Source organism: Schistocerca piceifrons, chromosome 9, assembly GCF_021461385.2.
Source record: "Schistocerca piceifrons isolate TAMUIC-IGC-003096 chromosome 9, iqSchPice1.1, whole genome shotgun sequence".
Taxonomy (NCBI): domain Eukaryota; kingdom Metazoa; phylum Arthropoda; class Insecta; order Orthoptera; family Acrididae; genus Schistocerca; species Schistocerca piceifrons.
The window spans coordinates 206,873,178-206,941,592 of record NC_060146.1 but is presented as its reverse complement, the minus strand read 5'-3'; the positions used below and the strand labels follow the sequence as shown (position 1 = coordinate 206,941,592).

Genomic DNA, 68,415 nt, shown 5'->3' with positions numbered 1-68,415 from the left:
ACTTACCCTCAGTACCGTAAGTTTCTGCATAAAAAGACAGTTCTCATCAAAAACCTTCTCTCTCAACAACCAGCTCCGCTACGTCATCGATTCAGAAAGTCTGAGGATTCACTTCATGGAACTTTTGGTATTACATACTGTTGTGAACATGCATCATGCGATAGCTTCATTGACAGTAATTTGCCAAAGCAAGACACATTTCAGATTCATTACGGTTTGCCAGGCAACTTTCTTTATCACTGCTTTCTGCTCAAGATATTTTTCTACCACCCAAAAATGGTTGTTCAAATGGCTCTGAACACTATGGGACTTAACTTCTGAGGTCATCAGTCCCCTAGAACTTAGAACTACTTAAACCTAACTAACCTAAGGACATCACACACATCCATGCCCAAGGCAGGATTCGAACCTGCGACGGTCGCGCGATTCCAGACTGTAGCGCCTAGAACCGTTCGGCCACTCCGGCCGGCTTTCTTACGCAGATTTAATACTCACACGACTCTGCGGGTGAATGATAAAATGTGAACGAAGTGCTAACCTGAACACTATCGATAGTTGTCATTTATTCCACAATAAACAGCGTAATCTGAAACGAAATACAAAGGACGGTATTCACTTACAGTTATTACACCTCTTTGGATAAAAAAGCTGCAATATCGTCGTTCGTTTAAACGCTATAACAAAAAACAACGAAATACCCTACTTTGCTTTTGCGACAACACTCGCCCGACAAGTGACTTTGTTTGTACGTAAGTCCGGCTAAAATGACACGCCATTTTGTTTTTAGGTCATTATTGCTTCGTAAACCATGCTATTAAATAAAATTTGTATCAGGACCGTGTCTCATTTACTTGTGGGTTTCGCCATCTTGGTGCCATATTTTTAAATTAATATAAACCATACGGTTTAACATTCTTGTAAAAAGTGCATAACATGTCATTGTAAACGGACGTCAGGGTACAATGACATAGGAGTAAGTTAAAAATTAGGTATGTCGATATATTTAATAGATCGGTACTTAATAAAAGGCTGTTCCTGAAACAATTCAACAGTACCAATTACAGTTTCTCAGCTCAGTCGCACAAAGGGCGAAGACTGGAGATAGAGTTACGTACGTAAACCCATGAAGCAACAAAATTAATTCCCCTCGGGAAAAAAATATTTCTCGTCAATACTATCACAAATAGGCCTTCTTAGTTCTGTGACACTTCAGTGCGTGCAATCAAAGTACACTTCTGACACCTTAAACAGTGTTCTCCGTATTTTGACTGCGAGTGTAGTTCCAAGCAGTACAATAGTGTCACTCTTCGGAAGCATCACTGTCGCCAAAAAGGTCTTTTTCGTACGATATTTCTTTCCCAAAAATAACTTTATTTTTCTCGGCTATTAGGAATGCAAGTTGTCTCATCTCCTTCACGGTCACACCAAACATGCGCGACTCCAATAGTTTCAGGTGCTGTACCAGTTCACACTCCAATACTGTGTTGTAAGTTGGCTGGAATCTATCTTCTCAAACCTTTCTGAACACCACTGAAGATTTTGTTCGTATCCCTAGTTCGTCTTCCAAGTGGAGTCTGGGGAGCTCCGAATGCTTTCGACGCCTGCGATCACTCAACGCCACCTAGGTGGCGTTGGATCACTCCATCTCGCCACTGGTAGCACCAACTATGGCCTTCTGCATCCAAAGACTGTCTTGACGATCTTCTTAGTTTATTGCCCACCAACGGAAAGGGGAAATTAATTTCCTTATATCTGGCCTACGTAAATGCATTGCATTTGTGTATGGTCGCACTCAGTTCATGTTTAATGTTTCGTTTAATTTATGTTATTATAGAATGACCTACTGCTATTGTTGTTAAATTTAAAAAGATACTTAAAACAAATAGCTTAACAATATCAGAGATCAAACAGAGTAGCACTAGACACCACATCAGGATAAAATGACATACTATATCGTTTTACCATGACACACGGTATGTCATTGTAGCATGAAACGCCTTCTTTGATTCATTCGAGAAACGTTGAACTACTACGTGCTCTAGCAGAATCTTCCTCCTCTCAAAACATAGCTAAAACTATGCTTGCTTCACATTAATGCTAATGAATGAATATACGTTAATAAAGTAAGAAGTTGGAGGCTTACCTACAAGTTTTTCGTTCACAGTACCAACACGAAAGTTGGTAGCACCACAGTCTAACATAAGTAGCACGTCGCCATTATTCGTAGAAACGGGGTTGAATATCGGCCTTCCTACACAGCTTAGTGCAGTTGGCACCACTGAACTGGATGCACGGCTGACGAGAGTCGCGAGTCGGTATGAGAACAGAGAAGTGGAAACAAGCGAAGAAAATAATTTTACAAACTGATCCGCACATTCCTCCCGATCGGGGTTAAAAGGGACATCAACTGGCTCCTGTTACGACATTTTCCCCCCTTAAACTTGTAACAACAAACTTTCTTCCAAGATTGTTTAATTACGAACCAAAACAGGGGCGAATGCAAGTGGCTCAGGAGTCGCTATACGATAACAATGTTGCAGAAGTAGTGAAACGTGTTACAACAGGTGATTAAACTGGGCGTAAAAATACGACGTTGAAACTAAGACTCGGTGGTCCCATTGGAAAAGCTTTCTGTATCGCCAAAAATGAAAACAGCTCGATCTAATGTGGAGGCTAGGCACACTGTGTTCTTCGATGTTAACAGTATACAGCACCACGAATTTTTGTCATAAGGTCGAACGAGCAAAAAGAAGTTCAGCACCCAGATTTTTGGCGAAAAAAACACGGTTTTGCTTCACGAAAATGCATCTAATCACACTTCGTTGCCTATTCGTGAATTTTTGGCCGAAACTATAACGATGCCTCAGCATCCATATCCCCCCGGCACGGCCCATTTTAAGTTTTTATCTGGTTGCAAAAAAACATTAAAGGATCGTCTTTTTATAAGCACAGACGAGATTAAAAACACATCGCGGAGCGAAATAAAAGCCATCAGAGAGAACTAGTACCAGTAGCGTCACAATAATTGGAAAAAGGAGTGAACAACATCTAATGGGGCATATCATGAAGGGTTTAACATTCATATAGAGGAACAAATATTTTTTCTTACAATTCCCCTTTATTTATTAAACAAACCTCGTATGTAAAAATATAAACGCTTCTAGTTTTGGGGGGTGATGGGTCATGACCCCTTGACCAGTGGTTCCAAACCCTGGGGTAATTACCCACTGAGGGGTAAAATGAAATTTTCTGAGGAGTAAAAAACAAAAGGGTTACATTGTGTTCCAATTATGAAACAAAAGTTTTTTAAGTGATCATAACTATTGCCACTATTCATAAGACTGTTAACACCGATTATACAAGTCGTCATACATACACTGAAGAGCCAAAGAAACTGTTACACCTGCCTACTATCGTGTAGGGGCCGCACAAGCACACATAAGTGCAGCAACACGACGTGGTATGGACTCGACTAATATCTGAGGTAGTGCTGCCGGGCACTGACACCATGAAACCTACATGGCTGTCCATAAATCCGCAAGAGTACGAGAGTGTGGAGATATCTTCTGAACAGCAGGTTGCAAGACATCTAAGATGTGCTCAATAATGTTCATGTCTTGGGAGTTTGGAAGTGTTTAAACTCAGAAGAGTGTTCCTGGAGCCACTCTGTAGCAATTCTGGATGTGTGGGATGTCACATTGTCCTGCTGGAATAGCCCAAGTCCGTCGGAATGCACAATGGACATGAATGGATGCAGGTGATCAGACAGGATGCCTACGTACGTGTCACCTGTCAGAGTCGTATCTAGACGTATCAGGGCTCCCATATCACTATAACTGCACACGCCCCACACGATTACAGAGCGTCCACCAGCATCAACAGTCCCCTGCTGACATTCAGGGTCCGCGGATTCATGACGTTTTCTCCATACCCGAACATATCCATCCGCTCAACGCAATTTGGAACTAGACTCCTCCAACCAGGCAGCATGTTTCCAGTCATCAACAGTGCAATGTCGGTGTTGACGGGTCCAGGTGAGGCGTAAAGCTTTGTGTCGTGCAGTCATCAAGAGTACACGAGTAAGCCTTTGGCTCTGAAAGCCCATCTCGATGATATTTAGTTGAATGGTTCACACGCTGACACTTGTTGATAGCCCAGCGTTGAAATCTGCAACAGTTTGCGGATGTGTTGCACTTGTATCACGTTGAATGATTCACTTCAGTCGTCGATGGTCCCGTTCTTGCAAGATATTTTTCCGGCCGCAGCAATGTCGGCAATTTGATGTTTTACCGGATTCCTGGTATTCACGGTACAGTCGTGAAACGGTCGCACGGGAAAATCGCCACTGCATCGCTACTTCGGAGATGGTGTGACCCATTACTCGTGCGCCGTGCATAACACCACGTTGTAACTCACTTAAATCTTCATAATCTGTCATTGCAGCAGCAGCAGTAACCGATCTAACAACTGCGCGATACTTGTTTTAAATGGGCGTTGCCGACCGCAGCGCCGTATTCTGCCTGTTTACAGACTTCTGTATTTGAATACGCATGCCTCTACCAGTTTCTTTGGCGCTTCAGCGTATGTAATGGCTATTAAACTGCTGTGAGGTCTACACAGTATAATAATAATAATAATAATTATTATTATTATTATTATTACTGCTACTACTACTGCTATTACTTGTGGCAGTGCTTAGACACACTTAATTGCCAGCCTGAAGTCTTCCAATGTCTGCCACTGTAGAAGCATGGAGTTCAGCACTAGGCGATTTAGGAACAATAAGTGCAGCCGAAACAAGGCCCCGGGAGTAGACAACGTTCCATTAGAACTACTGACGGCCTTGGGAGAGCCAGTCCTGTCAAAACTCTACCATCTGGTGAGCAAGCTGTATGAGACAGGCGAAATACCCTCAGACTTCAAGAACAATATAATAATTCCAATCCCAAAGAAAGCAGGTGTAGACAGATGTGAAAATTACCGAACTATCAGTTTAATAAGTCACGGCTGCAAAATACTAACACCAATTCTTTACAGACGAATGGAAAAACTGGTAGGAGCCGACCTCGGGGAAGATCAGTTTGGATTCCGTAGAAATATTGGAACACGTGAGGCAATACTGACCTTACGACTTATCTTAGAAGAAAGATTAAGGAAAGGCAAACCTCCGTTTCTAGCATTTGTAGACTTAGAGAAAGCTTTTGACAATGCTGACTGGAATACTCTCTTTCAAATTCTAAAGGTGGCAGGGGTAAAATACAGGGAGCGAAAAGCTATTTACAATTTGTACAGAAAGCAGATGGCAGTTATAAGAGTCGAGGGGTATGAAAGGGAAGCAGTGGTTGGGAAGGGAGTGAGACAGGGTTGTAGCCTCTCCCCGATGTTATTCAATCTGTATATTGAGCAAGTAGTAAAGGAAACAAAAGAAAAATTCGGAGTAGGTATTAAAATCCATGGAGAAGAAATAAAAACTTTGAGGTTCGCCGATGACATTGTAATTCTGTCAGAGACAGCAAAGGACTTGTAAGAGCAGTTGAACGGAATGGACAGTGTCTTGAAAGGAGGATATAAGATGAACATCAACAAAAGCAAAACGAGGATAATGGAATGTAGTCGAATTAAGTCGGGAGGGATTTAGATTAGGAAATGAGACACTTAAAGTAGTAAAAGAGTTTTGCTATTTGGGGAGCAAAATAACTGATGATGCTCGAAGTGAGAAGATATAAAATGTAGACTGACAATGGCAAGGAAAGCGTTTCTGAAGAAGAGAATTTTGTTAACATCGAGTATAGATTTAAGTGTCAGGAAGTCGTTTCTGAAAGTATTTGTATGGAGTGTAGCCATGTATGGAAGTGAAACATGGACGATAAATAGTTTGGACAGGAAGAGAATAGAAGCTTTCGAAATGTTGTGCTACAGAAGAATGCTGAAGATTAGATGGGTAGATCACATAACTAATGAGGAGATATTGAATAGAATTGGGGAGAAGAAGAGTTTGTGGCACAACTTGACAAGAAGAAGGGACCGGTTGGTAGGACACGTTCTGAGGCATCAAGGGATCACAAATTTAGCATTGAAAGGCAGCGTGGAGGGTAAAAATCGTAGAGGGAGACCAAGAGATGAATACACTAAGCAGATTCAGAAGGATGTAGGTTGCAGTAGGTACTGGGAGGTGAAGAAACCTGCACACGATAGGGTAGCATGGAGAGCTGCATCAAATCAGTCTCAGGACTGAAGACCACAACAACAACAAGTGCAGCATTAGGGAGAGGAATGTTGCAGAGGAAGGATGTTTTGCAATAGGTGTCTTGATGGGCGCAAATGTTCACGATGGTGGGGATACCAGTCAATAATATCTGATTACACTTAGGGTAATAGTCTCAGAAAGGTTGGGAACCACTGCCCTAGACCTGTACCTTCCTTCCCCCTTCTCCCCCCTCCCACCCCCTCCCCCAGTCATTGGATATGCACCTCGCAGAGTTTGGGATTTACTTCATGGAGATCTATGTCCATCACCTGCATTGCTGGGGCCGTTGGCACAGTCTGTATGCCGGCGCGTTGAACACGAACATGCAGAGTGAGAGAGTGACTCTCATCTTAAAATACTTTTGTCTGCAGGAAACTGGCGTAAAGCGATTCGATAAAGCTCTGTTTGCAAATGGCTCTGAGCACTATGGGACTTAACTGCTGTGGTCATCAGTCCCCTAGAACTCAGAACTACTGAAACCTATCTAACCTAATGACATCACACACATCCATGCCCGAGGCAGGATTCGAACCTGCGACCGTAGCGGTCGCGCGGTTCCAGACTGTAACGCCTAGAACCGCTCTGCCACCCTGGCCGGCTCTGTTTGCAGTTATGCCTTTTTTTATACAAATGGTTTGACTGGTTTATAGTGTTTGTGGAGGCAAAATGCACCCACAGCGTGAACGACGTTTGTCCTAGGAATAAATCCAGGGCATCAATGAACAAGGCCTGATCACTGAGAACGATTTGTAGCTGGAGAGCATCATCTTTCTCAAGTGTACTCCATTTAATACGATAGAGGGGACTGCTGCTACACATTGGAACACTTGCATCAACAGATATTTACACCCATGTGTCGATTCCCGTGAAAACTGAATGTGGAAGCACCGGACAACGTGTGCTTAAATAAATGCCGATCGCTCACAGTTTCCAGTAAATGCGAAAAATGGCTATAAGAAGTTAGGGCTTATCTTCCGGCATTGAAATATGGAAACACTGGCACAAGGCAATACATACCGAATCAGATTCGTGCGGCCTTGACGGAACGAAGCGGCTGGCTCGCCTCAAAAAAGTATCGGTCTTTGTTATGGATATCCATACAGCTAAGAAACTAGAAGTTCTCGAATTTCACACTACCTCCTTAAAAGCAGGCTTAGCTGTAGTCCGCGGCCATAACAATACATCACTCACGTAAAACTCAAATACATAGGAAAACAGTGGAGACTGAAACAACTTTATTGTTATCAGTCACTCTTTATTTATTTCCACAGCGCGCTTCCAAGGTTTGAAACCTCCATCAGATGGATTTATTTGGATTGATATGACATGTCTGTGTCGTCTTACGGCTTCAGAGTAACATGTGGCACTGTATAGTAAAGGAAAACAAATACTGTTTTAAAACGTCATGGCATACTAAACTTGTGTTCATGTCCACCACTCGAACACGGAGGGCCCTTACCTTTTGCGGGCAAGCGCTCTACCAACTTAAAGAAGAAAAGGCTACATACATCAATCGATAGGAACCAACCTCTATAGGGTCACTTTGTCGTGTACACGTATCAAGTTTAAATCTATGACACATACTTTGAGATGTTAAATGTTGAACCCTCTAAGTCAATGAAACCAAACGGTACGACCATTTATGTTACATATTTTGCTAACTCGCTCATCAAAACCTATAGGGTAGGCTACTAAGTGTTGAAATTCGCAGGCCCGATATATTGCCAGTACCAGTGTGGTTAACAGGCAAAAATCGTCAAAATTTTAGACTCCCGGAACGGATGAACTGTCTGTACACATAAATAAGTTTGCACCGAAACCTCGCAGAGTAAGTCCTACTCGCAGCTAGTTTTTTTATTGTTTTTTTGTTTTTGTTTTTAAAAACTTTGTGCGAACATGACGTCATTTGACATCACACGCACTAATCGAAGACTTCAAGAAGTGATACCGACTTTCGTTAATATTCGATGCTGGATGCTTGGCAAACACTATGTTGCATTCCGTTATTTCGTATCGCAACTTGACGTGTTATGAATGTATGCTGTTTCAAGGCAATGGCACATTGAATATTGTTAAAAACATGCCATTTTTGGTGCGATTTGTTGCAATTAAACTCCACATAATGGCTTATTGGCGGTTACAGCTTCCATGAGCTAGTTCACCGCAGTGCAGTGGTAATAAGCGCTGAGTGACGGAATGTAATGTAACTACACGGAAGCGCCAAAGAAACTGGTATAGGCATCCATATTCAAAAACAGAGATGTGTAAACAGGCACAATACGGCGCCGCAGTCGGCAACGCCTACGTAAGACAAGTGTCTGTCGCAGTTAGATCGGTTACTGCTGCTACAATCACAGGTTATCAAGATTTAAATGAGTTTGAACGTGGTATTATAGTGGGCACACGAGCGATGGGACACGACATCTTCGAGGTAGCGACGAAGTGGCGATTTTCCCGAACGACCATTTCACGAGTGTACCGTGAATATCACGAATCCGGTAAAACATCAAATCTCCGACATCGTTGCGACCGCAAAAAGATCCTGCAAGAACGGGACCAACCATGACTGAAGATACTTCTTCAACGTCACAGAAGTGCAACCCTTCCGCAAACAGCTGCAGATTTCAATGCTGGGACATCAACAACTGTTAACGTGCGAAGCATTCAATGAAACATCATCGATATGGGCTTACGGAGCCGAACGTCCACTCGTGTACCCTCGATGACTGCACGACACAAAGCTTTACGCCTCGCCTGGGCCCATCAACACTGACATTGGACTGTTAACGACTAGAAACATGTTGCCTGTCCGACGAGTCTCGTTTCAAATTCTATCGAGCAGATGGAGACAACCTCATGAATCCATGGACCCTGCATGTCAGTAGGGGACTGTTTAAGTTGGTGGAGGCTCTGTAATGGTGTGGGGCGTGTGCAGTTGGAGTGATATGAGACCCCTGATACGACTAGACACGATTCTGACAGGTGACACGTACGTAAGCATCCTGACTGATCACCTGCGTCCATTCATGTCCATTGCGCATTCCGACGGATTTGGGCAATTCCAGCAGGACAGTGCGACACCCAACACGTCCAGAATTGCTACAGAGTGGCTCCAGGAACACTTCTGCTGGCCAACAAACTCACAGACATGAATAATATTGAGCATATCTGGGGTGCCCTGTAACGTGCTGTTTAGAAGAGATTTCCACCCCCTCGTACTCTTACAGATTTATGGACAGCCCTGCGGGATTCATGGTCTCAGTTCTCTTCAGCACTACTTCAGACATTAGCCGAGTCCATGCCACGTCGTGTTGCGGCACTTCTGCGTGCTGGCGAGAGCCCTACACCATATTAGGCATGTCTGAGACTACAGTCGATAGACAGCTCTTTTCGATTCAGCGTGTTACGTGAAAATGACGTCACGTTTGCACGACGTCTTGTGAACTGTTGGTTACCACGCTTTGCAGGCTGTGACGCCAGACGCCAAACTGGATCACTTCACAGTAGCCGGTGCATTCGGAGAAGCCAACAGGAAAAGACTAGCGGAAGACGGCCGCCTTCTACAACGGAAAAGATGCGAAATTCCCAGCCGGGAAGCCGAGCCGGCTGCTTACGCAGCTTGCTCCCTGTAAGACAGGCTCATATCTCGGCTGTCAAGCACTTCGTTGACACGCAAAAAGTGGTCAGTTAATAATTAGGCTCGTACATGTGATGTATTGTGAAACAGACTTTAAAAAAATTGCGACAGAAAAGCGTTATGTCAACGGTGGTCGTGTAAGCTGTAAAAATGGGGGTCATCGAAAGCGATGCCAGTGAAACAAGTGATCCGTCTGTTTCAAGACTGGCCGATACAGACTCAGAGACGGAAACTGACTATGTTACAAAGCATTGTCGCATTACGTATCTAGCAATGCTACTACCGATGATTTCCATAATAACTCACATTGCAGACGTTGCACTGGATGCTAATCTGGCATATTCTTATTACGTTAGCGCCGAGTATGTTCACTTCCGGTTAACACTTCTGTTTATATTGTTTCCAGCATTCGTCAACACCGTGATTAGCGCAAGAATGTAAGTATCTTTATTATTTGTGCCGTTTTCATAAGGTGCATTATCCCTGGCGTCAGCCAAACCAAAATTATGATAGACGATATTTGCAACCTACACGACAAACAAATGCTAGGAATTGTGGTTTTTGAACCATTCACTTTTAAGTTGCCCTAAGTTTGTCATAACTGAATTTGTGAAGTAATTTTCTTTTTCACCACAGTTCGCAGTGTTGCCGTACTGCCCGATGACAAATTCTTATTCTATAACACTACACCAAAAGAATCTATTTGTTAATACAGCCGTTGATTTTTCAAATAATACTGGTTCTTAAATTTTTATAATTCAGGTGGGTAATGATTGTTGTCCTCTGTGTTCCTCATTTGCTTTCGTAAACTTACTATGTTCCCTACCGTGTATCTATGTCATTCAATGCAGTGGCAACGTGTAATATAAGGTACTCTACTGTATAACATTAAGTTGGAAATGCATTTTTAAATCTCATGTAAACAAGGGAGGTGTAACTGAGTTGAGAACTAAAGGAAGACGGCCGGTGTGGCCGAGCGGTTCTAGGCGCTTCAGTATGGAACCGCGCGACCGCTACGGTCACAGGTTCGAATTCTGCCTCGGGCATGGATGTGTGTGATGTCCTTAGGTTAGTTAGGTTGAAGTAGTTCAAAGTTCTAGGGGACTGATGACCTCAGATGTTAAGTCCCATAGTGCTCAGAGCCATTTGAACCATTTTGAACTAAAGGAAGTGTAATGGGATGGTTGCTGGAACAATCACTGAAGAATCTTCTATTTGACGCCGTATGTAGAACAGGGTGATTTAATAAACGAATGACCACTATTCTTGAAGGTGGTTACAATTTTCCAGATGTCTGCAGCTATCTAGCAGAATTGGTACTGATAACATGTAATTCCTTTTTCGGTGATGCAATATTTTTACGGAGGCGGTGGCTGTTACGTTGCGTGCCGATGTTGGTAACAGTAGGCCGTTATATTGTATGGTCTATGTTGGTGACCGTTCGCGTGAATTACTGAATTACGGCGGATTGTATGTCGGTTGGCGATAGGGGTCAGATTGCTCATTCGTAATTTCCAGTGGTTCGTAAATAAAGATCGCTGGTATTATGTTTGTATCAAGCACAGTCTAACTAGACTGTTGAATCAAGTTAGAATGTAATCATGGGTGCAAAGGTACTATGTGTTTGGCAAGAGCCGTCGGCTCCGACCAGTGACGTAATGGCAGCAGTGACGTCACGTTTTGGCGCATATTTTGAATTGCACAACATTATAGTGACTGCCCAGCAGAAGCGACCATTAAGAATATTATGTAAAGTACATACCGGTGTGTCTTGCAGATGTCTTTTCAATGATCTTGGAATTCAGACACGCAGAAGAATAAATCTTTTGCAGCAAGATGGCGTGATTAATTGTGTCAAATGCCTTTCTCAGACCAAGAAAAATACATATGATGGTCACTTCACGTCAACAAAAGTTGGAGTAAAATCTACGAATTTCTATATTGCATCAGGTTAGGGACTTCTGGAATGTCATTAATCTGGCATGGTGTACTCAAACATTTTCTATTCAAACGTTTTGCTGAATACTGAAACTACTGCAGCTGGCCTGTAGTTGCTAGTATCTTCTGCACTTCCCAGCACTTTTGCGGTTTGAGTTTGTTTCTGTGAATCAGGAGTTGAATTCATTAGCTATTTCCTTTTTATTGGAAACTAATCTCCTTTACTATTAGTTTAATGTTACTTGACAACTGTTTGTTTTAACACCTACTTTTCTTTGATGATTTGAGCATATTACCATTTCTAATGTGTATTGAAGAACTTCATAAATTCTTCATCATTACCACATTTTTCTTTGCTGAGAGAGGACAGCTCTCAGTTTCTTTTAGCTGATATGAAGATACTTGTGGTGGTCCACTTGGGGTCTTACCTACTGGTTGATATACTTATTTTTAAAGTGAAGGAGAAGTCAAAGTAACAGCACAAAGTATTTTGGATGCTGTTTATGGTTTGGAGCTGGTACACTGTCTGACAATTTTCTCTCTGTATAGGGGGCAGAAAAGAGTGCACATTGCTTTCAAAGATGTTATTGCTTTGTGTTATAAATTTTAGTGTTGGGTCTTGCTTATTGGCAAATGTATCTATAATTAGTGCATTTCAGTCAGAGAATCTTACTAGCTACTTGAGCAAGACAACTTATACAATGAGATTGTTGCTCATAAACATCTACTTCCATAATCTGCAAACCAGCATGAAGTGCATGGCTGTGTGTACTTCCTATTGTACCTAGCTTTTCCCATTCCATTCACATAAGGAGCGTGGAACAATGACTGTAATTTGTCTAATCTTCTCCTTGCTGACCCTTTGGTATCAATAAATAGGAGGCTCATCATTTAAGTTTATCACTTAAAGTTGGTTCTTGAAACGTATGAAGTAGGCTTTCATGGGATAGTATCTGTCTCTCTTCAAGCACCTGCCAGTTAAGTTTGTACAGAATCTGTGCTATACTCTACCACTCGTCAGACAAATATGTAACCATTCATGCTACTCTTCTATGTATGTGTTCAGTATCCTTGTTAGTTTGGAGCAGGTCCCACCCACTTGAGTCACATTCTAGGATGGGTCACACAAGTGTTTTTAAGCAGTCTCATTTGTAGATGAATTGCATTTACCTAAATCTGCCAATAGACCAAAGTCTGCCACCTGCTTTACCTCTGAATGAGCATATGTGATTGTTCCATTTCCTATCCCTATAAATTTGTTGAACCCAGATATTTACAGGAGTTGACCGATAAAAATTACGACTCATTGATACTGTAGTCATAGAATACTACATTTAAATTTCTGAACATTTAGAGCAAATTACCATTCTTTGCATCTCACTGAAATCGGATCAAGATAGCACAGAATATTTGTGCTACTTTTTCTGACAGCTCCTAATTATACACACATCAAAAAAAGTTTTGCATCACCCCAGTTCCCAGAACTCCTGCACATAGACATTGACTGTGGATATTGTATCACAAACACAGTCACTTTGACTATTCAGAGATGTCACTAAACCCACCCAAAGATGTAAAGACTCATGCATGAGCAGCACCTATTAGACGGAGGGGGTCTGACAGCTGATCAGTTCCAGTCATTCCACCAGGAAGGAGGCACACGGCTCGTGTTGTCTGTGGTTCAACCATGCCTAGATGGTCAATAACCATGGTTCGATCACATCCGCAGTTACTTTGTGCTAGGAAGGGCTCTCAACAAGCGAAGTGTCCAGGTGTCTCGGAGTGAACCAAAATGATGTTGTTCGGACATGGAGGAGATATGGAGAGACAGGAACTGTCGATGACATGCCTCGCTCAGGCTGCCCAAGGGTTACTATTATAGTAGATAACCGCTACCTAGGGAACCCTGACAAAACGCCACCCTGTTGAATAATGCTTTTCGTGCAGCTACAGCACATCATGTTACGCCTCAAACTGTGCACAATAGGCTGCATGATGTGCAACTTCACTCCCTATGTCCCTGGCGAGGTCCATTTTGCAACCACAACACCATGCAGCGCAGTACAGATGAGCCCAACAACATGCTGAAAGGACCGCTCAGGATTGGCATCATGTTCTCTTTACCGATGAGTGTCACGTATGCCTTCAACCAGACAATCCTTGGAAACGTGTTTGGAGGCAACCTGGTCAGGCTGAACGCCTTAGACACACTGTCCAGTGAGTGCAGCAAGGTGGAGGTTTCCTGCTGTTTTGGGGTGGCATTATGTAGGGCTGACATATGCCTCTGGTGGTCATGGAAGGCGCCATAATGGCTGTACGATACATGACTGTCATCCTCTGACCTATATTGCAACCATATCAGTAGCATACTGGCGAGGCATTCATCTTCATGGAGGACAATTTGCACCCCCATTGTGCACATCTTGTGAATGACTTCCTTCAGGATAACAACATTGCTCAGCTAGAGTGGCCAGCATGTTCTCCAGGCATTAACCCTATCGAACATGCCTGAGATAGACTGGAAATGGATGTTTATGGATGACATGACCCACCAACCACTCTGAGGGATCTACACTGAATTGCCATTGAGGAGTAGGACAATCTGGGCCAACAGTGGCTTGATGAACTGATGGATAGTATGTCATGATGAATATAGGCATGCATTAATGCAAGAGGGCGTGCTACTGGATATTAGACGTACTGGTGTGTACAGGAATCTGGACCACCACCTCTGAAAGTCTCACTGTATGGTGGTACAACATGCAATGCGTGGTATTCATGAGCAGTAAAAAGGGCGGAAATGATGTTTACATTGATCTCTATTCCAATTTTCTGTACGGGTTCCGGAACCCTCGTAATCGAGGTGATGCAAAACTTTTTTTGATGTGTGTAGATGACTGTGCATCTCTGAGTAGTCTGAGATTACTGTTACATAATATACAGTCTGTTAAGTAAGAGTGTGGTAAGTATTACACACAGATTTTAAAAGATATCACACTAGTTCTTTCACAGACCAATAGAGGGAAGCTTTGTCCTTCATGCAATGTTCATAAAGCATTAGTTTACTCTGAATTCTTGGCTGAGACCTACAAGAAGACACATGAGTGTAGCACATTGTCAAAGCCATCCACATTTTTAACCAATTTATAGTGTGTTACCTTCTTTTGTGCAAATGACTTTGAATTCCCTATATATGTAGATGCGTCGGTATGACTCATTTTTGGGTGTTTGGGGTGGCTACAGGTAAACACAGCCTCAAAACGCAACACGTAAGCTGCACTGATGTTTCTTCTTATGTATCTCGGTCAAGAATTCAAAGTAAACTAATGCTTTATTGACACTGGATGTAGGACAAAGCTACCCTCCACTGGGCTGTGAAAGAACTAAGGTGATATCTTTTACCACCTATGTGTAATACAGACCATGCTCATACTTAACAGACTGTAGTCCGCAATGTCATGTACACCAAGGGTCCCAACACACTTCCCAGTGGCACATTTGAAGCTACTTATACACCTGTACATGACTCTCCATCTAAGGACACTCTGTGTCCTTCTTAGCAAGAAATGCATTCAAAAATTTTGTTTAACTGCGTGATATACTTTTGATAATAAGCATGTCTGTGGTACTGAGCCATATGCTTTTCAGAAGTCCAGAAATACTGCAACAGCCAGACTGCTGTGATTCATGGCTTTTAGCATGCCATGTGAGGAAAGTGCAACAAGTTGGGCTTCACCTGAACGATGTTACTGATACCTTCAGTGATTGGCATGGAGATGGTCATTCTATTTGAGATATTTCATTATGTATCAGCTTAGAAGATATTCTAATATTGTACAAAAAATTGACATCAAAGATATTGGATGATAGTTTTATGGACCACTTCTGCTGCCCTTTAACATTTAACAATGTCTCAGTTTTACATAATATTATCATAAGGGCTTTTAATATTGTTTGTTAATTCATTCGTAACTCCGCCCCCCCCCCCTCCCCAACACACACACACACACACACACACACACACACACACACACACACACACACACACACACACACACACACACACACACCTAAAAACTATGAACTGTTCTAGATGTCCACGCACAAACACATTCTGCTGTTCCTAGCAGATTGGAACTTACGGTTTGGCATTCTGTAGGTGAGTACTTTCCTTCATAACCACAGACATCATTAGTAGGACAATGAGCATACTTTGATTTTATGTCATTTCCTAGAACTTATGTCAAGACCATCTTCTCATTCTGGGCAGTTTTCCAGTTGTGTTTATTTGGAGCAGTGTGTCTGTGAGGAAGACTTAACTGGTCATTGCTATATTAGGTCAACTAATTAAGATATTAATGTCATGTTATTTCATTCAATTAAATATTTTTGATGTTCACAGGTATGTTGCGGATGAATATAATATGACACTTTCTAAGATAGTGACAAAGAGATGGCTACTCAGAATTTTTATGCTGTTTTTCCAGATGGCACCAATTTTAAGGCAAGTTTTATCATGAAAAAAGAGTGTCATGCTATATTTTATTAAAATCATAATAGTTTGTGTGATGTAATCCTTGATAGCTTAACACCGATATGCTACAAAACTACTGTGTTAAGTTACAGGATACATAGCAAAAAGAACTGATAGTTGTCTATGCAATGCAATATTGACAGCCATGGTTTTTTTGTTGTGTAACCACATTGAATTTGTAGTTGATATTTTTTTCCCCAAACAGTGCCAGTATGTGTTGAGGGGGATGTGATCCATCCAGTAACACTATTTTCTAATAGGGGAAGCACTTCAAAGAAATGAGTGCAGCTCTAAAATGAACATCAAAAGGTCATCCATTGATAATAGAAGGCATAGAGTCATTACAGGTGCATATTGCACCCAAGGACTGTGTGCTTAATACTTTGGAGGAGTTGGACATATTTGCACACAGAGAAACACACGGAATGGGTGCTAAAGAAGTGGACTGACTTCAGTAGGAATTGTTTCTTAGGAATGCAGAGGAGAATTGGGGAAGCCTCTGACCCGTCTAATGAATATCTCTGTCTGCCATAGAGAATTCCCTGATCTTTTGAAAATCACTGAAATCCTACCTGTGTATAAGAAGGAAATAAAAGCTGACATGAAAAACTATAGGCCAATATCATTAAATTCAGAGCTTGGGAAGTTATTAGAGAAAGTAATATTAAACCAATTTGAGGCATATTCCATGAAACATAATCTACTTAACAATCTACAACATGGTTTTAGCAAAAGATGATCTACTGTAGCAGCAATAGCAATTTTTATACATGAAATATTAAAGAAGCTAGAGGAAGTAGACAAGGTAACAGGCACCTTCCTTGGTATGAGTAAAGCTTCTGATACTGTGAATCATAGACTTCTACTGCATAAATTAGAAGCATGTGGGATGAGAGAGCTAGCCTTACAAACACTAACCTCCTATCTGAAATACAGGAAACAGTGTGTCAAGTTAACTTATAAAAGGAAAGAACAGTTAGTAACAACCCAATCATCCCACAAGATACTTCAATGTGGTGTGCCCCAAGGAAGTATATTTGGACCTTTTCTGTTTCTCGTGTACATTATTGGTTTAATTGAACCCCAAAACTGCAAGGTAGGTGATGACACACCTTTTGTCAGCTCGGGCCATGATGTGCAAACTACTACAAACAGTAGTGAAATCTGTTATAATTTGTAAATAAGCTACTCGCAAATAAAGAGAAGGGAGTAACAACGCAATTTATGCTTAGTAAAAGAGGTAGCTAAGATAAACAGGAGGGATTCCTGCCAAGAAATCTTCAGAAAATATAAAATACCAACCATCTACTCTATGTACATCCTACAGGCAATAGTGTTTGTGAAACAAAATCCAGAATATAATGTAACGAACACTAATCTACATAGGTGCAATTCATGGCAAAGGGAAAATGTTCACAGAATTGTAAGTAAAAAAGAAGGCTGCAGACCATAGTCCACATACAATAGGAACCATGTTTTACAATAGACTTCCACCTTACCTCAAGACAGCTAATTTAAACACTTTAAAGAATAAACTTCAGCATCTATTAATAGAGAAAAGATGTTATTCAGTACAATATTTCAAGTTGTTATGTCCCTTTGTAAAACAGTGTATATACTGTAAGTTTGCTTTTGCAACACAAAAATAATAATTTCTGACTTTCACATACTATATCAACATAATAATTTATATTTTAAGTTATAAAGTCTCTCTGTAAAACAGTTTATATAGCATAAGTTTGTTTTTGCAACAAAAAATGATAATTCTGACCTCCACTATTTATATCAATGTGTGCACTTATGTCTGTTAACTAAACCTTTGCATGTGTGAACTAAAATCTATGAAAATGTCCAAAAACTGATTGTTATATGGACAGCAAACAAAAAATAACAAATAAACAAAGATATCTTTTATGACTTGATATGTTGCCTTGACGCTGTCTTTTGGCATCCACAGCAAGAACAGGGAACATGTGGCATTCTGTCTTTCACTTTTAACTATATTATTGATACTATCCATTGAGTATGTGTTTTCCTATTGAGTCTTTTCCTGATTGTTAAAGAAACCAGAAAGCTGGATAGTTCTGCAACAGTATCAAAATAAAACAGCAAACATACCATGATTAAACAGGACAATTTATTCCACTCTCAATTTTAATTTACATTTTTTCTATGACTATTTCTGCAAATATTCCTTCACCTTAGACTAACTCATGGTGGTTCTGTGATGAATGGCTAGATACTTTTGAAATTTCATGATAAGTTGCTCAGTATACCCTTTCTACTTGTCAACATACGAAGCTTTCAACAGGGTCACTGTGGTGCACTAGTATGTCAAAACCTGCAAATTATGCTCTTATTGGAAGTCATATTTAACTATATTCCACAATGTACTGAAATCGTGCAAGAGAATGGGAACATCATAGACAGGAAATGGTCCAGAATGAGAATCATAAAATTTGATGTGCTACAGGGCTTGACAATGGGACAATTTCTTTATGTAAGATATGTACATGGCCTTCTAAGTATTCAGGATAATGAACCATTCATTACTGCGCATTCTGCTGATAAGTGAGGTCTTTGCTGAACAAAAAATCCAGCTAATCTTAGTAAGGAAGTTCAAAAAATTATTTCATAAAGAATTGGATGTATAATGTTATAAGTTAATCTAATGCATGTATTGTCATGTCACATGATGGAAGTATATAAAATAAATAAATAAATTCATTACATCTTGTAACTTTCCTTTAAGTGATACAGAATTCTGTAAGCTGTCTGTTTGTTGGCGTAGGATACAAGTTTGATTTGCAAAGTTTTTCGGAGATGGAGATTGGGGAGGGGGGGGGAGAGGTGGGGGGGGGGGGGGGGAAGGGATGGAGCAGATGCTCTGTCCTATTCTGCCTCTTACTGGGTACACACTTGCTGTCATCCCATTTTATTACAGTGTTCTGTTCTCTCTCTCTCTCTCTCTCTCTCTCTCTATCTATCTCTCTCTCTCTCTCTGTCTTTGTACATATCAGATCATTCTCATGATCAAAGTCTACTTGCAGTATTGGTGGGTGCAGTCTACACATTTTAATATACTTTTTCATGTTAGTGAACTAAGTATATAAAATCAAGTATCCTTTAAACTTCACTACACCCTTCATAGAAATTGATATGTTGGCTGGCATTTTTAATATTTGCAGACATTGTGAAGTTCTGGTGTATGCTTGGAAATCATGGAAAGCAGCGAAAGAGAAAGACTTCGCAAACCAGCGTCAATATTATGAACTGATGGTGAAAGAGGATGCTGACGCAGCACTTCTGCGTCTCTTTGAATGTTTCCTGGAAGCAGCACCTCAACAGGTTTTACAGGGAACCATTATTTTAACAAGAACAAAAGAGGTTTCAACTTTTACATGTAAGATTTTGTGGAACACATACTTTTGTTTATATCTTAAACAGTATCTAATTGAGCCAACTATGATAACTGAACAAAAGCAAATATGATGTAAGGTGTTTTTAGTAGTAGTAGTAGTAGTCGTAGTAGTAGCTTTATTCTTCTGTAGATCTCGTTTTACAAGGATATAGGACATGTCAAAGTATTTACAAGTTTAGATCAATTTAAAATAACATGCTATAGCACAGTTCACTAAAGCAATTTTAGAAGCACTGGACAAAGGTGAGAATGTAAGTGGTATCTTTTTAGACTTGTCCAAGGCCTTTGATACAGTTGACCACAAAATCTTACTTCATAAATTAGGGCAAATAGGAATAAGAGGTGTGACAAAGAAGTGGTTCAAATCATACTTGGAAAACAGAGTTCAACGAGTTGAGATATCACAAGTTTCAAACAATTCCCTTATAAAACACCTGTCTGACCCAGAAAATGTGAATATAGGCGTCCCACAGGGAAGTGTATTAGGCCCAATATTGTTTCTTATATACATTAACGACTTCCCACAAAGTATCAGACATGGCGAAAAAATACTTTTTGCTGATGATAGCAACATAGTAATAACAGGTGAAAATCCAACACAACTGTCAGAAAGAGCAAACGAGGCTCTCAATGATGTCCACAACTGGTCATTAAAAAATAAAGTAACCCTAAATGTAAAGAAAACTAACTATATTAACTTCCAATTGAACAAAAAACACAATGCCACTAGAATAAAAGTTAATAATAATGAATTAGAATGTGTAACAAGTACCAAATTCTTAGACAGCCAACTGAAATGGACAAACCATGTCAACATTTTGGCAAAGAAATTATCCACAGCATGCTATGCTCTTAGAATCCTTGGACCGGTATGCAATAATACCTGTCTTAAAATAACATATTACGGATATCTACACTCAGTCCTCAGCTATGGGATCATGTTTTGGGGAACAAGTGCCAGTAACATACAAACTGTGTTCAAAGTACGAAAAAGAGCCATAAGGATAATAACAAATAGCAACAACAGGGCCCACTGTCTAGAATTATTTAGAAAGCTAGGAATTCTAACTGTTTCTTGTGAGTATATCTTTCAGAACATAATGTTCATTAAGAAAAATCTTAACATGTACAACACAAACAGCCTAATACATGACCATGAAACAAGAGCTTGTCACCACATCCATCTAGATAGAAAGAACAAGGCAAAGACGCAAAAAAGTATATTTTACAATGGGATAAAACTGTACAACAAATTACCACAAGAAATTAAAGAAATAAATGAGCCCCTCACTTTCAGACAAAAGCTTAAAACCTTTTTAGTAAGTAAAAGTTTTTATACTGTAAAAGAATATTTAACATAGATGTAGATTATTACCAACATATGACATTATCACCAAAATATTATGTAATTATAAATATGTGTATGACTAGTTATAAAAACTACACAAAATATGAGAAACCTGTTTAATTGTAAATGTAAATGTGTGCTCATGTGTTGTAATCTGACGACATCCATACAATATTTATTGTTCCACGGATGAATAAATAAATAAATAAAATAAATAATTCATATACACATATATTTACAGAATTCTAGTTAGAGACAATCATTAAATTTACTCCTGGTATACAATACTTTTCTTACAAATAACTTAATAAATAATGTAATGACACACCGTTCACTCATATCTCACTATCAGTCACTGCACACACTATACACACATTGTTTCATAACACTTCACACACACACACACACACACACACACACACACACACACACACACACACACACACACACACACACACAAACACACACTGGTGATCTCTGGACCATTTTCCGTACTGCAACATCCCATTTGCTATCCTGAAAAACTAAGTCAGCATGTTGAGCTCAGAAAGAGGAAGAGGTATTAGTACTGTGCTATGCATAGCTCGGGGGTAAGTATTTCTAGAAAGGAAAAAAAGGTGGAAAAAAAACATAAAGTGAAGGTGTTATGTGGAATGTTGGATGTTTTATAATCATTATTATTTATTTGTATAACATTTCTTTTATCAAAGCCCTACTCTGTTTTATCTAAGTAATCTGTCAATATATAGAATGTATTGCATAACAGGTACTTTTTAGCTGCCTTGTTAAATAAGTGTATTTTTGCAATTTCTTTAATCTCTTTTGGTAACTTATTGTACAGTTTTATTCATTGGTAGAAAATGCTGTTTTGAGTTTTATGTTTATTTTTTCTTGGTAAATGTAAGTTGAGTCTAGCTCTTGTTGCATGGTCAGATCTGTTTGTGCAGTGATTGTTGTTGTTGTTGTTGTGGTCCTGAGACTGGTTTGATGCAGCTCTCCATGCTACTCTATCCTGTGCCAGCTTCTTCATCACCCAGTACCTACTGCAGCCTACATCCATCTGTATCTGTCTAGTGTATTCATTTCCTGGTCTCCCTTTACGATTTTTACCCTCCACGCTGCCCTCCAGTACTAAATTGGTGATCCCTTGATGCCTCAGAACATGTCCTACCAACTGATCCCTTCTTCTAGTCAAGTTGTGCCACAAACACCTCTTCTCCCCAATTCTATTCAATACCTCCTCATTAGTTATGTGATCTACCAGTAATTACCCATGTTATTTTTTATGTTTACAACTGACTGGTAAATGTATTCACATGGAGCAGTTAAAATCCCCAGTGCTTTGAACAGATCTTTACAATGAGCTTGACTAGTATTTTTGGTTATTATTCTTATGGCTCTTTTCTGGAGTTTGAAAATTGTGTTCATATTTTGTGCATTTGTTCCCCAAAAAAGAATGTCATAGCTGAGGATTGAGTGTACATATGAATAGTATGTAACTAAAAGACACTGCATGTTACACACTGATGATAGGATTATAAGGGCATAACATGCTGATTACCTTTGTGTGTTCACACCACTTCAACTTAGAATCAATATTCATCCCTAGAAATTTTGCATTTGTTGCACAGTCTATAGAGGTGCCATCTACATTTAATTTAACATGGTCATTTTTCCTCTTCAAACTGAAATTCATGGCATTAGTTTTCTTTACATTCAGTGTCACTTTATTGCTTATTGACCAAACATAAACTTCCCTGAGAGTTTCATTTCAGGTCTCAGCAAGGAGTTCTCTTGTTTACTCAGAGACTATAATATTGCTGTCATCAGCGAAGAGAATCTTTTCACCGTGAGTAACAGTACTGGGAAAGTCATTCTACCTTGCAGAACCCCTATGTTAATGTATTTTGTTTCTGGTAAGTGTTTTACTAAATGGTTGGTACTGTTTGAAGTATGTGTCATCTCTACTCTTTGTACCCTATCTGTTAGGTACCATTGAAACCAGTCATTACCTATGCCTCTTATTCCTACTACCTCTAATTTATTTAATAGAATCTTGTGGTTGACTGTATCAAACACCTTAGAAAGATCCAAAAATATACCCGTGACACACTGATCTTTATCAAGAGCATCAAGTACAACTTTTGTGAATTCTACTATGGCTGACTCCATATTTTTGTAGCATATTGACTGTCTAGTAAGTCTCCTTGCAATTTAAAAATTCTGTAGCTTCAAAATTTGTGATTAATGTTTGAATCACCACATCTTTACCTCTGCCAGTACCTTTCTTCCAGTTTCCAGCCATCACAGTAGCTCTCCTGTGTATGTAGCACTGAGAGCACTCCTAAAAAAAAGCGAAATAGCATAGTCACAGCCTAGTGGAATATTTTTTCTGCAACGGTCTATGTGCTGCTTCGAAATTTTCTAACAAATTAAAACTGTTGTCAAATGAGGAATGTTTAACAAAGACCCTTGCCTTCTAATCTACATCTACGTACATCTTTTATCTTGTCTTTGTACTCCACATGCTGCATGTACCTGGGTGGAAGTAGGATCGTTTGGCAGTCCCTCGTGAATACCAGTTCTCTAAACTTTCTCAATGGAGTTTTGAAAAAGGAGCAACTTCCTCCCTCCAGGGATTCTGTTTGAGCTCACACAGCATTTCTGTAATACTCAGATGTTGATAAAACCACCTGCTAACAAAGCTAGCAGCACACTTTGATGTCTTCCTTTAATCTAAGCTGGCGAGGGTCCCAAAAAGTCAAGGTGTACTTAAGAAAAAGTTGCAGGGCTTTTCTATTTGGGATTCTTTTATAGATGGGCTACACTTTTCTAGAATTCTCACGGTAAACCAAAATCAACCATTCACCTACCCTACAACTGGCCTTATGTGCTCATTCTGTCGCATGTTGCTTTGCTATATTGTGCCTGGATATTTAATCAATGTTCAGTTGTCAAGCAGTGCATTACTAATACTGAATTCAAACATTGCAGGTTTTTTATCCTACTCATCTGCCTTAACTTATATTTTTCTACATTTAGAGCAAATATCCATTCATAACACAAACTACAAATTTTTCCAAGTAATCCTGGTGTCACATAATGATGATGCTTTCCCATATACTACATGGTTTCAGCAATCAGTTGCAGAATGCTGGCAACTCTGTTATCATTCGTGTATACATCAAACATGAGCAGGCCTACCACACTTCTCTGGAGCACTCCTGATAATACCCTTGTCTTTGATTAACACTCACTGCTCAGGACAACATACTGGGTTCTATTACTTAAGAACCTGTTGATCCACTCACATATCTGGGAACCAATTCCTTACGCTTGGACCTTCATTAAGAGGCAGCAGTATGGCACTGTATCAAATGCTTTCCAGAGATCTAGCAATATGGAATCTGCCCATTGCCCTTCATCCGTGGTTTGAGGTATATGTTATGAAAAAAGAGCAAGCTAAGATTTGCACAAGCAATGCTTTCTAATGCTGATTTGTGAATAGAAGCTTTTCTGTCTCAATGAAATTTATTATATTTTAACTTAGAATATGCTCAAGAATTCTGCAACAAACTGATGTTCAGGGTATTGGTCTGTGGTGTTGTGGATCCATTCTTTTTACTCATTTTATATAGATGCCAATGCCTTTACCGACTGATCTATCTGGGTACGATTCACGACCCATCGGAAAGAGTGTGAATGGCATGGTTGGTGTCTAAGTTCCCAGTTCAACACCCAGTTAATCTGCCAGGAAGTTCCAAACAACACATACTCCACTGCAGAGTGAAAGATTAATTCTGCAGGTTAGATACTGACTCCATCGCTTGGATGAGAATCTCTTAAACAAAAGTGTTCCTGAAATGCATGCAATGGTGAAAATCAGTTAAAACCAGGCCTAAAACATGGCCACATTTTTAATGTGGGTATTTGTTTGTATGTATGTGAAGTAGTGGTTTCTAGAAGGTATGTTCGGAAATCAAGTGTACTGTGACCATAATGGGCTGTGGGTTTTTGTTTTTCGAGAGTTGACAACACTGAGTGGTAAAGAAGGATCCCCTGACCAGAACAAGCAAACACAGGAACACTGTAGTACACAAATTCACATTGTCGTGTCCAGTTGTGTGAAAGATGTTGGTAAAAAATCCCACCAAGTGCGAGCCACATGCTGCAGTCTGCTTTCTACTCGCAGAAGGAATAACACCTATCAAAATTTCTTTGGAAATCAAAATGTTCTATGGCAAAGGTATTATGAACAGACTGAGTGTGTTTAATTGGTGTAAGAAGTTTAGTGGAGGCAGAAAAAATGTCCATGGCAAACAGAGGAGTGGAAGACCCTCCATTCTGACTTATGAGTTGGTGCAAAAAATTGAGGAAACTGTTTGTACAGACTATTGATTGACAGCAGATGAAATTTCTGTGATGTTTATACAACTCTCCAGGCCTGTATTATATGAGACACTCACAGAAACGCTGGGGCACAAGAAACTGTGCACAAGATGGGTCCCAAAACAGGCCAACAAGAAAAATTGAGTTAACAGCACCTGCAAGTTTCTTGAGTGACTTGAATTGGAAGGTGAGGATTTTCTGAGCTCTTCATGATGTGAGATGAAATGGGTGTGGCTCATTATACACCTGAGACAAAAAGACAGTCATCACAGTGGTGTCACACCAGTTCCCCATCTGCCAAAAAATTCAAAACCAAAATTTCTGGCAAAAAAATCACATCCTAAGTGTTTTGGGATTGAAAAGGCATCATTTTGGTCGAATTTCTGCCTCAGGTGAAGGCCATCAATGCACAATAACATTGTGAGACCTAATTAAACTCAAAAGAAGCATTCAAAACAAAAGAACGGGAATGATGATGAGAGGAATGTGCTTGTTGTACAACACCTGTCCTCACATAGCCCTAGCCACTGAGGCATGCTTGGACTCAATTTGATTGGGATGTTTTTGTTATAACCTTTAATCACTAATAAATTGCGTGGATACACAAAAGTAGGAACAATAGCGGGTTACATGCTAGTAACTCCGTATCTGTCATTAGACTGCCGTGCCGTGACATGCGGCCGGCGCTGTTCATAGCCAGGTGGCGCTCCCGCGCTCGGCCGGGCTGCGGAGCGCCTCTATCGCCGTGTTCGCGTACTGACGTAGCGGCACTTTTAAATCTCGTGGCAATGTCACAACACTTTTCCCCCCTTGAAAAAAAAAACACTCACTTCCTTGGAGACACGGACAGTGCGGAGACATCCATGGCCTCTTGGGAGGCCCCGAGAAGATCCCGCGGAGAAACACGAGAGTATGGTCGAAAATGGCCAGGACGGAAGCTTGCGCGTGGAACGCGCCTCCTGGACGAGATGATGGGGGAAAACTCCGGAGCAGCATCCATAGGTGTCATGGACCTGGGGGTGTGCCCCAGCGAGATGGGTCCCGGAGAAGGCGGCGTCGCGACTGGGGCCGGTTCCGGCGTACTCGGAAGCGGTAGCCACGTCGGCTGCAGCAACACGCCCAGAAGATCGGCAGCAGCGACAGGACTGGCTTCTCGGGCTGGTGGAGACGAAAGAAGGGGCGGTGGCACCGGCGTGGCCACCACTTGTGGGCGCATCTGGTCATAATGGCGAACAACCATGCCGTCGTCCGTACGTATTTCACAAAGCCGGCGGCCGCGAAGAGCCTGGACCACCCCTGGAATCCATGTAGGGCGAGATCCATACCCTCGTGCCCACACGTCGGCGCCCACCGAGTATTTTCCCGCACTAGGGGACACAGTACAAGGCCTGACAGGGTGAAGCAGGTGCAGGAGAGTGCGCGGTTGGCGGCCATGCAAGAGTTCAGCAGGGCTGCGATCACCCAGAGGCATGAAGCGATAAGAACTCAGAAATTGCAACAGAGCGTCATCTGTGAAAAAATCGCTAAGGAATTTTTTCATCTGGCTTTTGAAAGTGCGGACAAGGCACTTGACCTCCCCATTCGATTGCAGATGGAAGGGCGGTGCTGTAACATGATGAATCCCTTGTCCAGTACAAAAATCACAGAAGACCTGCGAAGAGAACTGAGGGCCATTGTCCGTGACAATCGTGGATGGAAGACCTTCAAGCGCAAAGATTTTGGACAAAGCCAGTGTCGTCGCCGCAGTGGTGGGCGACGGGCATCGAACAACAAACGGAAACTTCGAGAAGGCGTCAATCAACAGTAGCCAATAAGTGCCGAGGAAGGGGCCAGCAAAGTCAGCATGCACCTGTTCCCACGGCTGTGCTGGATCAGGCCACGGAGAGGGCATAGTACGAGGTGCAGCCAGTTATTGAGCACACTGACCGCACACAGCGACCATGTGGGCGATGTCCGAATCAATACCGGGCCAATAAACATGCCTGCGGGCCAGGGACTTAGTCCGAGAAATCCCCCAATGGCCTTCATGCAATAGTTTGAGAACATCTTTGCGAAGAGAGGCTGGCACCACGACCCGTGGAGATGCGCCATCCGTGGCCAGAAGAACAACACCCTAACGAACAGACAGACAAAGGCACAAGGCATGGTAGTTGCGAAGGGGATCCGATGCCCGGGCCTTGGTCCTGTCCGGCCAACCCCATTGAACAAAACCGATCACCTGACGCAGGACCGGGCCCCGCGCAGTAGCCGACGCAACCTGCGAACCTGTAAGTGGAAAACCCTCGACCGCACGACGTTCTTCCTCATCAATGTGGAAACAGAGGAGTTCATCTCGATCGAAAACTGGGTCGGGGCCCATCGGCAAACACGACAACGCGTCAGCGTTGGCGTGCTGGGCCGTGGGGCGATAGTGAATTTCATAGTGAAAACGAGACAAGTATAAGGCCCAACGTTGCAGGCGGTGAGCTGCCTTATCTGGAAGCGACGCCGAGGGGCTGAACAGAGAGACCAGCGGCTTGTGGTCGGTGATGAGGTGAAACTTAGAACCATACAAAAAAACGCTGAACTTTTTTAGAGCATAAATGATAGTGAGCGCCTCCTTTTCGATTTGAGAGTAACGCCGTTGGGCATCGTTGAGGGTCTTGGAAGCATAGGCGATGGGTCGTTCCGACCCATCCTCATACCAATGGGCGAGAACAGCCCCTAGGCCAGACTGTGATGCGTCAGTCACCAGAACCAAGTGCTGACCCGGACGGAATGTGGCAAGACAAGGTGCCGACTGCAAATGAGCCTTCAGGTGGACAAAAGCCTGCTCACACTCGTCGGACCAGCAGAAAGGAACGTTTTTGCGTAACAGCTGATGCAGAGGATGAGCCACCGCCGCCGCGGAGGGAATGAATTTGTGATAATAAGCAATCTTGCCTAGAAACGCCTGAAGTTCTTTGACCGTAGACGGCCGGGGTAGAGCGGTAATGGCCGCAACGTGCTGTCGTAGAGGACGTATACCCTCACTGGACAAGTGGAAACCAAGATAAACAATGGAGGGTTGGAAGAACTGTGACTTGTCCAGATTGCACTTCAACCCATCCGAATGCAGAACCCGAAACAGTGAACGCAAATTGCGAAGGTGCTCTTCAGCGGAGGCCCCCGTGACAACAATGTCATCCAGGTAGTTGATGCAGCCGGGAACGGAGGCCGTGAGCTGTTCCAAAAAATGGCCGGCACGCTAGCGACGCCAATTGGTAACCGCTGGTACTGATACAACCCACAAGGAGTGTTGATGACGAGAAATTCCTTGGAAGACGCATCCAATGGCAACTGATGGTACGCCTCCGATAAGTCAAGTTTGGAAAAGAACTGGCCCCCACCGAGCTTGGTAAATAACTCCTCAGGATGGGGAAGAGGATAAGTGTCAATGAGGCTCTGAGCATTGACAGTGGCTTTAAAATCACCGCACAATCGCAGACTCCCGTTTGGTTTAGAAACCACCATGATTGGCCATGCCCATTCGCTGGAGGTAACAGGAACGAGAATCCCTGAAGCCGTTAACCTGTCTATCTCAGCCTTGACAGGTGCACGCAACGCCATCAGAATAGGGCGTGCCCGGAAAAGCTTAGGGCGAGCTGTAGGTTTAAGAGTAATGTGGGCTTCAAAATCCTTGGCCCGACCCAGACCAGCAGAGAACACGGACGAGAATTCAGAACACAATCCATCCAGCTGTTGATACGGGATATCCTCAGATATGAGGTGCACAGCATCATCAATGGAGAACCCGAACAACTGGAAAGCGTCATAACCGAACAGGTTTTCCGTGCCCGCATGATCCACCACATAAAACGTGAGGGGCCTAACAACAGACTTGTAGGCAGTGGAAGCATCAAACTGGCCAACAATAGGAATTTTCTGCTTATTATAAGTTCGCAGATTTCGCGTAACTGGAGACAAGGGAGGGGAGCCCAACACCAAATACGTGCGAGAATTAATGAGAGTTACTGCAGAGCCAGTGTCCACTTGCATGCGAATGTCTTTATCCAGAACACGAACAGTAACAAACAACTTATTTGTTTGAGAAAGCACACAGTTAACATCCATGTCCGATGCCTCGTCCTCATCAACAGGAACTTTAGGGGACTGACACACAGAAGCAATGTGGCCTTTTTTCCTACATGAATTACATGTGGCCCAACATTTCGGACATGCGGCCCTGTCATGCTGTACGAAACAACGTGGACAAGAAGGAAGTGCGGAACGAACCTGCTTCTGTGGTTGCTGTTTTCGCTGCGAGCGTGGTGGCCCAACGCGATGTTGTTGACGCGAGTGAACCGCCGCCACATCGTCGTTCCCCTGTGAAACAGGCAAATTGTCCGCGTCGAAAGTGGTTTGTACAGCGCCCACATCACACCACACGTCTATTTGCGCACCAGCAGCGTGAGACACTTAAAAAGATTGAGCGATGCTGAGAACTTCCGACAACGACGGGTTTTTGCAGTTGTAAGGCACATTGCCGAACTTCTTTATCAGGAGCAAGCCGCAGAATAACGTCCCGAACCATTGAATCAGCATAAGACTCATGATGAGTGTCCGTGACAAACTGAAATTTCCTACTCAGACCGTGTAGTTCCGCCGCCCAAGCCCGGTAAGATTGATGAGGCTGTTTACGACACCGGTAGAACGCCACGCGGGCGGCAACGACGTGGGTGTTTTTTCGGTAATAGTTAGACAATAATTCACACATTTCTTGGAAGGACAGAGAGGCAGGTTCCCGCAGAGGGGCTAACTGAGATAGTAGCTGATAGATCCGTGGGGAAATCCAAAATAGAAATAACGACTTACACATAGGAGCGTCGACAATGCCGAAAGCCAAGAAGTGTTGCCACAAACGCTTCTCATAATCCTCCCAGTCTTCAGCGGCCTCGTCGTAAGGAGGGAATGGAGGCGGAGAAGAGGAAGACAGACGATGAGTTAGCGACGTCGACAATGCCTGAATAGCAGCCGTCAGCTGTGTTTGTTGTGCCTGAATAGCAGCCGTCAGTTGTGTTTGTTGTTCAATGAGCGCTTGCATAAGCTGTTCCATGTCGGCACAGACACAAACACACAATGCCGGAAAAAAAATATCCGACCTCATCGCCAAAAAGTGTTATAACCTTTAATCATTAATAAATTGCGTGGATACACAAAAGTAGGAACAATAGCGGGTTACATGCTAGTAACTCCGTATCTGTCATTAGACTGCCGTGCCGTGACATGCGGCCGGCGCCGTTCATAGCCAGGTGGCGCTCCCACACTCGGCCGGGCTGCGGAGCGCCTCTATCGCCGTGTTCGCGTACTGACGTAGCGGCACTTTTAAATCTCGTGGCAATGTCACAACAGTTTTGAACCGCTCTCTATATTCCCCCGGCTTGGTGCCTCAGACTGTCATCTTTCATCTCCCTGAAGGCACACATGAGTGGCATTAAATTTTTAACTGATGCGCAATTGCAGAAACAGTTTCTAAGGTTTGGGAGGGGGGATGAGAGCTGGTGGGAGAGTTCTTAGAATGGGGCATAAGGAAGCTTGTGCCACAGCTCATTCACATGCAGCGAATGGGATCGTGATTATGTAGACAAATGGACAAACAGAGAACAAGATCTTCTAATTTCTTTTAAATACTCTTTTTCTAAAAAAATAAAACAAAAAATAAAAAAAATCTAGTACACTTGCTTTCTGAACATGATGCCTTGTATAATCATTGTAGTTTACTAGCATTCAACACACTTATCACCATTGCTCACAAAGCACAGAATATCTAGAGATTTGAGACTCTTATCATTACGGTGTCAGTGTTAAAATCATCTCATATTGCTGTGTTTTGTGAACATTGGTGTAAGGTGTACTGAATACTACTAAGCTAGGATAACTGATACCAATCGTTTTTTCCTCACTAGCACCAACCCAAAATTTATTTCCTGGTAGTGAAGTTGCATGGTTCTGCTGTACCAATTGCCACATTCTCAGAGCTTACTGCAAAAATGATGGCGGTATTATGCTATGGGAAGTCCAGCTTTGGCATCTATATCTCTCAGAATTAACAATCATTCACATCCATTTCCTTTTTCTCAGCACTCATTTTTTTTAGAGTGGCTTGTACATAGTAACCCCGTTTTGGTTTGTTGTTGCAGGACATTTGGCCTTTTTTATACCACCACACCGACATAAGCAAATTTTCAGTGACCACAATGACATCTCCATATTCAGGTCACATGCAATTTTTATGGTTGCCACGCCACACAACTGGAGGAAGTCCCACCTCCAAAAGGCAAAGATTTACACTGAAGAGCCAAAGAACTGGTACATTTGCCTAATATTGTGTAGGGTCCCTGTGAGCACGCAGAAGTGTTGCAACATGACATGGCATGGACTCGACTAATGTCTAAAGTAGTGCTGGAGGGAATTGACACCATGAACCTCGCAGTGCTGTTCATTAATCCATATAAGAGTACGAGGGGGTGGAGATCTCTTCTGAACGGTACGTTGCAGTGCATCCCAGATATGTTCAATAATGTTTATGTCTCGGCAGTCTGGTGGCCAGCAGAAATGTTTAAACTTAGAAGACTGTCCCTGGAGCCACATCGCAGCAATTCTGGATGTGTGGGGTGTCGCATTGTCCTGTTGGACTTGTCCAAGTCCATCAGAATGCACAATGGAGATTAATGGATGCAGGTGATCAGATAGGATGCTTATGTATGTGTCACCTGTCAGGGTCATATCTAGATGTATCAGTGGTCCCATATTACTCCAACTGCACATGCCCCACACCATTACAGAGCCTCCACCAGCTTGAACAGTCCCCTGCTGATGTGCAGGGTCTAAGGATTCATGAGGTTGTTTCCATACCCGTACATGTCTATCCCCTCAATACAATTTGAAAAGACACTCAGCCAGGCAACATGTTTCCAGTCATCAACAGTCCAATTTCAGTGTTGATGGGCCCAGGTGAGGCATAAACCTTTATGTCAAGCAATCATCAAGGGTACACAAGTTGGTCTTCGGTTCCGAAAGCACATACCATTGATGTTTTGTTGAATGGTTCGCACACTGACACTTGTTGATGGCCCAGCATTAAATGTGCAGCAATTTGCGGAAGGGTTGCATTGCTGTCACATTGAACAATTTTCTTCAATTGTCACTGGCCCCGTTCTTGCAGAATCTTTTTCCGGCTGCAGCAATGTCAGAGATTTGATGTTTTACTGGATTCCTGATATTCACAGTACACTCGTGAAATGGTCGTACAGGAAAATCCTCATTTCATCACCACCTTGGAGATGCTGAGTCCCATCGCTTATGCACTGACTATAAAACCACATTCAAACTCACTTAAGTCTTAATAACCTGCCATTGTAGCAGCAGTTACCGATCTGACAACTGCGCCTGACACTTATTGTCTTATACATTTGTTGCTGACCGCAGCACCATATTCTGCCTGTTTACATATCTCTGTATTTGAATATGCCTGCCTATACCAGTTTCTTTGGTGTTTTGGTGTATATATTCCTTATCCACATCCTTCCATTCTCTGGTTCATTTACAATCCTTTTGAGCAATGCTTAACCTGTATTTTGCTGTTAGTAATCCATTATTTGTCAGTATCTTAATGTATATATTGTCAGAGTTGAGAAAATTTTGGTTCATCATGTACCTTTAGAATCATATGCAAATAGCAATATGTTTATGTGCTTCAAACATGCTCTTTATTTTACTTATGGATAATATGATGAGATATTTCCTCAAGAAAATAGAATACCTGTTTCTGTTTCTAGATGACAGTCAGATGGCATCTTTCGGAAGCTCCATGTTAAATATCGGCTGGTCTGTGGCCTCCTATCAAAGAGTAATACGGTTAGCACAACAAGACAAAGAAAACATCACATGGAAAGGAACAATTATACAGTTCCTCTGGCATTTCATGGTTACTGGTAAGATTTGTTTCCTTTCTTTCATCATTATTATTATTTTATTTTGGTTCATAGGATTCAGACTAAAAAATGTTTACAGTATGAAACTACTCATGAAAGCAAATTAATGAGCGTATTTGGTTCGTCAGTTGGTTTGTTGCATTTGGGAGGGAACCAAACAGAAAGGTCGTCTCGTCAAATTAGGAAAGGATGGAGAAAAAAATCAGCTGTGCCCTTTCAGAGGAATTATCCCAGCATTTGCCCAAAGCAATTTAGGGAAATCACGGAAAACCTAAATCAGGATGGCCGGATGCGGGTTTGAACCATCATCCTCCCAAATGTGAGTCTAGTTTGCTAACCACTGTGCCACCTCATTCGGTGAGTGTATTTTCAAAGCTCATTGTTGTAGACATCTTCATCTGATACTGATTTAAACTCTGTTTTCTATGAATAACTGATAAGTTCAGAATATAATTTACACTTCACTTTGCAAAGGCTAAAAATTATTTATGGAGTTAGAAATACAAACTACTATAGTACAGCTGTAATTGCCTTATTCAACAGTCGTAAATGTTATAGCATACCTGGCACTGACAGTAAATATGACATTAAATTTTAACTGCACAGGATTGATATATTCTTTTATAGCAAAAGAGACAACTGAGGCAGTGAGTGCATAGACAAGAATAAGACACCCTGAAAATTATTGAGGACTGGACATACAAAGTTACGTAGCCTTGTCTTCATTTGAGACTGCTCTTACCTTAGTGCTTAGTTCTTCACTGCATTTTGGAGATTTAAGTGCTGTTACTTGTCCATCTGCTTTAAATGCTTTTTGTCATTTAGCTCACAAAGAAAGGATTTTGGCTACGTAACCGAAGGACACCAAGTCCACATTCACCACAGCAGTACAAGTGTATGTGTCAACTAGCTCCACAAATGAAAAAGAGATTGAGAAAATGTATGAAGAGGTAATAAATTATTCAGGTAGTTAAAGGAAATGAAAATTTACCCTGATGTGGCAAAAGTCATAGGATAGTGATATGCACATATAAACATGGCAGTAATATCACATACAAAAGATAAAAGGGCAGTACATTGGTGGAGCTGTCATGTGTATTCAGGTGATTCATGTGAAAAGGTTTCAGATGTCATTATGGCCCTTACCGTGGGGATTACCAGACTTTGAATGCGGAATGGTAGTTGGAGCTAAACACATGGGACATTTCGTTTTGGAAATCTTTGGCGGATTCAGTATTCTGAGATCCGCAGTGTCAAGAGTATGCTGAGAATACCAAATTTCAGGCAGTGCAGTGGGCAATGGACTTTACTCAACAAATGAGAGCAGCGGTGTTTGCATAGAATTGTCAGTTCTAACAGATAAGCAACACTGCATGAAATTACCACAGAAATCAATGTGGAATTTATGACAAATGTATCCATTAGGACAGTATGGCAAAATTTGGCATTAATGAGATATGGCAGAAGACAACCAACATGAGTGCATCTGCTAACAGCGTGACATCACCGGCAGCACCTCTCCTGGGCTTGTGGCCATATTGGGTGGGCCCCAGACAACTGGAAAAGAGTGGCCTGGTCATATGAGTCCCAATGTCAGTTGGTAAGAGCTGATGGTAGGGTTCAAGTGTGGTGCAGATACCACAAAACCAAGAACTCAAGTTATCAACAAGGTACTGTGCAAGCTGGTGGTGGCTCCATAATGGTGTGGCTGTGTTTTTATGGAATGGACTTGGTCCTCTGTTCCAACTGAACTGATCATTGGCTACTTGGAGGCCGTTTGCAGCCATTAATGGACTCCATGTTCCCAAACAATGTTGGAATTTTTTATGGACGACAATGCTGCATATCTCCAGGCCACAATTGTTCCCAATTAGTCTAAAGAGCATCCTGGACAATTCAGTGAATGATTTGGACACCCAGATTGCCTGACATGAATCCCATTGAACATTTATGGGACATAATCGAGTGGTCAGTTCAATATTTATTGCAGGGGACTTCCAACAACTTGTTGAGTCCATGCTACATCACTTCTCTCGCTCTATTTTTTTTAAGTCAGTTATCTGATGGTTTTAATGCAGCCTGCCACGAGCTCCTCTCCTGTGCTAACCTCCAACCTCTTCATCTCAGAGTAGTACTCACAGCCTACATCCTCTGTTATTTGCTGGATGTATTCCTATCTCTGTTTTCCTCTAGTACCATAGAAGTTATTCCCTGATGTCTTAACTGATGCCCTACCATCCTCCCCTCCTTCTTGTCAGTGTTTTCCATACAATCCTTTCATCACCGATTCTGCGAAGAATCTCATCGTTCCTTACCTTATCAGTCCACCTAAATTTCAACATTCTTGTGTAGCACCACATCTCAGATGCTTCAGTTCTCTTCTTTTCCCATTTTCCCACAGTCCACCTTTAACTACCATACAATGCTGTGATTCAAATGTCCATTCTTAGAAATTTATTACTTAGATTAAGAGCTATGTTTTATACTTGTAGACTTCTCCGGGCCAGGAATGCTTTCTTGCCAGTGATAGTCTGCTTTTTATGTCCTCCTTGCTCTGTCCATCACAGGTTATTTTGCCACCTAGGTAGCAGAATTTCTAAACTTCATCCACTTGGTGATCACCAATCTAGATGATAAGTTCCTCACTGTTCCTATTTCTGCTATTTCTCATTACTTTTGTCTTTCTTCAATCTACTCTCAACACATATTCTGTGCTCATTAGACTGTTCATTTCATTCATCAGATCCTGTAATTCTTCTTCACTTTCTCTGAGGATAGCAATGTCATCATATCATTGATATCCTTTCACCTTGAATTTCAGTTCCACTCTTGAAAATTCCTTGTATTTCTGTCATTGTTTCTTCGATATACAGATTCAACAGCAAGGGCAAAAGACTATACCCCTGTCTTACACCCTCTTTAATCTGAGCACTTTGTTCTTGGTGTTCCAGTCTCACTGTTCTCTCTTGGCTCTTATACATATTGTTTATTACCTATCTTTCCCTATATCTTACTCTATTTATCTCAGAATTTCAAACATCTTGCACGATTTGACACTGTCAAACTCTTTTTCCAGGTTGACAAATCCTACGAATCTGTCTCGACTTTTCTTTATTCTTGCTTCCATTATCAACCACAACATTAGAATTGCCTCTCTAGTGCCCTTACCTTTCCCAAAGCCAAACTGATCATCGTCTAACACATTCTCAATTTTCTTTTCCATTCTTCTGTATATTATTCTGAAAAGCAACTTGGATGCATGTGCTGTTAAGCTGTTTTTACCATAATTCTCACACTTTTTGGCTCTTGCAATCTTCAGAATTGTGTGAATGATGTTTTTTTGGAAGTCAGATGATATATTGCCAGTCTCATACATTCTATACACTAATGTGATTAGTCACTTTGTTGCCACTTCCCCCAATGATTTCAGAAATTCTCATGGAATAATATGTATCCCTTCTGACTTATTCAGTCTAAAGTCTTTGAAGTCTCTTTTAGATTCCAATTCTAATACTGGATCCCCTGCCTCTTCTACAATGGCTCCTGTTTCTTCTTCTATCATGCCTTCAGACAAGTCTTGCCCCTCACAGAGGCCTTCAATGTGCTGTTTCCACCTACCTACTCTCTCCTCTGTGTTTAACAGTGGAATTCCTGTTGCACTCTCAGTGTTACCACCATTGCTTTTAGTTTCATCTAAATCTATTTTAACTTTTCCATATGCTGAGTCAGTCCTTATGATGATCTTCCTTTTTTCCCCCTGATTTCTTCATATTTTTTCTGCAGCCATTTTGTCTTAGCTTCCCTGCACTTCCTATTTATTTCATTCCTCTGTACCTATGGTTTTTTTTTTTCAACTTCTGTGATTGCCCTTTTTAGAAATGTCCATTCCTCTCCAACTGTACTGCCTACTAAGCTATTCCTTATTGCTGTATCTGTAGCCTTAGAGAACTTCAAGCATATCTCGTCATTCCATAGTACTTCCGTATCACTCTCCTTTGTGTATTGATTCTTCCTGACCAATCTCTTAAACTTCAGCCAACTCTCCATCACTACTGAATTGTGATCTTTTAATCTATATCTGCCTCTGGTTATGCATTACAATCTAGTATCTGATTTTGTTATCTTTGCCTGACAATGATGTAATCTAAGTGAAATCTTCCCATATCTCCTGACCTTTTCCAAGCATACCTCCTCCTCTTGTCATTCTTGATTAGAGTATTTGCTATGGCTAGCTGAAATTTATTGCAGAACTCAGTTAGCCTTTCTCCTCTCTAATCCCTATTCCAAAGTCCATATTCTCCAGTAAAACTTTCTTGTACTTCTTTTCATACGACCACATTCCAATCCTCCAAGACTATTAGATTTTCATCTTGCTTTACATATTGAATTACCCATTCAATATCCTCATATTTTTCTCTAGCTCTTCATCTTTGGCTTACGTCAGTTTGCGTACTTTAACTATTGGTGTGTAGTGTTGGTTTGCTGTTGATTCTGATGAGAACAGCCCTTTCACTGAACTGTTCACAGTAACACACTTTCTGCTCTATCTTCCTGTTCTTAATTAATCCTACTCATGTTATACTATTTTCTGCTGTTGCTATTACCCTATACTCATATGACCAGAAATCCTTATCTTCTTTCCATTTCACTTCTCTGATCCCCACTATATCTAGTCTGAGCCTTAGCATTTCCCTTTTCAGATTTTCTATCTTCCCTAGAAACATTTCGCACTGTGGTTATTCAGTCTTTTTCTCCCAGTCACCTCCCCATTGTCAGTCTCCCCCTAAGGATTCGAATGGGGCACTATTGTAGAATCTTTGCCAATTGAGAGATCATCGTGACATTTTTTTTCAATTGCTGCACTACACTGAGCAAAAGGAGGTGAGACACAATAGTAGAAGATGTCCCAAGACTTTGGTCACCACAGTGTAATTGTGACAGGTGACTGGAATTTGATAGTAGGAAAACCAAGAGAAGAAAAAATAAGAGGAAGCCACCTGGTAGAAATTTGCTGAGGTCATAATTTAATCATCGCAAACTCTTGGTTTAAGAATCATGAAAGAAGGTTATATATGTGGAAGAGACCTGGAGTCACTGGTAGATTTCACATTGATTGTATAATGGTAAGATAGAGATTTAGGAACCAGATTGTAAGACATTTCCAGGAGCAAATGTGGACTCTAACCACAATTTATTGGTTATGAACTGTAGATTAAAACTGAAGAAACTGCACAAAGGTAGGAAGTTAAGGAGACAGGACCTGGATAAGTTGAAAGAACCAGAGGATGTTGAGAGTTTCAGAGGGAGCGTTAGACAACAATTGCCTAGAACAGGGGAAAGGAAAATGGTAGAAGATGAATAGGTGGCTTTGAGAGATGAAACAGTGAAGGCAGACAAGATCTAGTAGAAATACAAGGATATCACAGGAGATATTGAATTTAACTGATGAGAGGAGAAAATATAAAAATGCAACAGATGAAGCAGGCAAAAGGGAATCCAAATTGCCAAAAAATGAGATTGACAAAAAGTGCAAAATGACTAAGCAGGAATGGCTAGAGGACAAATGTAAGGATATAGAAGCGTATGTCACCAGAGGACACATAAATACTGCCTAGAGGATAATCAAGCAGGCCTTAGGAGCAAAGAGAAGTAGCTTCATGAATATCAAGAGCTAAGATGGAAAATCAGTCCTCAGCAATGAAGGTAAAGCTTACAGGTGGAAGGAGTATATATAGCATGCATACAAGAGTTGCAAGACCTAAACCAAAACCAAGCCACTCATGTAGTTGACATTCCATCAGAACAGCCATGAGAAGAGTATTCCATCTGGTGTGCAAGATGTATAAGACTGTCGAAATACCCTCACACTTCAAGAAGAATGAGCTGATGGGGTGAATGTTACCAAACTATCAGTTTAATAAATCATGGCTGCAAAATATTAATATGAATTCTGTACAGAAGAATGGAGAAACTGATAGGAGCTGGCCTTGTGGAAGATCAGTTTGGATTCTGGAGAAATGCAGGAAAACGAGAGGCAATACTGGCCCTATGAGGGCAGTGCTTATGTCAGATCGTCAGTCTCTATGACCTGGTTTGAGTCTTATTCATGTGTCTGTGAGTGTTAGAGCAATGAAGTCAACTACACATTTGCGGAATATACCAACATGGTCCGTCTACATGATGAAGTTCACAGTAATGCAAGAGCTGCTCGTCATCTTTATGAAAATCGTTATCCACAATATCTGCCTGCATTGTGTACCCTTTTTGTCACAATTATGTAATGGGTTCAACAAAGAGGTACCTTCACTGTACTCAGATGTGACTGGTGCTTCCAGGAGATACCACACATCCATTCTGGAAGAGGCCACAGTGCATCACGTTGAAGAGAACCTGTCAACAAGTATATGAGCCATTGTGCATGCAAAGGATGTTGCTCCCAGCACTGCCTGGTATGTTCTGCATGACCAACAACTACATCCATACCACCTTCAAAAGATAAAGTCACTAATGACAGCCAATTTTGCACCATGTGTTGAGTTTTGTATGCAATTTCTGCGCCCCTGCATCAAAGAGCCTGTAGCATTTCCGTGGCACATTCTCTTCATAGACGATTGTAAAATTACTAGGGATTGTGTTCTCAATTTTCAAAACAGCCATGTCTGGGCAAACAAAAACCCACATTCCAAACATGTTCAGGGAATTCCCCCTCCCCCCCCCCCTTGCTCACCAAGCTCATGGGTCCCATCTACTTGACCTTCCAATAACAAGTATTTGGCATGTTTCTGGATGCTGTGGCACTGAACATGTGGTTTCATTGTGACGGCGCATCTCCCCACTTTTCATGTCATGTTCAGGACCAGCAATTCAGACACCAACAGATAGGCCAAGGTGGCCCAATCACGTGGCCTCCACGATGACCAGATTTTTCATTGGACTTTTTCCTCTGGGGTAGAATGAAGAATTTGGTTTATGAGACACCTCCAGAGACAGAAGGCTTGGTAGCAAAAGTTGTGATCGCTGCAGGACAGATTGCAGACACATCACATGTGATAGAGCATCTATACCACATCATCATTCATAGGTACAACGTGTACACTTAACTTGGTGGTCGCCACTTCTAACCTTACTTGCAGTGGATCAGAATGCTAACCCTCCTCTGAAAAGGACAAAAACAATTTAAGTTTAACTGTGAACAACAGTGACTCTGAAAACTGATTTAGTTTCCTTTTTGTTTCTTTGGTTATTAATAAGTAGAATTGCAAAACTAGTGATGTACTGGGTCACACCTAATAAATTGCTTGTAAAAGTGGTCATGTTACCAATATTTTGTCAAATGGTTGTAGAACGGAAATGTTTCATTTCTTGACCTGGGTTCCAATCCAAAATATTATCTACTCAGCCCCTCTGCAAATCTTAGAAGTTTGTAAGGGGAATTTTAGACCACTCTGTATACAGTGTAGTTATTATACAATTCCTGCATGATGTTGTTGGCAGAGAGAATCAAGACTGGAAATACCATTAGACCCACTGTCTTAAGAACAAAAACAGAAGCATGTTCGAAGGATGACTATAGACAGTCTTAATCCTAGTGGAGAAGGTGGATGATGCATTCCTTCCCTCCTCCCCCCCCCCCCCCCCTCCCAAATTGGTGTTCCAACTTTCCAACTGGTTTGATGTGGCCCACCATGATTTCCTCTAATGTAACACTCACTTCATCTCAGAGTAGCACCCACATTCAATGTCCTCAATTGTTTGTTGTATATGATCTGATCTCTACTTACCCATGAAGGTTTTGCCATCACCCTCTATAGCTTCCTCTACAACTGTGCATGTTTCTCCCCACCAATGCCTTAACGTATCTCCTGTCATCATTCCCATTCATCTGTGTAGTGTTTCCCTTATATTCCTTTCTTAGCCAAGTCTACGAAGAGCCTTCTCATTTTTTATGTCTTCAGTGCATTTCATTTCTAAATGCCATCGTAAAAACTTTGAATCTTTTCTTTTCCATTTTTCCCGCAGTCCACGGTTCACCCCTATACACTGCTGTGTTACAAATGCACATCCACAATTTTTCACTCACATTAAGGCCTATATGTGTGATACTAGTTGACTTCTTCCGTTCTAGTCTGATTCTTATCTACTCTTTGCTTAATCTATGATGCATTGTTTTGCTTCCAAGGTACCAGAACTACTTTACTTTGTCAGCTACAGGATCCACACATTTTATGTTTATGGCTAATCTCATTACTTCCAGTTCATATTACCTCCTCAAAAGGTCATTCATTCCATCCAAAAATTCTTGTAATACTTTGCTTGTTACATATGTTTCCTCAAACACACTGGAAGGTAAACTTGCAACATTACATGGAAGAGAATGGAATGATCACTTATCTTAAATTCTAGTGGTGGACATTTAGAGTTTATTTAAACAAAATGTGAAGTTGACCATTTTGAATTCTTAATACTGAGGACAGATGGAAGGCGTTCTTAGAAGGATCATGTTCAAGATGTGCAGAAACTGAATGCTGCGCTCTTTGAGAAAGGTACAATCTCCACTGAGTCCAACACTGAAGCTGAAGGCTTCTTTGTTCTATTGTCGCACAAGCAGTTATATGTTGGGGAACTCTGTGCACTTTCTACCATTAATGTCTATGTTTGATACATACTGAATTCTTCTGGCAGAGAAGGCCACGCTTTTTTCCCTGTTTTCATCTGGCTCCTATTTCTCCTTGCTTCATCTGTCATTCCATGTTTTGCTTCCAAGATACCAGAATAGGCCTTTCTTCAGGTGCTGGAATTCGAAATCTGCTCACTCTGTAGATAGATTGCATCACGGAACATGCTGACAGTACTGATTCATTCAGAAGAAATTGCAACATACATTCAGTAAACACTACAGAGAAAAAAATATAACTCAAATAACACTTCCTTAAACAGTGGATGGAAAGGAGTGCACTGTTCAGCAGGTTTCATTTTCAACAGACTTCCAACAGAACTGAATAAAATTTAGTGATCAACCCCAAGTGTTCAGATTCATGTTGAAGTGCTTTTCCTTGTCACACATTCCTACTATTCTATACAGTACTTCCTATCATTAATGTAGAGCTTTTGTCTTTCTTCATTTGTATGCACTTTCACAGTTTATTTCCTGTTTTATTAACTCTTTAGTTTACAATTTTTTAATCAGTATTTGGTAAACTATGTATTGACTTGTACCATGACCAAGCAGCTCAAGCTTGCATGGTACTACCAAGCCTGACAGATACATAAAATAAAAGTAATGCATCTGGTTTCTGAAAAGTTTTTCTTGTTTTACTGTATGAGGTGCTCTTTCAGTTGACGCAGTACATGTATCAATTTGTTTCAGTTTCAAGAATTCTGTCAATTTCTGTGGCTTCGGTGACATTTCCTACAGAGACTGCTGGGGTGTGTGGTGTACACTGGTTAATCGTGACAGTCTGGCTGTCACTGTGGGAACGCACAAACTTCTGCTTCTCACAGAAAGTATCTGCAATGAAACAGCGAGCTGCGGAGATACTCTTCTGCTCCGTCCTCGGCCTCGTCTACATTTTTACGTACATCGCACCAAAGGATGGGCAGAACAGGATTCGGTACTCCATCTACTACACGTTCTGCTTTGCAGAGAACGTCATGGCGGCGGTGACAGTGTGGGCCACAGCAGACACGGCAATGCAAAACGAGTGGTACTTCTATCCACTTTTGTTAGGGTGTATTGTGCCTTTTGTCACAGGTATAGGTTTTATGCTTCTCTATTACTCGTGTTTTCACCCAGTACTGCAAAGGGTGAAGTGATAAATCCAACAACAGGAACCAAACAGGAGACAGGGGGCTGCACTCTACTAGGTCTGGCGGTTTGGGAAGGAACTTACTGACACAGGAACCTAGCAATGAGTCTGTCAATGAAGCTGGTGACACTTAGTGAACTGGCAGCTAGTGGTTGTGCCGAAGTGCTAAGAATTGAGGCAAAATCTCATGAGGAGTCACAGCAGGATAATGGTGAAGAAAATGTGCAAAGCAGTAGACATGATGTACCTCTTCTACCCAATATTGAAGTACACCACTGTAACAATGAGCCACAAAGTACTGTTGTTAGTCAGTGTAAGGTTTTTTACTGAAGCATTCTTTCTTTATTCATATAGCAGGTGAAATACATATACTCATTATTTGTTTATAAAATTTGTTTTCCATGCTGCTCAAATGATTCCCTGGGATTTTTAAAATTTTGTAATGTACATGTTGAGCAGTAAGTGTCAAGCACTCACCTATTGTCCAGCAATTTTGAAAATGTTACATTTTTGTTTTATAAAACACAATAGAAATGTTTCTTGGCCATTGTTTTCTAAAACGTCCACATAATTATGTCCTGTCCTCACCACCTCTCCAAAAATGCACACTCCAAAATGTCATTTTTTAAAGAAAAGACTGGCAGTAGGGAAAACTTCACACTCACAAGGGAACTGCACATACTCATCATCACTGACTTCTTTGAAATTCGTGGTATATGCAGTGCTTGGTGTGAAATGAAAGTGACAAGCATTTAGAAAAGTTTGCAGTTTTGGTACAAGTCAGGCTGTGCACAAAACATTTATGTTGGCATAGTCTGCAGGCAGTGCTTGGTGCAGCAGGAAGAGCACAGAATGCTGATTTGAGGGTTGTGGAACCGAGTTCTGAAATGGAAACTTTTTTATTTGCCAATTTTTACATTACTTGCCCTGCAGTTAAATTGAAAAAAAAATGTTATACACTTTGTATTTATTAATATTTCCATAAAAAACACCAAAAAAAAAATATTGGAATTGGAAATAAATTTCCGGGAATGGACTGTGCTGGGATGATATTCAATGTAAAAACAGGGAAAACATATTTGCATTTTGCACAAGTTAAAAAGAACTTCAAGTACCTAGGAAGCATGATTGAAAGTAAGGGAGGAAACGCAATGGAAATAAATGAAAGGTGCAGAAAAGCAGGGCAGTTCTACAAATGCATTAGGGGGCTTATTTGGAGCAAGGAGGTGCCACAGAAATCCAAGGGAATTATATACCGAACCTACTTTGTCCCCATATTGGCATACGGAAGTGAGACATGGGTAATGCACAAAAGCGACAAAAGTAGAATACAGGCTAGTGAAATGAAGTTCCAGAGGAGCAGGTTGAGTGTAACAAGATGAGACAGATTGCGAAATGTGTATGTGAGGGAAAGACTAAAGGAGGAACCAGTACAGGACAGGATAGAAAAATCAAGACTGCAGTGGTATGGACACATGAAGAGAGTTGATGAGGGAAGAATTCCAAAGAGGATGTTTGATCTGCAACTGGAGGGGAAGAGGCCCAGAGGAAGACCAAGAGATAGATGGGTGAAGGGAGTGAAGGAATGTGTGACGAGAAGAGGAGAGAACTGGACGAAGGTGGAAGAGGGGGAATGGTGGAAAGACAGAACACGATGGAGAGGCTTGTGTTCCCGACAGACCCAGCCAGTGGCTGGAAACTGTCCAAGATGATGATGATGATGATGATGATGATGATGATGATGATGACAAGTTAAAAATACAGCATCTTTACAGTTACAGGATTATTTTAAAATTTCTATAGAATAACAGACTTGGTTTAGTTTCACAAAACATTCTCTCTCATCGCATAGTTTGGCAGCAAACCACGTATAACACATCATTTCGGCACATACTTGCGAGGATAAGTGGAGATGTACAACGGAGTGTATTTTTATGCATTTTTTTTTCTGGGGGTGGTTCATGATTTCTTTTTCTCTTCAGATAAGAGCAGTTCTTAAATTTTTTGATCAATTTTTTTCTGTGGAGGCATCGCAGGGTTGCACTGGCAGAGTGCATTTGGAGGGGAGGGGATTATTTTAATAATGCACTATAGCAGTGCTCCTGCATCTTGAAAAATCTTTTCATATAATTGTAGATTTGCTTGTTTTCCCCAGAAGTAAATTAATGGAAGAAATTTGTACTTCTGTACATGGGGCTGCATCACATCAGCTAAACAATTTTTGTACAAGGCTGCTGTAAGTCTCCTAGATTTTGATGTACTGATGACATTCTTAAATTTTGTAGCATACTCGTCCACAGTTTTTTGAATCCTCTGTCCACAAATGCCACTGCTTTCTTGTAGGCGTACATAGATCATTGACAATAATTTTCCGGAAATGGTCCTAGCATACTCCGCTGTATGCAAGTGACTGACTTCATTCATTTTCAGTTTATTTGCAGTGTAAGTAACATAGAAATTAAAAATGAGATCCGGAAAAGGGTCAACCCCACGAACTTCAGATTAATGTTCTGCACTCTTCCCACAGCACCAACTGATGCATCGAAACTGTGCTAACATAAATGGCTCGTGCTCACCTGACCCGTCCAAAAATTCTATTTTTTTCTAAATATTCGGTCATCTGGAGCTCCCCTTTCTGTCACTTTCATTTCTGACTGAGCCCTGCATATACCATAAAACTGGACAAAATCAGTGATGATGAGTGGGTGTGGTTCCCCTGCCAGTTAACATGAATAAATGTCTTAAAATCCAGGATGTGAAAGGGAGAGTGTACTTTACCATTTGGTAAATGAGGAGCTAGGGCAGCAAAGCATGAAATATGTAAATATTAGGAATGGCAGCACTTTATAAATCTGCTAATAGTACATAGGGCTGGTGTATTCTTTTGTGTTAGCAGAAGAGCCAACACTGTGTTACGAGTGGAGGCCGAAGTGCACACGTTTTAGCTCACACAGGCTAGCGTGAGAAGGGAAGAACTATACTGACGTGAGGTCTGGAAATATGACAAGGAATGAGAATTCAGAAAGCGGACATAATTAGTTTGATACTTAACTTTAATCCATTAATGATGAATGTTGCTCTCGACCATAGATGAGTCACAATATTATCTGTTCAGAATACATTCCTGAAGATACTAAGTATAGTAACTGAATATGGCGCCTTGCTAGGTCGTAGCAAATGACGTAGTTGAAGGCTATGCTAAACTGCCGTCTCTGCAAGTGAGAGTGTATGTAGACAGTGAACCATCGCTAGCAAAGTCAACTGTACAACTGGGTCGAGTGCTATGGAGTATCTCTAGACTAGACCTGTCGTGTGGTCTGCAATCACTGATAGTGGCAACACGCAGGTCTGACATATACTAACGGTCCACCGCCGATTTGAAGGCTACCACCTAGCAAGTGTGGTGTCTGGCGGTGACACCACATATTCCACATAGTGTGTACCTAAGATTGCAGCTGTTCTTTCACTCTACATTTTGTTTCATAAATCTTATTGTGACAGGGAGCCTTCAAGCCTGTCGAACGAGTCAAGTCACAAATCAAAAGGTAGAAGCAACTACTGCCGGCTGTTTCTGTAAAGTGTTCTTGCGACAAATTATGATTATTGCTAATCCTCTCGTGCTGATAATTATGGGAATTACCTCTAAAAAAATGGTAGCCTATGGCTATAATATCAATGAGTCACAGATGGAATAGACCAGCTCATAAAAATACCTCAGTGTAACACTCTGTAGGGATTAGAAACAGAATGATCACATAGGTTCAGTCATGTGTAAAGCAGCTGGTAAACTTAAGTTTATTGGTAGAATACTGGGGAAGTGCAATCAGTCTACAAAAGGGACTGCTTACAAATCACTCATGTGAACCATCCTAGAATATTGCTCAAGTTTGTGGGACCATATCGGATAGGACTAGTCGGGGGATATTGAACGCATACAGAAAAGGGCAGCACGAATGGTCACAGGTTTGTTTAATCCATGGAAGAGCATCACAGAATACTGAAGGAACTGAAATGTCAGACTTTTTTTACATTTATACACTCCTGGAAATTGAAATAAGAACACCGTGAATTCATTGTCCCAGGAAGGGGAAACTTTATTGACACATTCCTGGGGTTAGATACATCACATGATCACACTGACAGAACCACAGGCACATAGACACAGGCAACAGAGCATGCACAATGTCGGCACTAGTACAGTGTATATCCACCTTTCGCAGCAATGCAGGCTGCTATTCTCCCATGGAGACGATCGTAGAGATGCTGGATGTAGTCCTGTGGAACGGCTTGCCATGCCATTTCCACCTGGCGCCTCAGTTGGACCAGCGTTCGTGCTGGACGTGCAGACCGCGTGAGACGACGCTTCATCCAGTCCCAAACATGCTCAATGGGGGACAGATCCGGAGATCTTGCTGGCCAGGGTAGTTGACTTACACCTTCTAGAGCACGTTGGGTGGCACGGGATACATGCGGACGTGCATTGTCCTGTTGGAACAGCAAGTTCCCTTGCCGGTCTAGGAATGGTAGAACGATGGGTTCGATGACGGTTTGGATGTACCGTGCACTATTCAGTGTCCCCTCGACGATCACCAGTGGTGTACGGCCAGTGTAGGAGATCGCTCCCCACACCATGATGCCGGGTGTTGGCCCTGTGTGCCTCGGTCGTATGCAGTCCTGATTGTGGCGCTCACCTGCACGGCGCCAAACACGCATACGACCATCATTGGCACCAAGGCAGAAGCGACTCTCATCGCTGAAGACGACAAGTCTCCATTCGTCCCTCCATTCACGCCTGTCGCGACACCACTGGAGGCGGGCTGCACGATGTTGGGGCGTGAGCGGAAGACGGCCTAACGGTGTGCGGGACCGTAGCCCAGCTTCATGGAGATGGTTGCGAATGGTCCTCGCCGATACCCCAGGAGCAACAGTGTCCCTAATTTGCTGGGAAGTGGCGGTGCGGTCCCCTACGGCACTGCGTAGGATCCTACGGTCTTGGCGTGCATCCGTGCGTCGCTGTGGTCCGGTCCCGGGTCGACGGGCACGTGCACCTTCCGCCGACCACTGGCGACAACATCGATGTACTGTGGAGACCTCACGCCCCACGTGTTGAGCAATTCGGCGGTACGTCCACCCGGCCTCCCGCATGCCCACTATACGCCCTCGCTCAAAGTCCGTCAACTGCACATACGGTTCACGTCCACGCTGTCGCGGCATGCTACCAGTGTTAAAGACTGCGATGGAGCTCCGTATGCCACGGCAAACTGGCTGACACTGACGGCGGCGGTGCACAAATGCTGCGCAGCTAGCGCCATTCGACGGCCAACACCGCGGTTCCTGGTGTGTCCGCTGTGCCGTGCGTGTGATCATTGCTTGTACAGCCCTCTCGCAGTGTCCGGAGCAAGTATGGTGGGTCTGACACACCGGTGTCAATGTGTTCTTTTTTCCATTTCCAGGAGTGTATTAGGAGAAAAATGGCTATTGTGTAAGAAGCGACTACTCTGCTCAGATACAGTTGTCATCTAATACTTTAAACAAAGCCTTTATGTAATTTTACATACACCAATGACAGTTGTCATTGTAGTGACAAGTCAGGATCTATCTAATACAAACATTAGAGTTACAACAATAACAAGAGAATAAATTGTCACTCATCACATAGAGGTGGCATTGAGTATCAGAAAGGCACACTGAAAAAGAGCGCTAAGCTTTCGGACAAAGTTCTTCTTCAAAAATTGAAAACACACACACATTCACATAAGCACAATACACACACACACACACACACACACACACACACACACACACACACACACATATTCACATAAGAACAAGTCACACATACACATGGCCGCTGCCTCTGGTTGTTGGGGCCCCTGGCACCTGGAGATAGTGGCCATATGTGTGAGTTGTGCTTGTGTGAATGTATGAGTCTTTTATATTTTTGAAGAAGAACTTTGTCCAAAAGCTTAGCACTCTTTTCCAGTGTGCCTGCCTGAGACTCAGTGTCAATGGCCTTTCCACAGTAGTAACACTGACTCCCGTCAGATCACCGAAGTTAAGCATTGTCGGGCTGGGCTAGCACTTGGATGGGTGACCATTTGGTCTGCTGAATGCTGTTGGCAACTGGGGTGCACTCAGCCCTTGTGAGGCAAACTGAGGAGCCACTTGATTGAGAAGTAGCGGCTCCGGTCTCGGAAACTGACATACGAACAGGAGAGCGGTGTGCTGACCACATGCCCCTCCTTATCCACATCCAGTGATGCCTATAGGCTGAGGGTGACACAGCGGGCAGTTGGTACCGTTGGGACTTCATGGCATGTTTGTGAGGAGTTTTTTTTTCTTTTTTTGTTTTTAGACTCAGTGGCTCCTCTATGTGATGAGTAGCAGTCCATCCTTTCCATATTATTGTTACTCAATCCTGGACTTCCCATACTTTAAATATTAGAGTTACAAAGTCCAAATTTCTGATAAATTATATGAACAGCAACTAATGATGTAATCTTTTACATTGTGTTTTAATATCTTGATATTTTGAGTTGCCCTGGTGTTTACTGGTGACTGTTATTGACTTCTGCAGCAGAGTACAAAACTCTGATCTATACTCTAGATGTGGATGTGTAATCTATATGATTTTTTTTAATCATAACATTGCCATTGTTAATTGCAGAGTTCTTCTTGTTATCAAACACAAATACACAGCATTATGCTTACTCCCTCAAGATAAGAGTAAGAATCCTTTGTTCCCTGAGAAGGCTTCTGCAAGAAGTTCGGTTGTCAACCACAATATTCTTATTCCACACTTATGTAGACTAAACACCGTTTTGACCTGGCTTGCACTGCTCTAGAACAGATTTTCTTGCTGCAGGACCCAGGGGTTTCGTGGAGTGCACTCGAGAATTCTTCAAAACTTAGATGCATTTCTTCAAAACATTCAAGAAAGCAACTTAAAAAAAACTTATGACTCTATAAAATTAAAAACAAAATAACTGTTATTCCAGCTTCAATTTACTAATTTGGATAGTAGGTTCAAATGTGACATCAGAATGAATAAGGCTGTATTTATCAGAGATAAGACATAACTTCGCAGAGAGTAACCTCAACAATGAGTGAATGGCTGCAGAAAGTGTGACTGTAGCAGTTCATTCAAACCGCCACCATCGTCTGACTCACAGTGCATTCCCATCCACATCAATCCCTATCGCTGTGTAATCTATCATCAGGAAGCTTTGTTACCTTTGATATACTTATAAAGAAGAGTGTCTGTATGGTTGTTATAGAAAACTAGAGGTTTTTTTCCTAGCTTGATAAAATTTTGTTCACAGGAACTTCAACAACTAAAACATGATTAATTTACAGAATGTTACATTCAAAACAAACATCGGTGTATATACTCTGCAAATCACCATGAAGCACGTGGCTGAATACTTTCCTGTTGTACCAGTTATTAAGATTCCTTACCATTCCATTGACATATGGATTGCGGGCAGAATTAGTGTTTGGATGCCTCTGGACATGCCGTAATAATTCTAATCTTATTCTCATGATGCGTATGTGAACGATATGTATGGAATTGTAGTATATTCCAAGAGTAACAATTTAAAGCCGGTTCTTGAAACTTGGTTAATAGATTTTCTCAGAGTAGTTTATGTCTACCATTAACAGTCTGCCACTTCAGTTCCTTCAGTATTCTGTGATGCTCTTCCATGGATTAAACAAACCTGTGACCATTCATGCTGCCCTTCTCTGTATGCATTCAATAGCCCCCGACTAGTCCTATCCGATATGTTGTTGTTGTTGTTGTGGTCTTCAGTCCTGAGACTGGTTTGATGCAGCTCTCCATGCTACTCTATCCTGTGCAAGCTTCTTCATCTCCCAGTACCTACTGCAACCTACATCCTTCTGAATCTGCTTAGTGTATTGATCTCTTGGCCTCCCTCTACGATTTTTACCCTCCACGCTGCCCTCCAATGCTAAATTTGTGATCCCTTGATGCCTCAAAACATGTCCTACCAACCGATCCCTTCTTCTAGTCAAGTTGTGCCACAAACTTCTCTTCTCCCCAATCCTATTCAATACCTCCTCATTAGTTACGTGATCTACCCACCTTATCTTCAGCATTCTTCTGTAGCACCACATTTCGAAAGCTTCTATTCTCTTCTTGTCCAAACTGGTTATCGTCCATGTTTCACTTCCATACATGGCTACACTCCATACAAATACTTTCAGAAACGACTTTCTGACACTTAAATCTATACTCGATGTTAACAAATTTCTCTTCTTCAGAAACGCTTTCCTTGCCATTGCCAGTCTACATTTTATATCCTCTCTACTTCGACCATCATCAGTTATTTTGCTCCCCAAATAGCAAAACTCATTTACTACTTTAAGTGTCTCATTTCCTAATCTAATCCCCTCAGCATCACCTGATTTAATTTGACTACATTCCATTATACTCGTTTTGCTTTTGTTGATGTTCATCTTATATCCCCCTTTCAAGACACTGTCCATTCCGTTCAACTGCTCTTCCAAGTCCTTTGCTGTCTCTGACAGAATTACAATGTCATCGGTGAACCTCAAAGTTTTTATTTCTTCTCCATGGATTTTAATACCTACTCCGAATTTTTCTTTTGTTTCCTTTACTGCTTGCTCAATATACAGATTGAATAACATCGGGGAGAGGCTACAACCCTGTCTCACTCCTTTCCCAACCACTGCTTCCCTTTCATGCTCCTCGACTCTTATTACTGCCATCTGGTTTCTGTACAAATTGTAAATAGCCTTTCGCTCCCTGTATTTTACCCCTGCCACCTTCAGAATTTGAAAGAGAGTATTCCAGTTAACGTTGTCAAAAGCTTTCTCTAAGTCTACAAATGCTAGAAACGTAGGTTTGCCTTTCCTTAATCTTTCTTCTAAGATAAGTCGTAAGGTCAGTATTGCCTCACGTGTTCCAGTGTTTCTACGGAATCCAAACTGATCTTCCCCGAGGTTGGCTTCTACTAGTTTTTCCATTCGTCTGTAAAGAATTCGTGTTAGTATTTTGCAGCTGTGGCTTATTAAACTGATAGTTCGGTAATTTTCACATCTGTCAACACCTGCTTTCTTTGGGATTGGAATTATTATATTCTTCTTGAAGTCTGAGGGTATTTCGCCTGTTTCATACATCTTGCTCACCAGATGGTAGAGTTTTGTCAGGACTGGCTCTCCCACGGCCGTCAGTAGTTCCAATGGAATATTGTCTACTCCGGGGGCCTTGTTTCGACTCAGGTCTTTCAGTGCTCTGTCAAACTCTTCACGCAGTATCATATCTCCCATTTCATCTTCATCTACATCCTCTTCCATTTCCATAATATTGTCCTATCCGATATGGGTCCCACAGACTTGAGCAATATTTTAGGATGGTTACGAGTGATTTGTAAGCAATCCCTTTTGTAGACTGATTGCACTTCCCCAGTATTCTACTAGTGAACTGAAATTAACCAGCTGCTTTACACATGACTGAACCTATGTGATCATTCTATTTCTAATCCCTGCATAGTGTTACACCCAGGTATTTTTATGAGCCAGCTGATTCCATCTGTGACTTGTTGATGTTATAGTCATACCATGTTTTTTTTTTTTTTGTTTTGTGAAGTGCACACTTTTACATTTCTGAACAGTTAGAGCAAGTTGCCAGTCTCTGCACCACATTGAAATCTTATGAGGATCTGACTAAATATTTATGCAGCTGCTTTCAGTCAATACTTCAGTATAGGTAACTGCAAAATTTGCAAAAAGTCTAAGGTATCCATAATGGCATTAATATGCAACGCGAAACTACAAACCAAGAGTTCAACAATGAAATTGGACATTAAAAAGTGTTACACTTATCAAAAAGATTATAAAATCCTAGAAGATTATGCTATAGGATAATACTGAGTTGAAGAATGTTGAAAGTCTTGTCAGCTGGTCAATGCAATGTAAAAGATTCCTAAGTGGAAAGCAGGTGGAAGTAATCTTTTTCGTTAGTTATAAATGTGCTGGAACTTCACATCTGGAACATCTCATTTGGAACATTGTGTTCCCACTAATATCTATTTCTGGTGCCTATAACTAAAATAAAAGAAGCAAGTGACTCAATAACTGCAATATCAAGCTGTCAATAGTCAGATGAATAAGACAGAGAAATTGGATAGTTTAGGGCTACAGAGTACACATACCATACAAAGACAGTTGCCAGGAAAATTTTGCTGTACAGAGGTGTGGTCTGTGTGTGTTTGGACGGAGGGGGGGGGGGGGGGGGCATGCACACCTTCACTCTCACAGATCTGAAGAAGGGGTCATATTAAATATAGAAATGAACTCTGATCTTGTTTATATGCTTATCGACAACTCAGCATCTCAGCAAGACAACATGGATACCTTGCTGTAGCTGGACCTATACTTGATCGCAGTACTAGGTATAGTCATGTTCCAATTCAAAGTAACGCATGCTGATACCTTGCAATACAAGTGCAAAAAGTGATCAGGAAAACACCTTCATTGTCAGCTGCAACAACCTGCTGTTAATGCCAATGGTTTCACATAGTGAGGATGAGAAAGATGTGGTTAGTGCCGACAGGGAGGCTGATGGAATGTGCAAACAATGCTGACAAGCAAAAGTTAAGTAAGTCAACTCTGTGAAAATTAAGGAAGTTGGAACAAAATGCAACAAAGCAGAATTAGTAAAATCACATAATTAAGTATTTCATTGATGATAGTGATAAGTTTGTTATTAGACAACAGTTTCTGCAGTATTATCAACAATAAAAGGAAATATTATATTTGCAAAAACTTCACATCTTTTGTGCACAGAAGTTGAGCTCCAAGCTAGTAAAGGAACTCTGAGAAAAACTGGTTTGTTTAGATGAATTGTGGATTCTTACACCATACACCGTGAATAAATGTTGGAAAGTGACAAAGCATGAAGAGTATTGTCAAGCAATAGAGCTAGGCAACATTTCACTGTTGTGAATGCAGTGGTTCATTTTACAGTCACTTCTCTGTGACTATAAGCTTGCAGTATAATCTTAAGTGTATACCTTTACACAATTTTCATCTGTCAAGAAACAAGGTTTAGCAGTAATGTTACATGAGAAAATACAAAAAGTGTTAAATTGTAATAAAATTTTACAAAAAAGTTCCTTTTTTGTCATTTGTTTTCTGACTATCACAATCTCTGACCATGACTTAGCCTTCTCCTCAGCACTGGGTACAGGTATACAGTGGGAATCTATGTCAGGTGCTAAGGTCCTTGGTCCCTTTGTTTTGTACAAAATAGAAGCCTCCAAGTCAATGTGATAGACAAGTACAGTGATTTACGTCAGACATTTTGCTAATCAAAAACTCACTCATTGAACATTAGGTTCCTTTCAGTTGACCTAAGACCGTAATATTTCTCAAGAGACAAAATTTAGCAGCAATATTACATGAGAAAACGCCAAAACTGATAAATTGTAATAAAATCTTACAAAAAAGTTCCTTTTTGTTATTTGTTTTCCTAAGGGAGAATGATGACTACAGGATATTGGTATTTGAAGAAATTTACTAAGCCGAGTTGTCCTAAATATCCTGGTACAAATTAATGCCGAGTATGTCACAGTGATGCAACTGAAAGACTATGGATTCCACGAGATGGAAGAGTAGGGTGTTGATGCTTATTATAGGTTCAAGTGGCTTAAATCTAAAAGTGTGTGTAAGCTGCTTCTTGAAAGTTATTTTTAAAAAAAAAATTATGGATGACTGCCATAATTTGGATGCCGTTAACTATTATTTGTTTCCTAAGCAGCTGCTCTTCTTGTTATGTAATATTTCACTCTGATTCCACAACTTACCTCAAGTGTTTCAGAATGTTGAATTTATTTCTAAATATGAAGATATGCAAATATTTCAGTAAGTTATTCTACAAGTAAAACTAAAGAAAAAAGTTCATATAAACATAGGTTCACAAATGTTGTGCCTGAAATTTTGCAAATTCACTAATATGAAGCCATTACAAAACTGTACAAGGTTAAAGTAAAGCATGATTTTCATTTATTTTATTGTTATTGATCTGGCGAATCTAATAAAACATGTCCCAGGTGTGTATCTTCAGTAGCTTTCCAGAGCATCCAGAGAAGCAAAGATTATTATAGAAGTAAATTTGTTTACTTTCCATTAAAAATGTAGAAACATTTATGTCATTCTTGACAACTGTCAGTGACCTGTTCAAGTCATTTGTTAATCTTGAAACTAGTTAGTTTTCTGTGTTGTTCAGTGGAAGAACATAATAACAACAGTGTATTTAAGTAAAACCACGAAATTAAGAACAACCCTGTGAAACTGAAGTGAGCAACAAAATCTGCTCATACACATGCAGTTAAAGGCGTTAAACTCTGTGGAGACATTTTTGAACATTTATGATGAATGTACTGTGAAATTATATGTATACTGCACAACTTCCTTAACACTGAGCTTTGTTTTTTCCCATTTAAAATGAATTCATGTGTGCTATGGTATCAATAAAAGCAGATTATCTGACACATTCATACAGTTTCAGTTAACATTATTACCATCATTTTTCCAAAATTAAATTCTCTACAACCTCTGTTGAACACTTTGTATTATTAGTCTGCAAATGAAGTAAATACTGATGTAGTGCTGTTCAGTATACTGTCATCAGTCAGCAATAAAAGTATATGCCCTGGTTCCCTGACACCCTATGCAGGAATAGCAGCACTCCCTAGGGGTGAGCCCATAGTTACTTTTGTGTAAAGATATCTCTCTCCATTATGAATGGCATGCAACCTTCTATTTTCTATGACTGTCTCCATCCATTCACATAGCTGGTTCAAAAAAATGGCTCTGAGCACTATGGGACTTAACTTCTGAGGTCATCAGTCCCCTAGAACTTAGAACTACTTAAACCTAACTAACCTACGGACATCACACACTTCCATGCCCGAGGCAGGATTCGAACCTGCAACCGTAGCGGTCGCGCGGTTCCAGACTGAAGCGCCTAGAATCACTCTGCCACTCCGGCTGGCGCAGATAGCTGGTACAATGTTTATTATGCAACAGTGCAGGACTGTATCAGACGGCTTCCAGAAGCCCAGTAATGGCGACAACCTAGATGCCAGTATCTACAGCTTTCTCGGTCTCATTGGCAAACAGACTGAACCGGGTGTCGCACAATCCTTGTTTGGGGAATTCGTGTCGATTCCTAGAGAGGAGATTTTCAGCCTTTACAAGGGACTTAAAACACGAGATATAAAGTATCCCAAAGTTCTACAACAGAATGATGCCAGCAGTGTAGGCCTATAGTTGCAGGCATGTGTTCCAAGAACCCTTTTTGAGAACGTTAATGACTGGCGCATTTTTTCACTGACTCGAAAGGCTTCGCTCCTCCAGTGACGCGCCACGGACCGTGTCGGTAATTGTCATACAGTATCTGGTCAAATGTAACTGGACACCCCTGTGTAATGCAGTATTCACCACTAGATGCCACTAGTGTGAGAGAAGATGAGCAGTATTGTGTTGTCAGAGGCAGCAACAGCAGAATGGGTTTGCAAGGGAAGCTCAATGTCTTCGAATGTGGACTAGTCATTCGATGTCACTTGATAACAAATCCATCAGAGACATTTCAATCCTTGTAAATTCGCCCAAGTCAATGGTTGGAGATGTGATTGTGGAAATGTAGAGGAATGACCACAGCTTAATTGAGACCAGACACAGCTCATCTTCTGATGGACAGGGAAGGTGCACTGCAGAGTGTGGTTATAAAAACTCGCTTTACTCTGCGGAACGAATCACTTGTGAGTTCCAAAATGACTACCAGCAGTCCAGCTAACATAATAGCTGCGCGTAGGGCGATAAAGATAATGATTTATAATTGTCAAGCAGCTCCTGATGAGCCACACATTTCTCTACTCAATGCCAAGCAACATTTATTGTTAAGAGTGACACTGCTAAGCACTGATGACTGTAAATGAATGATTTGGAGTGATGAATCATGCTTTGCAAACCCGATGCACGGGTTTGGGTTTCGCTGTCATCATATACTGTTTTAGCAGTGAAGAACAGAGGAGGTGGCATTACAATATGGTTTTTTTTTTTTTTTTCATGATTAGGGTGTGGTCCGCCTATTGAGTTTAAGAAAACACTAAGTGCATAAGGATATGAACACATTTTACTGTGTACTGTACAGGAATAGATAGGAGACGATCATTGATCGCATCAGCATGACGTGCACCCTGTCGTAAAGCAGCATCTGTGAGATGGACAATTACATTTGTGAAATTTACTGGCCTATCCTGAGTCCTGACCTGAACCCAATGGAACGCCTCTGTGGTGAGTTGGAGCGTCTACTTCGCCCCAGACCCCGGCATCCGACATCGCTACATTCTCTGGTTTCGGCTCTTGAGGAAGAATGGGCTGCCATTCCCCTGCAGACATTGAGGCACCTCACAGAAAGAGTGCCTAACAGAGTTCATACTGTCATAAGAGGGAAGAGTGGACACACCCCATATTAATGTACACTTGGATCAGATAGGACATGTGTCTGGTGTTATTTTCTTTGCATTACCAGGCTGCTAATTCTATTTTTTTTCCTCATTTCACGGAGAGAGTACAGCTTGAAGTGGAAACTGTGGAACATGGGTGAGGCTATCAAGTTCGAGTGTTGTCTTATCAACAGAGTAAATGTTGTGCACTGAGTACAGCGAGATCCCTGATCCGGCAGGAAGTCAGCAGCTCCTGGCACTGTGTCAGTCCTCAGTTTTTGGCATTAAAGTTTCCTTCTGAATCACCTTCGCTGTGAATTTATTACATCCTGCATCACCTGTGTGTGTGTGTGTGTGTGTGAGAGAGAGAGAGAGAGAGAGAGAGAGAGAGAGTCAGATATACAGTAAAGAGAATGTGAGAGACATTCAGAACCAGTGACATCATTCAACATGACACCTCACATTGCACTGAACAACAACAAAAGTTTCAGTCAGTCTCCCTTATTGCTCCTTTTGTTCTCTACACATGGGTGAGGGGGAAGGTTATTGCAGCAACCATTGTGCTGCAGTTCCACCAAACATATTAAGCAATACACACTTTCTTACAGTGACAATGAATAAAATGGTAGGATTCAAGAAGAATTCTAGATACAAAGAAATTGAAAGTTGAAAATTTGTGCCAGACTGGGAGGTGAAGCTGACTGATGATCCCTTCAGGTTAGGTGCACACCACACTCAAATTCTTACAGGAATAGGCGAAATGCCACGAGTAATGAGAATATTGGGGAGAGGCACTACATCAGTAGTGTGTGGCTCAGTTGAGAATTTGGGTCAGATGGTAGGCCTCCACGGGCAGTCCGTGCAGTTGCAATGGTTGGCTTGTGGTCAGAGCATCTGCCCAGTGAACAGGTGCCCCGGGTTCAAATCCTGGTCCAGTACAGGTTTTCAGTGTTCCTCATTGATGTAAATCAATTCCCTCTAGCAGCTAAATATCACTGATCCCTTTGTGTCTTGATTCATAATGGCTGCAGAATCAAAATGGTGTCTGTTCTTTCGGAACTGTCCAAAAGGTCAGACACCACAAATATAAGAAGATTTATAGTATTAGTACTACTACAGAAAAGCAGTTCTCGACTGTGTGGCTGGTGTTATGGTACAGATGAGTGGTTCTCCTATCCTGGCCATTAAGCCCCATGGATGGTGTTCTTACTCCTCAGAAACTTACGGAAAATCAGATACTTGTTGACAGGTTACATTAACAGTATGCAGTGTGTTAGTAGCTGTGTTTAGTGTTCACTCCTGCCTGAATGATAGGGTATATATGTGTTCACTGCTCAAGTGACTTTGCAACTGGGTTATTAATACATACAAGTAGCCCAGATGCAAAAGCTGCTAACTGCATGATAAACGAAACTGAGATAATCACGAAAAACTGTTCAATGCAAGGTATCAAATATAATCACATATTTTCTTTTCTAAAAGTAGGTAAAAACGAACTAATTACACAGTATTAATGGCTAAAATCTGAAAGTTTTATACGTTAAAATCGTAAATGAAATATTGACTTAGCGATTTTTGCACCCGATTTATGCAGTTAGCGGGTTTTGCAAATGTGTCGATCCAATTACAAAACAAACATTCAGTTGCAAAACTGGCTATTCGGTGATATGTTAGGAATGGCAGAATGGTGAAAGTTTTACACCAGATGTGATTGGTGTTGGGCCGTTTCCTTTGCAGAATTTTTTTCCCCTTCTCAGGACCCTATTTTTTTTTTTTTCTGTCTGAATCTGGAAATGCCAGTTACCAGTAACTTTCACTAATCCTTCCACGTATATCACAACAATTAGTGTCAACACAATATTCATTGCATAACATTGATTTAAAATACCGCAGTGTTTAAAAAAAATCAAATTTCTACAAAAGCCACCTCTAAGAAGTGTAATGAATGGCTGGAAGTCAAGAAACTATATATAGTCAGCAAAATTCTGGTTTGATACATAAAATAGAAAATTGCGGTCTGTGAGACCCCTCCATAGTACTTGTGTTCCTGTGAATGACCATAGCAGTTAAGGGTTAATAATACTTTTCACATTCTTACCTTTGTGTTTTGGAAACATTTATTTGCTACTGAACAGAACGCCTCTTCCTTTTTTGGGGGGACTGATGACCTTAGCTGTTTAGTCCTCCTTAAACATCCCAACAACCCTCCCCCCCCCCCCTTTTTTTTGGGAGGAACCGTCGGTCTCGATCTCGTTCAATGGATTCGACTTCCCGCAGAATTCCTACTGTTTCAATTACTCCCACTTCGTTTGTTCCATCTTCTACATTTATCCCTCCTAATACCGTGGGGTCTATAATGACTCCAGGCCGTAATTTTCTGTAAAATATACCTTATTCCCCATTCCTAAAAATTATGAAAAATTCGTATCTCTCCTGAATTAAGTAATGGGTTCGTAATATATTAATATAACTTTTTGAAAATATTTAGTTTTGCAGAAAATCAAGAGAGAACCTCTGAATACCATTGGGGTTAAATGCGACCCCATTTCTCTCTTGCGGTATTATTACCCAATAATGCTGCATTGAATCCGTAACTGTTGCTGTATTTCCTTTGTTTTATTCTTGTGAATATTGTTGTAACGTGTGATTGTTGCCAATAGTTATTTGTTCTATACAAGTGGAGACTACTATTGTGTGTGTTGCATTTAGTGGAAAATGTCTCGTCACCTTACCGAAGACGAAGTGCTTGAATATTACTGCAGGATAATCCACTATCTGGAGAATCAAATAGTGATATCAGCGATATAGTTTCCTGATGTCTCATGCAGCGATGGAGGAATTGACGTCTTAGAAGAGAATATTCGTCAATCAGACGAAAGTTCAGAACAAGATTTGGACAGCACAGATGCCCAGCCTGAACAGAAAGTAACACATATTTCTGACTTACATGTAAGTACACAGTGTATTTTTGTAAATGTGCATTAGGGTCTAGCGCCAAGATATACCCTTTCTATTTTGTATTCTTTTTATTTTGTGTAGGTCTAAAAACAAAGAAGAATTGTGGCACAAACACGAGTTGAGAAGAGCTTGTGGAAGAGAAGAGAGATGGAGCATAACGCGAGTAAAGCTAGGTCCAACAAAATTCGCAGTGAAAAATGTAGACTCCATAGAATCAGCTTTTCAGTTGTTTCTTAGGAGAAACATTGTTGATGTAATTCTAAAATGGACTAACAAAGAGAGTAGTCTTCTTTATGGTAGTAAATTGAAACCAGTAGATGCCATTGAACTGAAGTGCTTTATCGGTATCTTGATCCTAGCAGGTGCTTACAAGGCCCATAATGATGCAGTTACACATCTGTGGAAAAAAGAGGATGGTAGACCCATTTTTAGTGAAGCAATGGCTAGAAATCACTTAAAGCAAATTTCAAGGTGCATCCGATTTGATGACGCATATGTGAGACATCACAACCATGCTCCTGACAAGCTGTCTCCCATTAGATAAATGTTTGAAATATGGGTACACACATTTCAAGACGCATATGTTCCTCACAGCAACGTAACAATTGATGAACAGCTTGTGGCATTTCGTGATAGATGTTCATTTTAGCAATATATTCCTTCAAAACCAGACCAAAGGTCGAGTCAAATATTCATCTGTTTTTGGATTTCAAGAGCATGCTTCAATTTTTTCATATTGTCCGAAAAAGGGAAAAGTTGTAACTTTACTCAGTACAATGCATTAAAAGAAGAAAGTGGAAGATCGTGAAGAATGCAAGCCAGTAATGATTCTGGATTATAATAAAGCAAAATCAGGAGTAGATACCATGGACAAGCTGGTTAGAACGTACACAAAAAAAAGGATGAGCAGAAGGTGGCAAATGGTATTATTTTACAACATGATTGATATCATGTCACTGAATGCGTTTATCATATGGCTACATCTTACACTAGACTGGGCAGAAAGGACCAACTACAAGAGACAGGGATTTCTCATAGAATTAGGAAAGCGGCTCGTCGGAAGAAAGCCAGACAAAATTATTTCCCTATTACTTCCATCAACAGTGCAGACAAAAAAAAAGAAAGGTGTCCATTTTGTAAAAGGTCTGAGGATAGAAAATTCACCGATAAATGTTCAAAATGTGAATGTCCTGTGTGTAAAAACCACTCTGCAATTTATTGCCCTAAGTGTAATGCATCATAAATGTCAATTCGGAATTTAATCAAAAATGTTTGTAGTTTCATGAGAATCGTTTGTAAATTTTACGGAAATAAACAATTTTAAAAAAATATATGCATTTTAATTTAGTGTAATGTCACTGACATCATGTTTTAGATTGTGGAAAAAATAAGGAATGCTATTTTATTCTACCATTATTAAAACTATCCTTAATAAAAAATAAATTCCGTTGGGGTCACTAAAGACCCGAATGGTACTCAGTGTAACATAAAACACTCGGTATTAGAAGGGTTAAACCGTCCACAAAATCGCTTATTTTCTTCAAAACACTCACGCAAGTACGTCAACAAACATCCATCTGATAACCTGAACTTTGCTTACCGGCTTATATTTCGACAACGCAGCGGCAGCGAGAGCTTCATTGTTGCAGAAGCGTTCGCTACAGCGCAGCCAACCTAACTCTGAACAGGGAAAATATGCCTTCGACTCGCAACAAACTGGAAGGTAGCCTTGAATGTGTAGATTGGTAAGCCTGATGTCAATTGGCGTTCCTTGCACTTGCATCCGGACATGCCACGGTGCCCGCCATGCCTATAGAACTTGGTGGGTTTTGCAAACGTTGGACATTTAGCGGGCTTTGCACCTGAAGACAACGTACAGTTAGCGCATTTTGCAACCGAACACTATTTTCTACTGCCTATTTCAACCGTTTATAGCGGGGTTTTGCACCCTGAAACCTATTCCATCGTGTCGGCGCTGAAAAAATCTACACGACAGTGTGCTCAACTCAGAATCTACAACAAATGCGTTTAGCGGCTTTTGCATCTGGGCTATTCATATGTCTGCACTTGTGATGAGAACAACCGAATGAAAATAACTGACTGAGTCCGTTGTCGGAAAAAAATCGGCTCATTTGGTTGTATGTACTCGGTTGAAGTGTCATTCATTTCTTTTGAGTGAAACCAGTCTGTGGTAGGAACCGACTGAAAACAAACTATGTAGTCCATTGCACTTTTGCACATTGACTGAATTACTCGTTCTTTCTTTTGAACTGAAACCAATTTGTAGCGATTCTGCAGGCCGATGTGGCCGAGCGGTTATAGGAGCTTCAGTCTGGAACAGCGCGACCGCTACGGTCGCAGGTTCGAATCCTGCCTCGGGCATGGATGTGTGTGATGTCCTTAGGTTAATTAGGTTTAAGTAGTTCTAAGTTCTAGGGGACTGATGACCTCAGATGTTAAGTCCCATAGTGCTCAGAGCCATTTGAACCATTTTTTTGTAAGGATTCTGTCGATTGAAACACCGACCGTCCTTTCAAACGAAAACACTCTTTGGTGTTTTTAAAGGAGTCCGAGTGAGCCACACATATATTTATCTGAGTGAAATCTTTACTGTTCTTGATATACATTAATGACTTACCATTCCACATTGATGAAGATGCAAAGTTAGTTCTTTTTGCTGATGATACAAGTATAGTAATAACATCCAAAAACCAAGAACTAAGTGATGTAACTGTAAATGATGTTTTTCACAAAATTATTAAGTGGTTCTCAGCAAACGGACTCTCTTTAAATTTTGATATAACACAGTATACACAGTTCCGTACAGTAAATGGCGCAACTCCAGTAATAAATATAGACTTTGAACAGAAGTCTGTAGCTAAGGTATAATTTTCAAAATTTTTAGGTGTGTCCATTGATGAGAGGTTAAACTGGAAGCAACACATTGATGGTCTGCTGAAACGTCTGAGTTCAGCTACGTATGCTATTAGGGTTATTGCAAATTTTGGTGATAAGAATCTCTGTAAATTAGCTTACTATGCCTACTTTCATTCACTGCTTTCGTATGGCATCATATTCTGGGATAATTCATCATTGAGTAGAAAAGTATTCATTGCTCAAAAACGTGTAATCAGAATAATTGCTGGAGCCCACCCACGGTCATCCCGCAGACATCTATTTAAGGATCTAGGGATCCTCACAGTAACCTCACAGTATCTACATTCACTTATGAAATTTGTTGTTAATAATCCAACCCAGTTCAAAAGTAATAGCAGTGTGCATAGCTATAACACCAGGAGAAAGGGTTAAATCTGACTTTGTCACAGAAAGGGGTAAATTATGCTGCCACAAAAGTCTTTGGTCACCTACCAAACACCATGAAAAGCCTGACAGGTAGCCAACTAACATTTAAAAATAAATTAAAAGAATTTCTAGATGACAACTCCGTCTACTCATTGGCTGAACTTTTAGATATAAATTAAGGGAAAAAACCCAACAACAACAACTTAAACATTAGTGTCATGCAATATTTTGTGTAATGTAATATCTTGTAAAGACATCTTTTATTAACCTGACACGTTCCACATCATTACGAAGTGTATGGAACAAGAATGAGACCTCGGACCGCGCCGCTCTCAGATCGCGCGTGCGTCCCGTCCGCAACCAGGGTTACAGCCGACGCGAGGAGGTAGGAAGTAGCTCTAAGCTCAGCGCTTGCTACCACGCCACCTCCTCGCATCGGCTGAAACCCTGGCTGCCGAGTGCCGAAAGCTCCACGCCAAGGCAACCAGAAACAGCCAAGCGCCCCCCCTCCCCTTTTCGCTATAATGTCACCGGACGGAAGAAGACTGAACATTCAAAAACAGAGTGCGGACGTGACGTTCGCGATGCGAAAAACCGACTCGTTAAAACCGATGGCGATATTTTAGTTCTGAATAACCGGTATTTTTCGGAAACTGTTTGGTCTCGATCATAACAGATATTTTCTTTTATTTTTCATTCCCAACCCCCTCAGATTTACGGTAGTGGTAAGATGGCCCAGTGGATAGACCGTCAAAACTAGGAAGAAGCTGTAAAAAAAAAAAGCAAGACGATTTTGTTACTCAGAAAATATGAAGAGCGTCGTCTTGTGTTATTAGCAGCCAACAAGAGCCCAAGAACTGTGTTAAAATAGATATTCACGAAGATCTTTTAAAAATGGGCTATTGCCTTGTTTTGAAAGAATAACGTTGTTGGGAATTTTTTAATGGTTTCGCGGATATTTCAGAATAAGAGCTACATCAGGTACAAAAAACAGTTTTTTAATACAATTATTTTGTGAAGATAGTAACTGTTCCCAAAAGAACAGATACCATTGAAGACTGTGCAGCAGTTATAATTGAAAATCTCAGCTGCCGACAGGTGTTGTTGATATACCTCGATGGAGACAGCTGTAAACGTGTGCCCCGAGCGGGACTCGATCCCGGGATCTCCTGCTTACATGGCAGACGCTCTATCCATCTAAGCCACCGAGGACACAAATGAATAGCACGACTGCAGGGACTTATCCCTTGCACGCTTCCCGTGAGACCCACATTCCCAACTGTCCACAATCTACATACGTAATGTTCCTAATAGATAATTTGCCCATCCACTCATTACTCGCGGCAACTAAGGCGACGATTCCCGTAAGAGTTGAGCAACCTGTGCGCATTCGCAGCTGAGGGTTTTAATTAATTATCATTTATTCTAGAGAAGTTGCACAGTCTTCAATGGTATCTGTTCTTTCGGGAACAGTTACTATCTTCAAATATAGTTAAAGGCTACCAGGCCATTGACCTTCGTCCGTGCGAATGAGATGACTGGGTGTTGTGTGTCTTCATCATCATTGACTCGCAAGTCGCCGAAGTGGCGTCAGCTAAAAAGGACTTGCAATACGGCGGCCGAACAACCCCGCATGGGGACTACCGGCCAACAATGCCATACGATCATTTCATTTCATGCACCTTCTCATTTTTTGGAGCACACAAAAAGACTTTTTAAAGATTTTTTATAGACGTATTTGTACAGTGTGGTACTATATACTGTTTGTAATCCATTTTCTGAAACGTAAATTCCAAAACAAGATTACGCTGTGAATGAGTTTTACAACAGTAGAAACAGCGTGCTAGCCAGTGACCTCACAGGCATCGCATCCATCACTTGGAACGTTTTAGCAGGTTTTCAAATTATTCGAATTTAATTTCAGTTTTTCTTCCAAATACTAAAATTCATGAGCAAAAAAGCACGTTATGAGCACAAAATGATATAATTAAGCATTTAAGGCGATTTCCAGCAAACAATCAAATACTGTATTGGCTGCCTAAAATTATTACGGACACTCGAAGGCGTGTGGAATTAATGCTTCAGTCGATAGTAGAGAAAAGCCTTCGCTGGTAGTTTTCAACAACTTTATTAATGTTCCAAAAAGTGTTTTACAGCCACTGAAGGAAACCAAAGATTTCTTTGCATCTACTCTACATACTTCTTAGGGGAAACTTACATGTTCATTCTCACTTTAAGCTGTTTTCTTTTCTTCATCATCACATAAAAATATGTGTTTCCACAAACAGACTTTAGACAACTACTCTTACAGGGGGCGCCGCACGTTGATCATCCTTAAAACTAAAATGTGTAAGACCTAGATTAGAACTAATGCTAACGTCGGAGAAGCACAGGAGAGAAGACGGTGAGGTGGTCCTGCTTCATTCCTGCGATCTTTCTTCAGCCTGCCTTGGGAGAGGTTATCTTAATCTGCACTATGAAGCAGCACTCAAACTTGGCGCTCGGTTTTCCTTTGCCCCATAGCTTCCACATAACATCGTAGACACCCTACAAAGAGCAAGAAAAAAACGTAAGCAAAGTGTAACTGTCTGCATTAAAACAAAGAAATTAGTACATCGAATAGAATTTACATAGGCTGTGTAGACTTCGCAGACTACCTTAGAATACTCCAAGAGAATCTGACAGAAGTAGTTACACAAGTAAAACTTTTAAAGAGTGAAGCGCAAAATGGTGATATATAACTCTAGCTGAAGAAGTAGACATTGCAGTCATTTGTAAAGCAAAAATGTAAAGAAATATACAAGTTCAAACACCTTGGAGATATTTACCAGCAAAGTATTAAAAATATCGTCTACCCTGTCACTCCAAAAAGTTCAAGGCTGGATTAATAGAAGGAAGATTGAGATGGCTGTTTTAATGCTTCACGTTTTCTACCCAATCCTGTCCCCATTTTAGTACAACGTACAGAACGTTCATACAACCATGTGAAACTGTCATAAAATTTCTTCTTTGGAATTTTGTTCGTTTCGCGGGTCATACTGACTTGAATGTCGCCTATGTGGTCAAAGCGTTCAGACTTCAAGTCACTTTAAGCGCTTCGTCGTTTTATGGTAGATTAGTATTCATAACTCCAAGGATGATCACACGTGATGATTTTCTTGCAGAAAAGAATTGTCCGCGTTTTGCATTTCGATCAAGTCACAGGAGGCATCCAGGGGTCTTGTCCATTGTTCGGAAGTCAAGGCGTACGGGACAAACTAGCATATACTTTTTTTCACTTCTTAAGAACATTCTGGAGAATGTCTGGAACACTCTGTGACGTTCGCTTGCTTTATTCCTTCGTTGATAGTCCTCGATGTTGACGTACAGCATTGTTATACTAGCTGAAAAGTGGGGGGAGGGGGGGAGAGGGGGGGGTGGGGGGTGCAAGTTCAACACTGACTACTGTAAATGATGTAGCCGACAGTTGTACAGTTGCGTTTGACAGTTCTTTACTTCAGTTCACAGCCCCCAATATTACACAGTTATATGGCCAGTTCACTATTGGTTAATTTTTGATAAGCCTTAATAATACTTTGCAGACAAACATCAGCATACTGCTACAACAGTTTGCTATTGAACATCTATGAGCAGTAAATACCTAACCACACAGTTCACTATTTCTCATATAAACTGAACAGACACTGTTATTGTTTTAACACACAGCCTGTTTATGTTACACTAATTCCACTGCTCAGTTGACACAATACTATAATTGATACTGACTTTCCGTCTGAAAATCGGCCGTGGACTGACTGACTCGGGACCAAAAATCGAACCTTTATACATCGTCACAATAATAGGCACTGAAACTACATATTGTCCGATGTGTAAGTTACAGAAATTACAATTAAAACATAACTCATTCAGTTAACTGAATACATCGAAAAATTGGTTCTTTTTAACAGTTTCTTCTGCTACTAATGTTAGGCCGAATTTTTTGTTTTAATAACGAAATTAACAGATATAGTTATGCAAACAATACTTTTGACAAACCTGGTAACTATTTTGGAATTAATTAAGGTCTGGCTTTGTTAATATGTTTTCACATGTTGCCAAATAAACACCTTAAGAATCCTAGAAGTTCTTCTTCCAAATGTTTACAATTACTATAGAATTTATATTTGTTTATAGGTCAACAATAGAATCTAAGTCACGAAACAATTACTGATGTCGCCCTATAACTTAGGATATTAACTAGGAATAGTCAAAATAAATTAGGAAATTAATTACATACACAAGACTACGCACAAAATTTGACCTGGTGCTATATTTCTTAAGACTGAGGGCCAACCTTTCTCTTTTATGAAACTGCAGATTATACTCATGTATATTAATGGTAATTAGT

General features: G+C 41.1%; 1 protein-coding gene across 1 annotated transcript; it reads left to right on the top strand.

Moving 5' to 3' along the window:
• The first annotated feature begins 9,887 nt into the window (after positions 1-9,887).
• LOC124716865 (XK-related protein 7-like) lies at positions 9,888-43,687 on the top strand. Its single transcript, XM_047243418.1, has 5 exons — positions 9,888-10,321; positions 16,225-16,326; positions 19,545-19,759; positions 33,311-33,466; positions 42,834-43,687. The coding sequence occupies exons 1-5, from the start codon at positions 10,035-10,037 to the stop codon at positions 43,277-43,279; spliced, it is 1,206 nt and encodes a 401-aa protein (XP_047099374.1). The 5' UTR covers positions 9,888-10,034; the 3' UTR covers positions 43,280-43,687.
• Positions 43,688-68,415: the final 24,728 nt, after the last annotated feature.

Excerpts from the sequence above, each read along its gene's own strand:
- LOC124716865 (XM_047243418.1), top strand. The coding sequence starts at position 10,035 with ATGGGGGTCATCGAAAGCGATGCCAGTGAAACAAGTGATCCGTCTGTT. Across the intron at positions 10,322-16,224 it reads ACCGTGATTAGCGCAAGAAT|GTATGTTGCGGATGAATATA; the intron begins GTAAGTATCTTT and ends TGATGTTCACAG. Across the intron at positions 19,760-33,310 it reads AGAGGTTTCAACTTTTACAT|ATGACAGTCAGATGGCATCT; the intron begins GTAAGATTTTGT and ends TTCTGTTTCTAG.